This window comes from Pistacia vera, unplaced genomic scaffold (genome assembly GCF_008641045.1).
Source record: "Pistacia vera cultivar Batoury unplaced genomic scaffold, PisVer_v2 Contig408, whole genome shotgun sequence".
NCBI classification, from domain to species: Eukaryota; Viridiplantae; Streptophyta; class Magnoliopsida; order Sapindales; family Anacardiaceae; genus Pistacia; species Pistacia vera.
In genome coordinates, this window is record NW_022196233.1 from 862,100 (window position 1) to 924,161 (window position 62,062).

The window sequence follows — 62,062 nt, forward strand, 5'->3', positions numbered from 1 at the left end:
ATTACGCAACAAACAAATCTAAATTTTAAAAATACGTATGAAATAAAAAAAAAATCTTAACCAAATCTAATGGAAAGATTTGAGTCTAAACCATCTAGACTGGCTTTTCTATAAAATATTATTCCAGTTATGATCGATCAGTCATGTAAGGTAAGTAAACAATTTTTATACACAAAAAGAAGAAGAAAAAGCTGAAGAGGATTTTTAATTACAAGGAGACAACGATAGAATGGGCTCCAGTTTTTGTCTCTTTGGACGTAATAGAAAATTACAGAGCTGTACAGTACAAAGAAGACTGGTCGGCACGTGATAATCCCGTGAGGGACATGGTCCCTGTCCTTGCCTTTCCTAACCTAGAATTTTGTTAGTGTTTTCCTTCTGTCGAGTTGAATTAATTAATTTTATTAATTACATTAATTATCCTTTAATTATTAATGGGATTTTTTTTTTTTTTTGAATGTGAATGAGGGAGTATCTTTGTCTTGGTTTATTCAAAGATTACCGACGTTCCTAAATTGTACGGTTCAACGATACGGTTGCAAATGGGTTTGGTATTGGAATTAGATAACCTCAATTTCGTAAGATTTATATTAATTTAGTTCAGCATGAGATTGCACTAAATCTTTGATAGCTGGCATTCTGTGTATCTAGATGTTGAGGATACCTTAATTAAGTGTAATTAACAATTTGATCCCATATTTTCTCTTCATTTCCACTCAAATCTCCTTTTTTTGTTCTTTTTGAGTATTATCTTCTCTATATATTTATTTATCAAAATATCATATGAGTAATCATTACTAGATAGTCTGATGTAAAAGAAATAAAAAAAAAGACACTATGAACTTTTGAGTTCGAATCCTCACAGACCTTAATAGGGGTGACTACTGAAAGGTTTATCTGGTCGTTGTCAATCTCAAAGTCTAGAGTATTAGTTGATGTGACTTTTTACAGTAATTTTAAATGAAAATGATAATAAAGAGCTGTATAAGTTTAATAAGGATATTTTTTTTTTCATCATTTATAAACACAAATTCACAATCCAACTTAAATCAAAATAAAGAGAGGAGGACCAATTCATATTTATTTTTTAGGAAGATATCGGTAGTTAGGCTGAAAGCATGAAGGCTCATTTCAGAAGTTATAAAGCCCAATAAAGGCCCAACTGGCCCAATATAAAACTAAACTTTTAGATCCACCAATTCTCTAAGGCCTCTTACAAAATTATATCAAGGATATAAAACATATGGGCATTGGGTGAACAACATCAAACTCATGGTGCAGCTTAATGGAGCAATTATCATTTCCTCTTTATCATAGATTTTGCTTGAATCAAGTTTATATCATTTACCCATATTATAATTTTTGGGTCAAATCATAGCTTCTGATTAAAACAAATTGGATAAATTTATTGATTACCATATAAAACTTTGGCTGTGCTTGTTTTACTATTCTTTTCCTATCCTACCAAATACAATTTGTTTTAATATTCAAAATTCAATTCTATTTTATTCAACTAAAAATGTTTATTTTTAACCTCCAGGTTTGTTAATTTATAAAACATCCTTCAACAATAAAAGTTTATAAATTGACAAAAACACCCCATCCACCCACATATTCCCACTAGCCAGCCACCACCGCTGGAAGGTGGCTGGAATCTACCAGAATGGCTTACGACCGGTTGGATCTAGCCGTTCGTGTGTCGATCTAGCATTTTTTCGGCTAGATCTTTGGTCGTAGATATGGTCGGAAAAACCCAAATCGGCACACGACCAGTGGGATCCAGCTGATCATGTGAACAATTCAAATATATTATCCTATTTTATTTTGCTACCTTATCCTAAAAAGTAAAAAATATATTTATTTATATTAATATTTAATTCAAAATTAACATATTATATTCAACTCAAAATATTTAACAATTACATTTCTTAATAAAAGTTTATAAATTAACAAAAAAAAATCCCCCATCTACTCAAGCAACAGTCGCTTGCCAACAATCACCGTCGGCACTAGAATGACTCACGATCAGGATCTAGCTGATCTGTCTGCTTCTAGCCATGTTCACCATGGATTTAGCCGAAAACAGTCAGATATACAGCCAAAGATCTGGCCGTTGACACGACCCTATCTTGGTAGTCATTTGGCTGTAAATTTGGCTAAAAACGGCCAAATTGATGCATGACAGCAAATCCAACCAATCATGCGTCATTCTAATGATTTAGAGTATGATTAGAGTTCAAATGAAAATAGCTTAATTGATTGGTTATGATTGTAAGTATCAAAATATAGTTTTATGTCTTTAATGATTATTCAATAATGTTAGTCATTAAATAAAATATCTCATATAAAGAAATTTATTTTGGATACTTGAAATACAAAATTGAGTTTATTGTCTCAAAATCTTTACTTAACATAGGACATACGATATGTATATTATGATGAAGTGATCTATTAACCTGCTAGAGAACCGTTTAATGGTAACTTCAATCCTCCATCTATCAGTTAATTGAGAAAGACTGGAAACTCGCATGTTTTGCTTAAGTAACAACTTATTTCTTTGAGTAGGATTGTCAATGGGTTTGAGCCACAATAATAGAAAGTGTCATCAATTACTAATTTGAGAAGAAAAAAAGCCGCAGGTGCTAGTAAAGATATAATGTGTACTATTTAGAGATAAAAAGCTCTTTTTTCTTTATTTTAAAATGGTTCAATGTCAGACTCTTCTGAGCAAATTTTCTACCTCCGTCCCTCATGATAATAATAACCCCAAACCTCTTAACCTCTTCAAAACCTTATCAAGTTGTTTTTTTTCAAGCGTCCCCTTTTTGTCCTTATCATGGCCAGAAATTTTCTCATGTTCTTCTCTGCTTTCCTCTTTCTCTCCATTCCAGTGTCATCCCAACTCAATGACAATGAACTCTATTTTCCGGATTCAAAGATTTAATTTAAAACTTAGAGCATGATCAAAGTTTGTATAAGATCTAATTCGAAATAGAAAGTCAATTCATTTTTTCTTTCCGAAAGAAATTAATATTCTTCATTTATTACTTTTAAATAAAACAAAACAGGAAACAATAGTCCAAATAAATACAAATGACTAATACAATCATCTAGCTTATAAAATTCGCAAACCAGAGAGAGGATTAAACGACAATTCCCCCAATGCAACAACATGAGCAGGCTTGTGAACATGAAGCAGCAAATCTCTTCCCTAAAAGCTCTGATCGTTTTACTCTTCTCAACATTCTTCCCCACTGCAACAATATTAGTCTTCTCCACATCCCATGCGACTCCCTCTCGCTCAATCACGTCCGATCTCTCCATCTAAAAATGTAACTCAAGACTCCCAACTCAAAAGAAAATAAATTTTACTCCATATTTGTTCATACTGGTCTAATTATTCACACGGAAAAACTGCAATGGAAAATATCTTAAGTTACAAAGATTCAAATTTGCTGATATAATAATAAGATTATATGATTTGGCCTCTTATTGGGTTTTTTACACTAGGTTTGGCTTATCAAGTTGTATGAATTTCCATTTTTCACTTCTGATTCTTGAATATTAACGTCTTTCTCATTCATTTGGATGTAAGCTATAAATTAAATCATATTAAAATTGTAGTGTCTTTTTTTATTTTATTTTTTCTTTTTGTGATTGATGATTTAATTCACATACCATTAATCTCAGTGTTGAAACAGCTACAGTACAATCTGGGTCAATTTTTTTTTTAAAATCATAGTCCATTTAAAAATCAATATAAAAGTTGCAGAAGCAATTATTGTATGAAATCGTGGCCCTATATCTGTGATTGATATGGGAAGTTGCAGAAGCAATTATTGTATGAACCGTGGCCCTATATCTGTGATTGATATGGGAAGTTGCAGAAGCAATAATGCCAATGGAAGAAAGTGAAATAAATGAGTTTACCAACCTGTTGATGTGTCAAGGCAAGTATGAATTTCTATTTTTCATTTCTGATCCTTTGAGTTATTATCGTCTTTTCTCTTTCATTTGTAATGTAGGTTATAAGTTAAATCATATTAAAATTGTGATTGATGATTTAATTTACATGTCATTAATCTCAGTGGTTGAAGTAGCCATAATGCAATCTGGGTCAATTTTTTTAAAAAAATCAATAGTCCATTTTTAAAATGAGTAATTAATACAAATCATTCTAAAATCAATATAATAATTTAAAAAAATTTAAAAGCTTATTACAATAAAAATAATTTAATTTATATGTATATATTTATATCTAAATTACATATTTATCTACATACATATTCATAATTATAAAAATAATAAACTCTCTTTCATAACTCTTACCGTTAAGATTTTTTCTTTTAATCTCAAATCACCCTTACAATTGAGAAAACAAAAATCCATGTAATCATGAAACAACGCTAATAGTAACCACTACTAGGTTGGTTATACTGTTACATATTATTTGGTCATATATTTTCTATACATAATTATCAATGGCTAATGAAAACAACGGTATCCGCGAATTTTTTTTGATCATTTTTCATGTTGCTACTATTATCTGGTCATTATTTGAATTATGCATTATTTGAGACAGGCATGGCAGTTGTTGAAGGAAGGTGTAGTCATGGAACTAATGAATCCAACACTACATGATTCATATTGTGAAGACCAAGTTTTGAGATGTATTAACTTGGCCTTGCTTTGTGTTGAACATAGTCAATGGACAGACCTATCATGTCAGTTGTTATTTCTATGTAACAAGTGAAGGAGTAAATTAACCATGCCAAAACAGCCTGCATTTTCCATTGAAAGAAAGATTGTTGGGACAATGCGAGTGGAATAAGCAGGGCAAAGAATACGATAAATAACTTAACTATATCTGTAATGGATCCACGATGAAGACTTCGCACTAGTTTAAATTGGATCTTTTTTCTTCCTATTTAACTGAGTAAGGTGAATTGTAGTAATTAAAGCTCTATTTTATTCTTCCTTTCTTGCCATTGTTTCAGTGTATTTCTCGTTAAAGTCATGCATTTACTGGACTTTGTGAAGCTTTCCGACTTATAATAATGAAAGATTTGATGGTGGATCTCATTCTTATGTAGTTCTGAATTTATTGAAATTTCCAGGATGATATATACTCACATATGCAATATTTGTTTCGAGTAATGTTGCATACAATTAAGTAAAGATTTTGGATTTGAATCCAAATATTAATGTATAATTACTTCCATCTGCTCAAGAGTATGTAGTATTTCACGTACCCTGTCATCTCTTTACACTCAGAAAAGCTCAACCTAGACCTAAAAAATTATTTCTTTCACTGGTGAATCAAAGTTAAAAACAGAGGATAAGAGGAGGAAATGCCACGCGTAAGGCTACTCTGCTTTCAGTAAGCTTCCTGCTCACCGTAGAGTATTATCTCGTTCAGTGTTGTCATGTACACTTCTTCCTAAACTTGTGTCAAGTAAAATCCGTTAATGGTAAAAGATGAAAGAAAGAAATTAAAAGACAGATGAGAAGTCTAAGATAGACAGATGATATCAAAATCAAACAACTCTTTTGAATTTTGAATATAAGACCAGATAATATGTAGTAGTATAACCAACCGCTACAAATGATATCAAAATCTTATTCTTCTGACTTTGTTTTAGAATGCATAAAAATAAAATCCAGATCAAATACCGAGAAGAACAATACCTCACATTGATTGAGAATAACCAAATATTGATTTAGAATTTCTTGCACTTTTTGCCTTTCAAGTTCACGAGGTGCTTAGAACTAAATGCTTTTTCCGCTCATCGACAGTATAATTACTTTCCTCTGCAAATATGCAACAAATTTATCAGAAAAATTCAAAACTTAGAACATGATCAAAGTTGTATAAGATCTAATTCGAAAAGAAAGTCGATTCATTTTTTCTTTTCCGAAAGAAATAATATTCTTCATTTGTTCATTTTAAATAAAACAAAATGAGTAATACAATCATCTAGCTTATAAAATTCGCAAACCAGAGAGAGGATTAATCGCAATTCAAGTGCAACAACACGAGCAGGCTTGTGAACATGAAGCAAGCAAATCTTCTTCCCTAAAAGCTCTAATCGTTTTACTCTTCTCAACATTCTTCCCCACTGCAACAAATATAGTCTTCTCCACATCCATGCGACTCCCTCTCGCTCAATCACGTCCGAACTCTCCATCAAAAATGTAACTTAAGACTCCAACCAAAAGAAATAAATTTTACTCCATATTTGTTCATACTTGGTCATAATTATTCACACGGAAAAACTGCAATGGAAGATATCTCACAGTTACAAGCAATGTCCGAAACCGGATCGGAAGGTGATCGGTCAAGTGACCGGTTTCCAGTTTGAACGTCCAACCGGTATGACTGATATCATCAAATATTATATTTAATATTTATTTCCTAACATGTCATTTGGCCTTTCTCTTTTTTATTTTCTCCTTTGTTTTTTTTCCACTCTCTTTCTTTTTCGTCATCTCTTTCTTCTTTATATTTATATATTTTCAAAATGCCACTTCATCATCTTCTCTTTCTTCTTCTCACGTCCAGCTCATTTTCCTTTCTTCTTCTCTACTTCATTTTTTTTTTTTTTTTACCCTCTCTCTGGCCGTCTCTTCTCTTTCTTCTTTACTTTTCCATATTCTCCTCTTTTCTCACCCCTCTTCTCTTTCTTCTTCTCTTTTCCACCTCCTCTTCTCTTTTCTTCTTCTGCATCTTTTGAAGACTTGAAGGCTGAAAGCTGAAGCTTGAAAGAGATCGCGAATGAAGGACTAGACTAGAGCCTGAAGAGGTTGATTGAAGAGGAGGAGATCGCGATGATTGAAGGGACTTGAAGAGTGAAGACTTGAAGGAGATCCGAGATCGCGAATGGAGGACTGGACCGGAGATCGCGAAGGCAAAGTAGCAAACCAAAAAAAAAAAAAGAAAACCAAAATGAAAAAGGCAAAAGCAAAAGCAAAATTTTAAAAGTGGCAGACATCTCGCAATTGAAATGTATTAAAAAATTTGGGTTTGACACATTGATTTGTGTCTGTGATTTTAAATTTTTTTAATTTTTTTCATATTTTTAAGTAGCGGATCGGATTGATGTGGACGGATTTCTTATTATATCGGTGGACCGTTGGTTTGCTACAGTAATACGGTCAAACCACGGTTTGAAACGGTCTGATTCAAAAATCTAGGTTTTTACTCTTTTCAAACGGAAATATAAGCGAAACCCAATCAGATCGGTTCGACCATCTGATCGGTCCGAGTCTCATAATATTGTTACAAAGATTCAAATTTGCTGATATAATTAATAAGTATTATATGATTTGGCCTCTTATTGGGTTTTTTCACACTAGGTTTTGGCTTATTAAGTTGTATGAATTTTCACTTTCACTTCTATTCTTTGAGATATTAACGTCTTTCTTTTCATGGTGGATGTAAGCTATAAGTTAAATCATATTAAATTAGTGTCCTTTTTTTATTTTTTTTCCTTTTGTGATTGATGATTTAATTCACATGCCATTAATCTCAGTGTTGAAGCAACTACAGTGCAATCTGGGTCAATTTTAAAAAAAAAAAATCGTAGCCCATTTTTTAAAAATCAATACAAAAGTTGCAGAAGCAATTATTGTATGAAATCGTGGCCCTATATCTCTGATTCAGTGATTGATATGGGAAGTTGCAGAAGCAATTAATGCCAATGGAAGAAAGTGAAATAAATGTGTGAAGACAAGTCAGCTCCAACTAGTGATGACTCAAGGACTAATGGCGCAGACATGACAGCTGATAGTAAGGGCATCTCCAACCCACTCCAAACGCCACGCCAAACCACTCCGAACGCCACGCCAAAATGGCGTGGTATTATAGCGCCAATAAATTTTTTTTTTCTTTTTTATGGTTTTGCTTTTTATTGTTTTTTTAATTTTATTAAGTTAATTTTAGCATTAAATTTTATATCAAAAATCACATCAAATTTAATTATTTGTATTTAATTTAATTTAATTATTATTTATAATAATAAATTCATAATAATAATATAATTAAAAAATAATAAAAAATATAAAATATAAATTTATTCAATATAAATATTAAATTAAAATAACTCAAAATAAAAATTAATTCAGAAAATTAAATTACTATTAATATAAAATTTTACGTTTATGTTATAATTTTTGTATTTAGTATCATTTTATATTAGATGTAATATTTTTTTATATTAAATATAATATTTATTTGATTAAATAAATATTCATGGGTAAGCATTTCTATCGACATATAATTGATCCGGTTTCCACTCGTTTGTGTTGTTTGCTAATTAGTCAGTGCACATCCTTTGAACAATTTTGTCGAAATGACAGTTACAATGAAGGACTAGTTGACTGATGTTATCGCAGGCTCCATCAGTTTTGGAATATTATTAATTACCTTATCAATGGCTAACAGAAGCAGCACCATGTATAACATTTAACGAATCAAGTTTCGACAAGTCAGAGACGTTGATGCCTGCTCTGTCTTGTTTTGATTTGTCAGCTAACCCATGTCCATATCAAATATTAATGTTGGTAGAGAAAGAATTTAGATTCATAGTATCGTCCTATTTTATTTTATTATCTTACCCTAAAAAGCGAAAAATATATTTATTTTAATATTAACTATTTAATTCAAAATTCAATCATATTATATTCAATTCAAAATATTTAACAATTACATTTCTTAATAAAAGTTTATAAATTAACAAAAAAAATCTCTATTCTACTCAAGCAACAATCGCTTGCCAACAATCACCGTCAGCATCGGAATGACTCACGATCAGTTAGATCTAGCCGATCTTTCTCTTTCTAGCCATGTTCACCATGGATCTAGTCGGAAACATCCAAATGTACAACCAAAGATCTGGCCGTTGATAACGACCATATCTTGGTCGTTATTTGGTAATAGATTTGGCCAAAAACAGACAGATTGGTGCATGACCAGCCAAATCCAACCAATCATACGTCATTCCGATGACTTTTAGCCACCGTCTGATAGTAATAGCCAGCTACCGGCAATCAGTTAGGTGAGTGAAAGTGTTTTTTTTAATTTATAAACTTTTATTTTGCAGGGTCTTTAGCTAAAATGTAGGGGGTTAAAAAATAATCTAAATATTTTNGTATAAGCTACTTTATAGTTTTACAGTTTGTTGTCTTGACTTTCGTTTTATTAGTGCTCTTTTTATAATGAATGATGGTGATGGAGATATTTGAATTTATGGATAAACTGAAACCCACATAAATTTATAGGGAGAAAGAAAATTTTTAATAAAATTGATAAATTAAAGAACCAAGCCGCCACCGAATCTACCCCACTCAAAACAAATGAACACGGCACCTCCTATTTTTCAAACCCTTCCAAAAAATAAAAGAATCTCTACCAAACTCCACTCAAATCTCTCCAAAAATGCCAAAGAAAACAAAGAAAAGAAGAAAGGAAACGGAAAGCAATGCAAGGAACTAGCATTTACCGTGAAAATGGCTAAAATCCTCAAAAGGATCTCCATCGCCACTGAAAAAAGTCGAAAAGGGGGAGAAAATGCGAAGAAAGAGAATGGAAGACGAGATGAAATGAAGATGAACAGTCATCTCATCGATTTTATGGACAAAAGCTGGCAAACGATACACATGGCGGCCTTCAATTGGTTGCGAGACAAAGCGATTTTTCGTTTTCCCGCCCAAACAGAGGAGTGATCTCCACCACACACGTGTCGCCAACCCACGCACACTCGAAGGACATGATTGGATGTACGCGCCCAGCACAATCGTTCGGCCAACCTGACCGAGTAGGCATTTCTTACATACAACTATTCATCTCCCATGGTCAAGCAAACACCTCTATAATACTTTACACCCAGTCAGTCGGTCCTCCTGACCAAACAGAATGATCGAACGTATTATTTAACCCCGGCCCTTCAGCCCGTGACAAACTCCGCCAAGAAGTGACAAAGCACCCAATCACTCAGTCAACCCGACCGAGTGAGCCAGCCACATGCTAGGGAGTGCACATGCACCTACTCATTCGGATTCAACCAATCAGCCGAAGGTACCACCACCAAAATGACCCTAACGTATTTCACTTAGTGCGATACACCGAGTGCTGACACCTTCATGGGATGGTTCGCACATCTTCTCACTCGATCTGATACACCAAGTGAGGACACCTTCATGGGATGGTTTACATAATCCTCTCACTCGGTTCGATACACCGAGTGCTGACACCTTCATGGGATAGTTTGCACATCCTTTCACTCGGTTCGATACACCGAGTGAGGACACCTTTATAGGATGGTTCGCACATCTTCTCACTCAGTTTGATACACCGAGTGAGGACACCTTCATGGGACGTTTCACACATTCTCTCACCCGGTTCGACATACCGAGTGAGGACAGCTCTAGCAGATTCTTTCATGCTTTCCCTCGGTCCGAAGCACCAAGCAAGACCTATGCTTATTGCGCCTTTCACTCGCCCCAATACGTCAAGCAAAAATAAACTCGACCTACACCTCATACTCAGCACCTGGTCCGGCGCATCGAGTGAATCATTTATGATGGACTCCATTCTATATGTGGCCCCATGAACCGAAGAACTGTCGTCTACATTAATATTTGCCAAGTTAGAAGTCCAACTATGGACACCTTCACACGACTATAACTACTCTCTAAGTCAAACACTCCTTAACTTAGACAGTGGAGGGCAAACTGTTAGGGCCACAAAATGTCTTCGGTCTCAATAGGCCTAAGGGGAAGACACCTTCAACAAAGTTCGAGTCGTGGCCCAATCTCGTTTGGCCCATGACATGGTCTGCATATTAGACCCACTCATTACACCTGCCATGTTGCTCACTGCTTGAGCCCAATCAATAAAAGCCCCCAGTTTGTTTGGACCTCATCATCAGCTTGTATGGGTTTGGGCCCATTGATCCTAGACCACTTACTGGACTTAGGGTCTACTTGGAGCCTAGGGTTGCCTACTTAACTATCCAAACTCTATCGGAGAGATCTATTACTATCCTAATTCGTCTAAGATCTGTATCTTAGACCCGTTGGGACTCTCTTTCCCACGAAGGTAAGGGAGTCAAAGACTCTCCGTTTTTACTAAATCTCAACTCCCAAGGACTCACAGTCCTACTAGGACTCGAAGATCCTATAACTGCTATTTAAACAAGAGGCCAATCCTCTCACAGGCACGAAACATTACACCTTCTAACCGCGTAGCTCTCACTCTCGAGAGCTTTACTTTGCTGCCATAGCCTTTGTCTCCAACTAAATTTCTGGTAAACCTTTTCTTTCCCTAACCCTCTCTAAATTAGCCTCACCCAGTCTTGCTGACTTAAGCGTCGGAGTGCCTACGGCGAACACCCCCTGGTGTTTTCTGTAAGCTTCACGCTTGTTTTCTTGTGTGCGCAGGTGCAGCGGATTGCTGGTGGCCTCAACCTCACGGAATTAGACTCTATTTCCGTAACGGTAGATTTTTTGCATCTACAAGTATTACAAATACCCTATAAGATTATAGTTAATTACAATATAACTCAAAATATTCCTGTTTACGCCAATGAATATCAACATTTTAAAGCATATTTGATTTAATGGTTCAAAATATGTTACAATAAACATAGTACCGTTTATTATAATAAAAGGAAATAAATTAATAAAAAATGCTACTATTTATTATTTTAAAAGTTAATGATCAAATAAACCTCTAATAACCACACTTATCAGCAATTGAAGAGAATCAAAGTCAAGATTTTTTTAATAATACACTTAATAGTCCTTGTCGCACTACTCGACTACTTAAAGGTGGTTAAAACTTGCCTTGAAATCGAGAGAAAGTAAGAGCAACTTTAAAAAATATATATATATAGGATTTTGTTGAATTAACTTGTAATCCAAATTTTATCTTGATGCAAAAGTTTTGAATACAATTCAAGCTAAAGCACAATTTTTATCTTGAAACTTATATGAAACAATTTCATTAAATCACCATTTAAGACTCTGATTATCCAATTTGAATTGACCACTTTAGTGATATTTTCTTAAAACCATCCAAATGAGGGGTGGACATACAAGAATGTGACAATATATATGAGATTAATTTCAGTAGGATATTCTCAGCAAATCAGCGTAACGATGTGATGAAACCGTCTTATCAATGTGTTTCTTATATACATACACAATCCCATACACATTTTAATCAGTAAAATCTTATGAAAGAAGCATCAAATTCAACCAAATGGCAAATACTACAGCAATTCCATAACTGGAAAATTAACCATTCTCAAAGCGTCCTCCAATGCCTAACCTCTCCAGAATAATAAGCCGGGCTCTCTTCAGAATTCTTCTGAAACTTAGAACACAGTACACAAAAGGCAAATACAAGAGGCATAATGGAAATTTGAACTGGACATTTACTGCCTTGACGATATAAAACATATGTAATTGTGGTGAAAATACACTGGAAAATTGCAGAGAGTAATCCAATAATATCAGTGACGGAACCAAATGGCCTGTGCCTGTTTCCTGGAGATGAATAATAAAACCAAGGTATGATTTTCTGCCTCCATTTCCAAGCAACTCTTGCCTTAAGAGCTTGGTAAACTAGTTCAGTTATGCAAATAAGCAATGTGGCAAGAGACATCAACATGGCTGCAAGTAAATATTGATTTTTATGATTGGAAGAAAGCTGATCGAAAACGGCCGATGGAACCTCTAGGACAAAGTTTGTCGCAACAAAGATCCGCTCTATAATGATCTATATGAACAAATTATTTTCTTGTTAGATTATAAATCAAGATCAACACGTTACAAATATGTAACGAGATTCGTATCCTCTATTATGATTCACTTTTAAAGATCTCACAACATGTCTAAAGAGTTTTAATTTTTATTAATGTAATGATGACACAGAAAAGATCTTGATCCATTTTTTCATTAGATTTACTATGCATAGGTGGAGTTTTCACAACATACTCCAAATTTGATGATAGTTTCATCAAGACGACAAGATGTCAACATGTTTTACAATAAAATTAAGAGTTAAGGACTTTTTCCGACAAAAAAAAAAAAAAAAAAAAAAGTTTAATGACACTTTTCCACCCTCGTACTTTTAAAATATTCATTTACTACTTAAATATTATGTTTCTCTCTATTTTGGCTGGGAAATATGGTATTTTACCAAAAAAAAAATCTCTCTTTTCCTTCTCTTCTTAGCCTCTTCTATTGCCGACAATTGCTGCCAGTGTTGAGGAGTGCCGGCGACTAGAAAATCAACAAACAAACCACAAATATTGCAAATAAACATTCCTCAATCGTCTTTCAACCCAACAAACACAAAAATTGAACAACTTAAACCCTTTAATTGATCACAACTCGAAAAAGCCAAGGGTGGGGAAGCTTCAATCGTCAACGATTGGTGAGCAAACAGGATCAATAATGTTGGAGCTTTTGAAGAGAAAGATCCAATGAGTCGATTGGTGGTGATAGAGACGATTTTCGATAATGAAATTGACTGGTTGGTTCGCAAGATTCTTTCATTTTTCTGGTTGATTCTGACATCGAAAATCCCTTTTGAGACCACCAATCAACTCACTGGCCCCTCATTTCCAAAACCCCCAACCTTCTTAATGCCAATTGCACGTCATTCATGGCTCTCCACTGCCTAGGGTTTCATTGTTTTTGCACCAATTCCGCCTGATTCCAGCGGTAAAATCCAATCTTCTACCACACTTTCAACCTCCGATCTTCCCTCTTCAAAACCCCTCAAACCTCGGTATTTGATTACTCACCATTCATCTATCATGAGTTGCCGCCCTCCACCGTTTGCTATCTTCTGGAATTTTAATTTTTGATTTTAGATGCAAAATACTTGTTGACCATTCTACTCTCACTTATGACAAACTTTTAACCATTTTGTATTTTCTCGCAACGAAAATTACTAACAAAATTGTGTTTTGGGTACTAAAGTAGTATTTAAAAAATCTGTGATTGTGAAAGTATCATTAAGCTTTTGTTGGGGTGGGAAAAAATCATTAACTCTAAAATAAATTATTGAAATTAAAGTACTGAACAACTCAAGTGTTGCGACAAGATCCTCCTCAAATTAAGCAATATGGTAATATTTCAAAAATTCAATGTAACTATCAAGGAAAGACTTCCCGGAGTCCACAAGTGTAGATATTCATTAAGATTTAGACTTGTTTGGCTAATTTTCTTCCATTTTCCTGCATTTTCTGTTATTCTCTTTTCCTGAATTCTATATAAATTAAACTAGAAAATTTCGTGAAGATCTTTCATACTCTTGCATGCATAAATATTACCAAAATTATCCCGAAAAATTGATGAAATAATCAACTGACCTGATTAGCGCGACGCTTTGCAGCAGCCTTGTGATAATCGTTGAGTATATGAATGGCGCATAGAGTACAGGTAGAAGCTACTCTCCATCTCTTCTTCAATGCCTTCTCAGTCTCAGGTGAGAGTTTTTCTTTCACTATCAAATTTTCTTGCGAATATCTCTTCATAACTTCAAAGATCTTAACAATATTTAATTCTTTTTCTTTAGTTTAAGATGAATAAGAAAATTTAGCTTGTTTTGTACTTAAACAGCCGGTCATCTGGCTGCTTTTTTCAACTACTCAAGGGACGTAGAAAGTCTACCAAAGAAAATGTGGCCCGACTTCAGTCAAGAAAACACTGTTATGAGGTAATAAGGTCAAAGAATCCTATTAATCTTGGAAATAAAAAATATGTGAATAAAATTTTAAGAGTAATGCTACATCCACAACCCTTTAGCCACTTGAGTTAACTATACCTAAGAGAAGTATCTACCACCAGGGGTGGATTCAGTCTAGTTCATGGCCCACTCTCAAATTTTTTTTTTTTTAAAATACTAGTATATATAATTTTTGAATTTTGGCCTACCATAACAAAAATATTAATGTGTAATTAGTTTTTATTTTGGCCTACTCTAACAGAAATTTCTGAATCCGTTACTGCCTACCACATTTGTATCTCTCCATATTGTGCAATTACCTTTAGGCTTGTAGGGTTCCGCTCACTCTAATATGATCTTTCACATTTGTGCAATTATCTTGATATATTAAATTTGTAGGGTTAAACATGACCTTTCACTCCTGTATGGATTTATTAATCTCAAATACCTTAATAATAATAATAAATAAATCACATCATATATATATTGCTTGCTAAATTTCATTGGCCTTTGGGCTAGGCCGGGCTTTTGAATTTTTTTTCAATATTATTACAAATACCCTATAAGATTGTAGTTAATTACAATATAACCCAAAATATCCCTAATTACGCCAGTGAATATCAACCATTTAAAGCGTATTTGATTTAATGGTTCAAAATATGTTATAATAAACATAGTACCGTTCATTATAATAAAAGGAAATAAAATAATAAAAAATGCTACTTTTTTTTTTTTTTTAATTTCATTTTCATCGTTGTTCTTGTTGTCTTTAATGTAAAAAATAAAATAAAATTATCAAGGATATATACGGTTGTAGAATGAAGAAGTTCCTATTTGAGCAGCAGCCAAACAGCAAACATGANGAGGGAAAAATGGTCAACCAAAAATTGTAACTAAATTTATTAGTCACTAAAGCAACTTGTTCTGCAACTAACAAAATAGTCGCAGAACATTAACTTTAGACGCCAAAAGTTGGAACATGTGGACCCCAAAATTGAGTTGCTCTTTGTCCGACTAATGGCAATTCAGTTGGTAAATTTAGCCTTTTTGCAACTAATTCTGGTTAGTTGCTAAAAAAATGGTTGCAGAATGTCATTTTTCTTGTAGTGAGCTTTAAACCTCTGTATACAACCATCAAGATTAGTTTTAATCTTAAAAACCCATTTGCAACCCACTGGATGCATCTCAGAGGTGGCTAGAACAAGCTCCTGGGTTCGGTTAGACAGTAAGGCATCATACTTAGCCTACATAGCAGCTTTCCAAGATGGATGGGAGAGTGCTTTTGACACAATGACTGGTTCTCTGGTATCTAGAGATGAGGAGGTCAGTCGAGCAATGTTATGGGCTTTGGCCTTTGCTCTAGTTATCATAGGATGGGTATTTGTTTCAAAGGGTAAAGGTGCTACTAAAGATAAGGTCACTATAAGTGGTATAGTGTCAAAGGCGTTATTAGAAGAGATGGTAACAAGTGACAATAAGGGCTCTCCAGTTTTAGAAGCTATGGAGACAAGAGATAGTTCAACATTTTTAGTGACTTGAGAATCATTAGACTTGGAGGTTGTAGAAGGTTGAATTGGACTTGACTAAGACAGAACTGGAGTGGAATGTGTCTTGGTTAATATGTTCAAATGATCATTTGTAAGAGGATAGTGAGAGTTTGTAGACAACATGGGAGAGGAATCAATCACAGTAGTAGGTTCATGCCAAGTTGAAACAGTAGAGGAAGGTAAATATGACTCAAAATTGAATGGTGGAATAGATGAAACTGGAGTTGAAATGGCAGAATTTTGGAATGGAAAGTTTGATTCATCAAAAACTTAACACTTTTGCAAATGTAAATTTTGCCAGAAGGAGCTAAGAACTTATACCCTTTATGATGTAGACTATAACCAATAAAAGTACATTTGGTAGTATGGAAGTTAAATTTGTGAGTGTTATAAGGTCTAATAAAGGGGTAAATAGCACAACCAAAAACTCTTATGGTAGAATGTTAGGGACAGTATGGAATAATTTTTGAAAGGGTGATAAATTGTCCAAAACAAGTGTGGGAAACCTATGTGTGAGATAGGTAGTTGTTTGGAATGCATACCACCAAAACTTTAATGGCATGCTAGCTTGGGCAAGAAGAATTAATCCTTGTTCAACTAGTTGTCTATATTTTCTCTCTACCTTCCCATTTGGTTGATTAGTGTGTGGACAAGGATACAACCTTGTGAAATTGAGTAAAGATTGTGTAAGGTTTAGACTTGGTTTTTAAAGGAAAAATCCAAGTGAATCTTGTGTGATCGTCTAAAAATTGGATGTAGTATTTAAAACCTTCAGGTAAAGGGATAGATGAAGATCCCCAAAGGTCTGAGTATATGGATTCAAGGGGTTTAGAGGCTTGAAAAGTGGACTTCGGATAGGTAGATTGATGCAGCTTGCCAAATTGACAAGTTGGATAGACTGTGAGACCAGTTTTTGTATGAAAAGGAATCCCCAAGGTTTTAAGAATATTGGTAAGATCTAAGAAATTGGGATGACCAAGTCATTTATGTCGTATCATAATATCAGTTTTCTAGACAGGAAAAGATTGAAAACCATCTGTTTTAGTTCTAAAGGATTTATCAACAACAGAGGATTGCAAAACAGTACTTTTATTGATAATAGGTGCTACATCAATAGAGGATACAATGCTTGGTATAGAAAGATCAATGTACTTTCTATAGTTTTTATCTTTACTGAAAGTAAAATCTATAGTACATTTATTGAAACCTAAAGGAAACAAATGTGATTGATGAGACAATGCAAGAGGATCCTTATTTGAAGAACAATAAAATGAGGTAGGACTTGTGCAATGATGTTAATTGGAAACCGTGTGAAGAAGATAGTGAAGGAGACAAAGCTTCAATGGAAGTAGAAGTAAAGTAGGCTAGAACTTGAAGTTGGTACGAGCCATCCTTAGTAGGAATCTTTTCCTTATTTGGACAAACATGAGTCAGCCCTTGTTTGCTGACTTGGCACAAATTGTTGAGTAAGAAAACTCTTCTTTATATTCTTCTTTCTTGTGTATTTGTGAACTAACCTTTTGATATTTGTTTTGTTTGTGCTCTGAAAATTTCAGAGAGTTTTTCTTGAAAGGTCTAACTTCGTTTATGTGCCAAACCTTCACCATATCTCATATACTTGATTGAATGGTTGCTGGAATTTGGTTCCATTGTTAATGTTGGAGCGTGGCTTCAGCTTGTAAAGCTTGGGTGGAGCTCAAGTGTTCTTTGGGTGTGTTCCCAATGTAAAGGAGTTCTTGAAAGCAACAAAACATTAGAGATTCAGAGGGTGGTGTTTAGTGTAACTAGAACAGGGAGTTCTCTTTGTTGTAGCTAAAATCAACTTTGAACTATATCTTGTAATGTTTGTTGTTTAGTGGATTTGCTTCAATTTGGACGAGGTCCCATGGATGCAAGCTAAGAGTGGTTTTAGCTAAACCATGTATATGCTAGTGTGCTTTACATTTATTGTTTATGGATGTTGATTCATGCTTCACTTGATAACCATTAATCAACTTGGTAAAAACTTCTGCTGCACTTTAAAATGGGTACCTAAACATTGAATAGAGTTCACCAAATGATTGGATTTGTTCACAATATTTACCTTTGCCTTAGAAAGATCAAAATTTGTTTCCTCAGACTTGTCTCTTGAACGCGATTCTTCCTTAATACGAAAATGTTTCTAAATCTCTTCCAAAGAGTAATCTTCACTTTTATGAAGAACCCTCTTCCTATAAATTTTCCAAGTTGGTGGTAATTTTGCAATTATAGCACAAACTTGAAATTATTCAGGAAGTTATATTTTTGTAGTCTTTAACTTATTGACAATGATTGTAATTCATGAATTTGAGGCAAGAAAGGTTTATCGTCAAGAAATTTAAAATCAAAATACTTAGAAATCAGAAATTTCTTGGTACCTTCCTCCTGAACCTTATTTTTGAATTCTAGAGCATTCCATATCTCCTTGGCAAATTTCATGTTGGAGTAGAGATCAAAGAGTGTGTCTGACAAGGCGTTCAAAATGTGTCATGGCAGATTAATTCATCATCTTCCCTCTTCTTCCTGGTTGCCTTCACTTCATCGGTGTCTTCATCAGTGGGCTCTGGCAGTGGTGGCAAATCAGGATCAAGAGTATAGATGATCTTCAAAGCAGTAAGCAGAAAACGCAATTTGTCCTGCCAACGAGTGAAATTCGATCCATCAAAACGATCAAGTCGCACCAAATCTTGATTCATCAATTTGATGGTTGAAACTGTTGTTCCAGTCTCCATTGAAGTGAAATATAGCTTTTTGATTGTTGGGGAAATTCAATAAAGAGACTTGAAACACGTAAGATTACACTTTCCAAAAAGCGATATTTGACCCCTTTAAATTGCTTGTGGGTTTCTAATGCAAACCGCTTTCAGGATATGACAAGCCTTTTGTGAATCTGCACCAAACTATAATGAAAATCACCAAATTAATAAGAGAATGCTTTTTGAGTTTTTTTTGCTAGTTCAAATAGAGAAGAAAAGAAGGAAGATAAGATTGTTTTGATTTATTTGTGTGTCTCAAAAGAACTTCCATCTTGTCTTTATATAGAGTTTGAAACATTGCATTATTTCATGAAACAATGCCTTTTGAAACATTGCACTGTTCCATGAAACAACATGTTGATTCAAATGAAACAATTTGTCTTTTGGTTGAATCATTATATTGTTTCATAAATAACTCACAATTTTTTTTCTTTTAACTTTATAAATAACCAATTTCCAACAGTCTGTGGTGTTGGCGTTCCATTGTACGGTGTTAAGTTGATTTTTAAGTTTGAAGACTTTCTCCACATGGGTCACCCGAATAGAAAACCTACCAATATACGGTTTTTTTTATCCCATAGATTTGATGGGGTTGGGTTGGGTATGGTGACTATGGCCTTGACAATATCAAAGAGATAAATCCATACAGGATTCAATTTAAGTCTATTGCCGCTTTTATGGACTTTACATGAATCGCTTTGACTACTATCTCCCTTCTTGGAAACTTACCACTCACTATCTCCTTTATAAAAATATGTTTCCCCAATAAGGTTTCTTCCAGATTAATATATTTTTCACTTTTTGTCCTTTCCATGGCCAACTTTCTCAGATTTTTCTCTGCTCTCTTGTTTCTCTCCATTCCAGTATCATCCCAACTCAATGAACTCTTTTTTCCAGGATTCAAAGATTTGAGCACCAACATAACCTTACGTCGAGATGCAAAGATCGAGAAAAAAGGCAGTCTTTGCTTAACAAACGATACCAGTAATTTTCTACAAGGTCAAGCCTTCTATAGCTCGCCGATCCAGTTCAAGAACTCCACAAATGGACAAGTCTTTTCTTTCTCTTCGTCATTTGCTCTAGGTATCGTCCCTCGGTTTCCAGAACTTGGTGGCCATGGCCTCGCCTTCACCATCTCACCATCTAATGAACTCAATGGTACATCAAGTCAGCATCTAGGCCTCTTTTCTAGAACCAATATGGGAAGCTTTTCAAATCATTTATTTGCCGTTGAGTTTGATACATTTCAAAATCTTGAGTTCGGAGATATCGACGGCAACCATGTTGGCATCGACATCAACAACTTGAGTTCGAATGTCTCTTTTACTGCAGCCTACTTCGATGACAGTTCAACGAAACAAAATTTGAGTCTCACGAGTGGAAAACCAATCCTGGCTTGGATCGATTACGATGCATCAGAAAATTTGTTAAATGTCACCATCTCTCCAAATTCTGCCAAACCAAGATTGCCCCTCTTGTCTTTTAACGTCAATCTTTCACCAATCTTTCATGAGTTCATGTATATTGGCTTCTCTTCTGCAACAGGACAGCTTTCTAGTTCTCATTATATTTTAGGCTGGAGTTTTAAAATCAATGGAGAAGCTAGAGCTCTTGATCTCCATTCTCTTCCTTCAATTCCGGTCAAGAAAAAGAACCCAGGTTTGACAATTCGCCTTTGAATAGTCTCCTTTGGTTTATTATTTTTATCCATATTCCCAATCATATTCCCAAAACACTTATTTGTTTTGTTATTTGAGAAATATTAGTATATTTTTTTAATTACTTTTAGACCCCTTAAGCTTATTAATTTCATTAAATACCTCCAAAAAAAGTTTAAAAATTAATAAAAACACCCCCATCCACCCATACTTGCTAGATTCTAGCAACTACCGTCACTGGTAGCCAGAATCTATCACAACGGCTTACAAACGATCAAAACTGACCAGTGATTCACTGATTTGACCATCAGTGATGGCCAAATCTTGGTTATCGTTGACCGACAATGACGGCCATATCTTTGGCTATTGTTAATGGCCAAATCTGGACTTTTGCAACCGTCGACAGCCAGATTTGGCCCTAGATCTAGCCTTTTCCGGCCAGATCCATCGGAAAAGGACATATCGACGCTCTACCCGTCATATCTGACCGATCTGCATCGTAAAGTCATTTTTCAGCCAGATTCTGTCGGTGGTGGCTGAAATCTGGCACTGTGGGTGGGTGGGGGTATTTTTGTCATTTTATAAAAATTTTATATATTGGGGTGTTTAGTTAAATTAGCAAACCTAGGGGTTTTTTTGTTAAATTTTAAATTTTACCTCGTAATACTCCCCTATTCAACTATCCAATATTATTCTCAAAATCCTATCCAAAATAACAAAACAAACGGACCCAATATTCTGTTATTTTACTTGATCAAGAAAATTATGCTGAAATTTTTTAAAAGTATACACAACTGTAGAAGTAGAACGCCTTTATTCGTTGTTGACCTTTCCTTTAGGACCACCAGTACAATTTCTTTGCTCGCCCACTGCTTGTTTCCTTTTTTTTAAAGAAAAAAAACAAAATATATCTATGAATATAATATTTGCATAAAATAACATTAGCTATAAAATATTTACATTACATACAAAATAAATATAATCTCAATGAAATAATTTAGTATGAAATAATTTAGTTTGATGAGAACTCAATTAAAAAATATTATAATTATAATTTCTGTATCTTACTACGTACAAACTTAATTGCACAAAAACAAAAACAAAAAACAAAAAATGGTCAAAGAAGCGATGAAGACAATTAATATTTTTATATGTGTAAATGATTTCACGATTGGCTGCTGCAGTTCCTGAGATATTGAAATGGACGGGGATCTCACTTGCTATAGTGGCTGGATTAATAGTTATACTCGTCTTGGGTATCTTTTTCTTCATTAGATGGAGAACATTTCGACTAGAAGGTAATATATACAACAAATTAACTGTTTATATAGAGCAAATAAATATGATTAAATATTTTATTGAATGCCAAGCTGATCAAACTTTTTCTTTTCAATTTCCAAACAGCAAAGTTTATGTTTGACTTAATGAGTGAAGCAAAGGAGCTTGAGATCGATGGAAAGAAAGGCGCCAATTTGAAAGTATATAAAGTGTCATCCATTATGCTAGCTACAGATAATTTCTCATCTGAAACTAAACTTGGAGAGGGTGGTTTTGGACCTGTTTACAAGGTATATTTGCTTTCACAAAAGGCTTATGTCTAACATATCAAGCAATGACTATTTATTATTGTTCAGGGTTTGTTGCCTGACGGGCAAGAGGTAGCAATAAAGAGGCTATCAGGAAGATCCAAACAAGGACTAGTGGAGTTCAAGAATGAGCTTATAATAGTAGCTAAATTACAACACACCAATATGGTGCGGCTCTTGGGTTTCTGCATTCAAGGGCAAGAGAAAATATTGGTCTACGAATACATGCCAAATAAAAGCTTGGACACATATATTTTTGGTATATTTGCATATGTCTTTAATTATCTATGCTTGGTTTCTTCACATTATTGAAACTTTTGCTTGATTATTATGTTGCACGTCCCTCAAACCTTTCTTTTTTCATTATAACAGATGAATCTAAAAGGAAGTTGTTTGATTGGAACAAATATTTTAACATCATTGAAGAAATAGCTCAAGGACTACTTTATCTATATAAGTATTCAAGACTAAGAATAATTCATAGAGACTTGAAAGCCAGCAATATATTACTTGACAAAAATATGAATCCCAAGATATCTGATTTTGGTATGGCAAAAGTGTTTATCACAACTCACTCTGAAGCAAATACGAATAGAGTTGTGGGCACACGGTGAGTAAACCATAAATTTAAGAATCTCTCTTTGAATTTGTGTTGTCATTAAAGTTTGCTGCTCCAATGAACTTGATTATTCATTTTTTTTTTACATAATAATGTTGTACTTTACAAATGAAATCCAGTGGTTATATGGCTCCTGAATACACTATAGGTGGCATCTTCTCTGAGAAATCTGATGTATTCAGTTTCGGAGTTTTAGTTTTGGAGATCATAAGTGGTATGAGGTGTAACAATAATATCTTTTATGATGGTCAACCTCTCAACCTTGTTGGATTTGTAAGTTCACAATGTAGTACTGCTGCTATTATTATGTGTTAAAATTACTAACCTTTGTTTATCTCAATGTTTAATATTTAATGGTTTTGACACAGGCATGGCAGTTGTGGAAGGAAGGTGTAGCCATAAAACTAATGAATCCAACACTACATGATTCATGTTGTGAAGAGCAAGTTTTGAAATGCATTAACTTGGCTTTGCTTTGTGTTGAACACAATCCAATGGACAGACCTAATTTTTTGGTTGTTATTTCTTTGTTATTAACAAGTGAAGGTGTAAAATTACCAGTGCCAAAACAGCCTGCATTTTCCATTGAAAGAAAGATTGTTGCAGACAATGCGAGTGAAATAAACAGGGCAGAAAATACAATAAATAACTTAACTATATCTGAGATGGATCCACGATGAAGGCGAGGTCATGTACATTTTTTCTTACATGAATACTTGTATATATCCTACAATAATAAGGTTTCATAACATATATTTTCAGGGTATCAAATCGTGGCCCTATTTGCTGATTTAATTCTTGTCTTGCAGGCACTGAAGGCTGAAGCAGGCATAATATTGATATGGGAAGTTGCAGAAGCAATTAATGCCGATGGAAGAAAGTGAAATAAATGAGTTTACCAACCTGTTGACGTGTCAAGACAAGTCAGCTCCAACTGGTGATGACTCGAGGACTAATGGAACAGGGCGTGAATCCAGTAATTAGTTTTCTAAGTTGTGTAAATCCGACTTCTTTTCTTTGTACATTCCACAGCAAGGAGAATAGCAGTAATAAGAGGGATTTCGTTTTCTTTCAGTGTTTTTTCTGATTAAATCTCGGATTTACCGGAATCTGTGAAGCTTTCTGTTGAAGTATTGATAATTTGCTGGAAATTCAGTTGAAGTTAGTTTGTTTTGAATGAGTTTTTGGCACCAAATTGCTGCTGCATTCCCACTTGTCTGCCGAGATTGAAGCTGCTGAAGTTGTTGGTTTTGTGACATGATTTGGTGTAATCAGCTTAGATTAAGGATGTATTAAGTGGCCAACTTTGTTTTTAAATTTAAAAATCTGAATGGTAGTTGTAGTGTAATGAAAGTGTGAAGTTCAGTATTTCCATTTTATCTCCTTATCTTTTTTAGAATTCACCGGCTCAAAACCAACACTTTCCAACTCATAATAATGAAAGCCATTCTTATACAGTTATGAATTAGTTGGAATTTTCATAAAGATGTGTACACATTTTTAAGAATTGTTTCCATCAAATTTAATAAATAGAACACTATTTCTATCTATAGTCCATTTTTTAAAAATCAATATAAAAGTTGCAGAAGCAATTATTCTATGAAATCGTGGCCCTATATCTGTGATTGATATGGGAAGTTGCAGAAGCAATTAATGCCAATGGAAGAAAGTGAAAGAAATGAGTTTACCAACCTGTTGATGTGTCAAGGCAAGTCAGCTCCAACTGGTGATGCCTCGAGGACTAATGGCGCAGACATGACAGCTCATAGTATAACGTTCTGTTGACAGGGAGAACAGGGCGTGAATCCAGCAATTCATTTTCCTAAGTTGTGTAAATCCGACTTCTTTTCTTTGTAGATTCCACAGCAAGGAGAATAACAGAAATAAGAGGGATTTCGTTTTCTTTCAGTGTTTTTTCTGATTAAATCTTGGATTTACCGAAAGCTGTGAAGCTTTCCAACTCATAAATAGAACACTATTTCTATCTATATCTTTTTTGGTATCTGAATGATTGAACTTAATCCCAAGTTTACATTTCAAGAAGTCACCAAACACGTGTAACTGTCATTTCTGCTAAGTATATAAAGCAGCTTGTAATCATTTCATCAATTAACGAAAATTCATTCGAATTCTCTTAAACTTTGATTGTCTTGATTTTTCTCTTCTGTATTAGCTTTCATTTCTTCTCTTTTATCAAAAATCATCAAATAGAAATGGAGGCACACACATACGCTAAGTAAAGCATAGAGTTTATAAGAACTCTTATCTTCTAGCAGACATCAAGTTATTTATTAATTTATTTATTTTTTATTGCTTAGGGGTGTTTAGATCAGTTTGCGTACACTTTAACTAATTTTTTGAGACTCTGAAACCATCAGTCGGATACAAACTCTAGTGATCATCTTTATTAGAGGTCGTGGGGACTCAAACTCGAAAGACAATGTTAGATGCTCCTTTTACTCTTCTGTCATCAATGAGACTCAAACTTGAGAAATCATATTAGATCCTCATTTACTCTTTTACCATCATACCACTCAGTAGTGGTTATAATAAGTTAATTTGATGCTAAGCAATGAGTTCATTTTGTGAGAGAAAATGAAAATACATAAGGAAAGGAGTAACACCTTGACCAACAATAAGACTACAACTGGCATCCAATCAACCCAATAAGAGAACAACACCTAGCCAGGGGTGAATCTAGAGTATTCCTCAAATTATTTTTAAAAAATATTTATAAGTAATTTTTTTTCTTTTTATATCAATTTCAACTAAAAACATAGAATATGAATATTATATACTATTATATTTTATTTTAACCCATCCTAACAAGAATTTTTGGATCTGCTATTGCACCTAGCCATAGCAATAGATGAGCACACTGCAATGCAAAAGCAAATCTGTTACATGAGCAGTACAAGGATACCTCACCTAAAACATTAGAGAGTCCTTGATGTTCCTTGTAGGAAGGTTGGTGGAAATTTACCTCATCTCTTTTGTAAAAACCGTGTATATATTAATTCCTAAGATGTATGAAAAAGTTAAAGTTCTGAGTGCTAATTTTCTATTAAATATTACGTAGTCAAAACGGTACAACCTGGACCATAGCGAACGAAAATCGCGAGGGAAGCATTTCTATCCACATATAATTGATTCGATTTCGACTTAGTGACCACTCGTTTGAGTTGTTTGCTAATTAGTCAGTGCACATCCTTTGAAGAATTTTGTCCTTTTAAAATGAAAAAAAAAAAAAAAAAAAAAAGACTGGTTGACTGATGTTATTTTATTAAACGCAGTCAGTTTGGAATATCATTAATTAGCTTATCAATGGCTAACAGAAGCAGCACCATGTATAAAATTTGACGAATCAAATTTTGACAAGTCAGAGACGTTGGAGTTTGGGGACAGGCTGTTCTGTCTTGTTGTGATTTGTCAACGAACACATGTCCGTATCAAATATTAATGTTTGTAGAGAAAGAATGTAGATACATATGAATACGTTACTCTATTTTCTTTTACTATTTATTCTAAAAAGTGAAAAATATATTTGTTTTAATATTAACTATTTAATTTAAAATCTAATCTTATTATATTCAACTCAAAATATTTAAAATTATATTTTTTAATAAAAGTTTATAAATTAATAAAAAAAATTTCATCCACCTAAACAACAGTCGTTTGTCAACAATCACCATTAGCATTGGAATGACTCACGATCAGTCAGATCTGGCTGACTTGTCTATGTCTAGCCATATTCACTATGGATCTGACTGAAAACAGCTAGATATACGGTCAAAGATCTGGCCGTTAATGATAATCATATCTTGGTTGTCATTTGGCTGTAGATTTGGCCAAAAAACAACCAGATTGGTGCACGACCAACCAAATCCAACAAGCCATGCGCCATTCCGGTGACTTTTAGACACCGTCCGGTAATAGTAACCTGCTACCGGCAATCAATTAGGTGGGTGGGAGTGTTTTTTTAATTTATAAACTTTTATTGTGGGGGTTGTTTAGCTAAAAGGTAGGGAGTTAAAAAATAATCTAAATATTTTCAGAAAATGTTTTCAAAAAATGCACTAAACACATTCTTAGAATCATATCCTATTTGATTATATCATATCTTATCCAATTCAAAATAGAATATTATTAAAAAAAAAAAGTATACCAAACAGGCCCAATTATGATTTAGAGTATGATTAGAGTTCAAATGAAAAATAATGGTACGTCTTAATTGATTGATTATGATTGTAAGTATCAAAATATAGTTTTATGCTATCTTAATGATTATTCAATAATGTTAGTCATTAGATAAAAAAATAATATAAAGAAATTGTATTTGGATACTTAAAACACAAAATTGAGTTTATTGTCTTAAAATCTTTACTTAACATAAGATGTACGATATGTATATTATGATGAAGTAATCTATTAACCTGCTAACGAACGGTTTAATGATACTTTCAATGCTCCATCTATCAATTAATTGAGAAAGACTAGCGACTCACATGTTTTGCTTAAATAACAACTTATTTCTTTGAGTAGGATTTGTCAATGGGATTGAGCCACAGTAATAAGAAAGCGTCATCAATTACTAATTTGGATTTATGAACACATAAATTTTAACTACCTTTTACGGTTTTACATGGAAAATAAATAAATAAATGTGCCAAACTTCTCGATTTCACTTTATACCTTATTATATATCTATCAATTTGATAAATGAATATAACAATTATTTGTTATCTAAGCACATAATGTACTATCTAAAGTTAGCATGACAATTTCAGAAGTAATTTTGAAACATTTATAACATATGCAGTATATATTTTTGCCCCTTCGACCAGCAGTCCAACTCCCCTTGGGCCTCGGTTGAACTTGAATCGGTTGAATCGGCGGGCCAGTTTCCTAATAACTGCTTAAATTTTTTTTTTTTTTTTTAATAAATAAAGCTTTTATCCACTGTCTACTAGAAGTAATTTTTTAGTAATATTCTGGTCCATTTTCACATGGTTTATCTGACTTTTCACATACAGTTGAGAATTTGGTCTAAACTAGCTTTATATTTGTTAAGATTTACAAAACACCCTATTCACTCATACAAATCCTTTTGTCCTCACTTTTTAAATTTTTAGGATGACATTACCCTTATTATTATCATTATTTACAGAAATATCATTGTACCTAGAACTAGCCATTACCACCAACCACCGTGGACCACCGGCGAAGGCTATCAAAAATCGTCATAATGGCATACGATCAACCGTATATGGTTAGTTGTACACTGTTTCAGGGTTAGATCTATGGTCGTTTTATGACCAAAGACTACTTTTTTCAAGGTAAGGATAAGACTCTAAAATCATAAATAATTTATGTTAATGTTTTGTGTCTCCAAGTTTATTGTTTTAGATACCTTTTTTGTTTTGTAAATCATTATCTCTAAAGTATATGATGAGTACTACTTTAGAGATAATAAAATAATGTGAGTTTTTCTTTATTTTAAAATGGTTCAATGTCAGACTCTTCTGAACAAATTTTCTACCTCCGTCCCTCTTGATAAATAATACCCCCAAACCTCTTAACCTCTTCAAAATCTTATTAAGTTGTTTTTTATTCAAGCGTCCACAGTTCTTTCCCTTTTTGTCCTTATCATGGCCAGAAATTTTCTCATGTTCTTCTCTGCTTTCCTCTTTCTCTCCATTCCAGTATCATCCCAACTCAATGAAAATGAACTTTATTTTCCAGGATTCAAAGATTTGAGCGCCAACCTAACCTTAAGTGGAGGTGCAAAAATTGAGAAAAATGGTATTCTTGGCTTAACAAACGATACCATTTTTGACTTTACAAGCGATATCGTTAAACAATTACAAGGTCAAGCCTTCTATAGCTTGCCGATCCAGTTCAAGAACTCGACAAATGGAGAAGTCTTTTCTTTCTCTTCCTCATTTGCTCTAGGTATCGTCCCTTCCTATCGAGAATTTCGGGGCCATGGCATGGCTTTCACCATCTCACCATCTAAAGAGCTCAGAGGTTTTTCAGCTCAGTACCTAGGCCTCTTTAATGAAACCAACATGGGAAGCTTATCAAATCATTTATTTGCGGTTGAGTTTGATACGATTCAAAATACCGAGTTTCTAGACATCAACGACAACCATGTTGGCATCGACATCAACAGCTTGGCGTCGAATATCTCTTCCGCTGCAGCCTACATCGATGACAGTTCAACTAAACAAAATTTGAGTCTCATTAGTGGAAAACCAATCCTGGCTTGGATCGATTACGATGCATCTGAAAATTTGTTAAATGTCACCATCTCTCCACATTCTTCCAAACCAAGATTGCCCCTCTTGTCTTTTAACGTCAATCTTTCACCAATCTTTCATGAGTTCATGTATATTGGCTTCTCTTCTTCAACAAGTTCTATTGGTGCTTCTCAATCTCATTATATTTTAGGCTGGAGTTTTAAAATCAATGGAGAAGCTACAGCTCTTGATCTCTCTTCTCTTCCGTCAATTCCGGACAACGAAAAGCAGACAGGTTTGACGATTTGCCTTTGAATATTGAATAGTAATATGTTATTCTACGTCATCAAGAAAATCAGTAATGCTGAAATGTAGAAGTAGAACGCCTTTATTCGTTGTTTACCTTCGCTTTGGGCCCACCATCACAATAAAATATTTACATTACAGTTCACTTGTTTTCATTTTAGATTTAGTGTATACTTGTGTTGGACTATAATCAGCTCGAAGCTAGGTTTATTTAGGAGTTGCTAGGAATAAAGATTAACACATATTGTAGACCCTCTTTAGGATATTATTCAATTTCATACATAATTTCGTACTTTAGATCCTCTTGAGATTATTAAACCTCCTTAAAATTCTTATAAACTAATTATGAAGTATAAAAAAAACCCTTAAATTGATGTACGCAAATTAATTGAGTTTGATGAGAACCCAATTAAAACATATTATAATTTTAATNTTTACTCTTGCTAGAGCTCCAGTAAGTTGGAAATATTCTTTGCAGTCTACAGTTGCTTTGTCTACTACAGAGACAGAATACATGGCAGTTACAGAGGCTGTGAAGGAAGCTATTTGGTTACAAGGGCTATTGGATGAATTGAAAATTAGTCAGAAGAAGATCACTATCTATTCTGACAGTCAGAGTACTATTCACTTAGCAAAGAATCCAGTATTCCACTTTCGCCTTTTTAGAAAAGTTCACACAAACTTCTTTGAGACCATAGACAAGGCAAAACGAATCTTCTAGTACGCCATATGGACTAATGACAAGTGTACAAGGACCACAAACACATATCTCATATAAGGATAATATCCTAGCAACTATTGGAGACGTAACATGTGTGCATAAAATATATGGCTGGGCTCGTGCCATCACATGGACAATGAGGTAGTGTGGTGACACCAAGAAATCATGACACGATTAATTGTGCATAAACAAAGAGATGTCACGACATCAAAAATTAGTGTTATCACACTGAATTCATAATTTGACAAAAATACTTACAGACATGTTTTATTGTAATATGAGAATCACTAAACATTTATCTATTTTTTTTGTTTTTTAAGTCAATTGTCTTATTTATTTAATATGTTAGAAGGTAAAAGTATTGATTATGTGTATAAATTTTAATAAATATGTCACACGTCAGGGGTGATTGATTAAAAATGGTATAAAAAAATATTAAAAAAAAAAAAATCATGAAGTATTCGAACTTCTCAATTTCAAACAAAGGATTATTTGATAAAGCTCCTTAATTTGACCTGAGTTAATTCAAAGTCAAGTAAACAATAACAATAACAATATATATATATGTTAAAGATTCTTTTTTATAATTAATAAAGCATNTTTTACTGTGTGTTCACTTGAAAAACAACAAACCTAAAGTCAAATTAACAAGTCCTCAGTAAGGATTTTGTTTGTTTGTTGAGTTTTATTCATCAGACTCTACCTCTTGTTTAGTGTTTTTAGTCAAAATACTATGTCTTCAGTTTAGCATGGACTATTATTAATATTTCAAACAGAATTTTTTTTTGAGAATTATTATTATTAATTATATTTATTATTATTTTGTAAAAAGGATATTCGTCTGTTGAAATGGAGGGTTATTTCCTCATGAATTCCTCAATTCCAGTACTCATCCGCTTATAAAATGAATTAACTCTCCCTTGTTTTCATTTTAGATTTAGTGTATTGTGTTTTGACTATTAATAGCTCCAAGCTAGGTTTATTTAGTAGTTCCTAGGAATAAAGATTATTATTATAAATTATATATTATTCGATTTCACATATAATTTGGTACTATAAATCCTCTTGAGATTATTAAACCTCCTTAAAATTCTTAAAAACTAATTACCAAGTATAAAAAACCCTCTGATAAGATAAAATTTTCTAAAATAGTAAATTATTGTAGATAGAATTAAACGCCTAGGTAAAATAATTTGGTTTGATGAGAACTCAATGAAAAAAAAATGGTCAAAGAAGCAGATGAAGGCAATATTTTTATATGTGTAAATGATTTCACTATTACGTGCTACAGCTCCTGAGATATTGAAATGGACGGGGATTTCACTTGCTATAGTGGTTGGATCAATCGTTATACTCGTCATGGGTATCTTTTTCTTCATTAGATGGAGAACATTTCGACTAGAAGGTAATATATACAACAAATTAACCATATATATATATGGAATGAAGAGCAAATAAATATGATTAAATATTTTATTGACTGCCAAGCTGATCAAACTTTTTCTTTTCAATTTTTAAACAGCAAAGTTTATGTTTGACTTAATGAGTGAAGCAAAGGAGCTTGAGATCGATGGAAAGAAAGGAGCCAATTTGAAAGTATATAAAGTGTCATCCATTATGCTAGCTACAGATAGTTTCTCATCTGAAACTAAACTTGGAGAGGGTGGTTTTGGACCTGTTTACAAGGTATATTTGCTTTCACAAAAGGCTTATGTCTAACATATCAAGCAATGACTATTTGTTATTGTCAGGGTTTGTTGCCTGACGGGCAAGAGGTAGCAATAAAGAGGCTATCAGGAAGATCCAAACAAGGCCTAGTGGAGTTCAAGAATGAGCTTATAATTGTAGCTAAGTTACAGCACACCAATCTGGTGCGGCTCTTGGGTTTCTGCATTCAAGGGGAAGAGAAATTGCCTGTAAATAAAATAAGGCCGAACAACTTCCACTTACCCAAAGTTTGGCATAAAGACAGACTGATACCCAAAAGTTTTGTGAATGATCACAAATACTTCTGTCATATTTTGTTAGGGATTTCTGTTTGCTAAAAGACAGTATAGTAATTTCATTCTCACCCTAAGCCCGTTTCCACACCCTCTTGTGTCATCGATCAATTTTTTGACTTGATTTAGCATTTTCCTGCGAAGTTTGGTGATAAACAGGCACTGGCCCTTGCTAGCGCGCATTGGAAATGGAGATCGTGGGTATTCCAGTCTTTTCACAATTTTTCTCTTAACAGATAGAAATTTCTAACCGAACATGACAAAAAGTGAATGTTTGTCATTTCCAAACCTTTTGGGTGCCACTTTGTCTTTATAGCAAACTTTGGATATGTGTAAGTAGTTCCCCCTAAAAATAATGCACGAAAACGATGGGAACATAGTGGGGTGATTGATTGAAATGGTATAAAATAGATATGTAAAGTAAAGGTATTGATTATGTGTATAAATTTAATAAATATGTTGCACGTTAGGGGGTGATTGATTGAAAATGGTATAAAATATATATAAAAATAATCATCGTAGTATTCAAACTTTTCATTTCAAACAAAGGCACTATTTGATGAAGCTCCTTAATTTGACCTTAGTTAATGTCCAAGTCAAGTAAACGATAACAACATATATTTATGTTAAAGATTTTTTTTTTTTTTCATTAATAAAGCATTTATTAATACCAGTTATTTGGACATCCCCGTATTATGGTGTACAGCTATTGATGGTGTCATTAATATACAATGGTCAACGATTGACTGAGTTAAATTATAAATAGTAAACTTCCTGAAGTTTGGTCTCAAGTTCATCCAAATCCAATCACACACATTATTTAAAGTGACAAATTCCATTTGAAATCGCTACATTGTTTGAAAAAAAAAGTTCCTTATGCTGCACGCTTCACGCGGCATTATATGCACTTCACAGATGTATGTTTCTCTGTATGTTCCTTGATTCCTTCCATCCTTTTAAAAGAAACGATGACTATTATCCCACACATCCCTTAAGTTTTCAGTTTAAACAATCAGGGCCCAAAGGATATAAGTGTTATCTATGAACTAATGACAACTTACAATAACATTGAAGAATATATATATTCTTCAAATGTGGAGAGATACTTAAACTAGAACCTCAAGTAAGTTGTGGATAATAGTCCCAGAAACAAAACCCCGAAAATACTTTTCACTTTCTTCCAATCTCACGAAACCATTTAAACCTTTAAATACTTTACATTTTTTTGATTCATGCAACCCGGTTCTTTTCGCTTTTGCCCTTATCATGGCCAGTTTTCTAGCATATTTCTCTGCTATCCTCTTTATCTCCATTCCGGTATCATCCCAACTCAATGACAATGAACTCTTTTTTCCAGGGTTCAAAGATTTGACGCCCACCTAACCTTAAGTCAAGCTGCAAAAATTGAGAATGATGGCATTCTTCGCTTAACAAACGACAGTGACTTTTACAAGGTCAAGCCTTCTATCTTGCCAATCCATTTCAAGAACTCGACAAATGGAGAAGTCTTTTCTTTCTCTCCTCATTTGCTCTAGGTATCGTCTCTCCCTACCCAAATTTTGTGGCCATGGCATGGCCTTCACCATCTCGCCTCTAAAGAGCTCAGAGTTTTTCCAACTCAGTACCTAGGCCTCTTTAATATAAGCAATAACGAATCGCTTCAAATCATTTATTTGCCGTTGAATTTGATACAGTTCAAAGTCCTGAGTTTTACGACTCGACGACAACCACGTTGGCATTAACATCAACAGCTTGATCTCTAATGCGTCTTCAGCTGCAGCCTACTTCGATGACAGTTCAACCAAAAAAACTTGAATCTCTGGTGGAAAACCAATCCTGGCTTGGATCGATTACGATGCATCTGAAAATTTGTTAAATGCACCATCCTCCAATTCTTCCAAACCAAGATTGCCCCTCTGTCTTTTACCGTCAATCTTTCACCAATCTTTCATGAGTTCATGTATATTGGCTTCTCTCTTCAACAGGTTTTGTTACTGGTTCTCATTATATTTTAGGCTGGAGTTTTAAATCAATGGACAAGCTGGAGCTCTTGATCTCTCTTCGCTTCCTTCAATTCCGGACAAGAAAAAGCTGACAGGTTTGACGATTTGCATTTGAATATGAATAGTATACACAGCTGTAAAGTGGACCTTTATTGTTTTTTACCTTCGCTTTAGGCCCACCGGTGAAATTTCTTTGCTCCGCCACCGCAACTGCTTGGTTTCCTAAAATAAAATAAGCAATAAAATTAACAAAAGTATATCTTCTACTGTGTGTTCACTTGAAAAACCAACCTAAAATCAAATAAACAATACTTGTTATTTGGACATCCCCGTATTATGGGGCCGTAGTGCACAGCTATTGATGGTGTCATTAATACTATCTCTACTAATTGTGCATTCATTAATACTGGATTGTCAACAGTATCAATCTACATTCAGGTCAATCCAAAAGGAACTTGGTATTGATAGAAGAAAACTACGGTTGATCTCTGAAAAGATTACTAGGGACAGCATAACCCTTAAACTCGTCAGAACATGTCCACTAAGTTATATTATTGTTATTTATTGAATGCAAAGCTCAACTTTCTCATGTTAATTGAAACAGGGAAGTTCCAACTGGACTTAATGAGTGAAGCAAAAAAATTCATTTAAAAGTATATAGTGTTTCATCCATCATGGACACCACAAATAGTTTCTCATCTGAAAATAAATTCGGAGAAAAGTTGTTTTGGACCTGTTTATAAGTTAAATTTTAGAAAATCAAGAATGACAAAAATGTTGGTTTTTCATTGATTATTTCATTATCGAAAGTTTTCTGAGATTGAACTAATATTTCTATTTTTCATAAGTTTTTATTGCTTAATTCATATCTTTTATTACACATGCTTAAGATTAAAAATTAGTTATGCAATAAAAATAGTACAACAATGTTATGACTGAAGAAAGCAGGGTTGACGTAAGGCCAGGTCAATATGAAAAAGTCAGAACTTGGGTACACCTGCAACCGAGTCACGTGATGAAAGAAGCAGCACGCTTCTGTCAGTGCAGTGGGTGCGCGCTAGGCCAACCAGAAGCTAGAGAGCTTCCACGTGTCCAATTCTTGCATCAAATCGCGTAAATCGCTCTGGAAGATAGGCAATGGGACATAAAGGAAGATTTGTATGGATAATCCTACCTAATCATAACCCTAATCTATCCCACTATAAATTGAGGGTTCCTCTCTCAATTTTGGGGATTAGCTAATCTCTCTAAAATTGCCTACTCTCTCTCTTACTCTTCCTTGTAATCATTTGTAAAATCAGCTCGCGAAACGCGACCTGACCGCTATCATTAATACAACATCAGTGGACGTAGGACTTGCTTCCTTAAGCATCCAAACCACTTTAAAACATTGTCTAATCATTTCTTTACTCTCATTCTTTATCCACATGTGTCTTCTGGGTCAGCTCAGCATTTCACACGTGCGTTTGGTTAGTGTCAAAATCACGCATCAACAAACAAATAATATTAGGACAACCAATTTTAACTAATTAATAAAAAGAGTTAACGACTCTTTCCCAACCAAATAATAGCTGAATGACATTTTCTCACTCACGGATTTTTAAAGTACCACTTTACTACCCAAATTTATATTTTGGCAGCTAACAAAGAGCAAACTAGATCCAAGCTATGGAGCTTTTGAAGAGGGGAGGTCGATGAGTCTTTTAGTAGTAGAGTGTTGGATTTTGGTTGTTGGGATTTATCAAAATTTGACTTCGGAGAGGCGGTTGCGCAAACCCTAATCACTTAATTGTTGATGATTGGCAGGATCGATAGGACTAGGGTTTGAAGGGTTATTGTGAATGATAATTGGAAAAGAGAATAGTAGTGGTGTGGGATTGCAACGATCTCTGAATTGAAAACATAATATAAATTTGGATAGTAAAGTGGTATTTTAAAAGTCTGTAAATAGGAAAGTGTCATTAAATCATTATTTGGGTGGGAAATATTCGCTTACTCTAAATAAAAAATAGTATAAACAATATAATCTAGAAGTTATTTGAATTATTAGGGGGAATGAATTGAAATCTTCTCATATATCTTATTAAACTTGAGAATGTCTGATTTAATATTAATGTAAAAAACATAAATTAGATAAAATATATGTAGCACCCCGACAACTTTAACCTTCTAATTTAAGATAATTAAGTTACTAATCTCTCAATAGTATAACATAATGATTTTAAGATATTGTAATGGAATTTTTTTTTTTTTTTAATTGAAATTAGGAAAGTGGAAGTTTGAAATTTTTATTTGATGGGGTTCAATTACTAATCCATCTTTTTTTAAGTTAACAAATTTGTAGTAGTCGCGCTTTTTTTTAAAGGGAAATTATATTAAATAACCCCTTGTTGGGTGTAAATTGAAAAATAACTTGTTCATGGAAGTGTCTCACCTATATATTCAAAAAAAAAAAAATGCCTTTCATATAAAACCCAGATAATCCTAAAACAGAACAAACTCTCTTATCTTATCTAATCCTTTCCATTCCCTCCGTAACTCTCATCTTATCTCTTTCGTCATGCAACCGAAATCAAGTCAAAGGGGTTGGCTTTAAGGAAAGTGCAAAGAGAACATCATGGACTGGACTTTTCGTGAGTGAAGTTTCGTTACATTGATGAAAGTTAGGGTCACGTAAAATGTTTATTTAAGGTTCATTTTGTGGTTGGATTGTATTTGAAGAAGTTTGGGTTTGAATAATGCTAAAAGATATAGAAATGGGAGGAATTAGTGAAGGTTAAGGGTTGGATGCATGAGCCACGGCATTTGACTGTAAATAAAAATAAGGCCGAACAACTTCCACTTACCCAAAGTTTGGCATAAAGACAGACTGATACCCAAAAGGTTTGTGAATGATAAACAAATACTTTCTGTCATATTTTGTTAGGGATTTCTGTTTGCTAAAAGACAGTATAGTAATTTCATTCTCACCCTAAGCCCGTTTCCACAGCCCTCTTGTGTCATCGATCAATTTTTTGACTTGATTTAGCATTTTCCTGCGAAGTTTGGTGATAAACAGTGGCACTGGCCCTTGCTAGCGCGCATTGGAAATGGAGATCGGTGGGTATTCCAGTCTTTTCACAATTTTTGTCTCTTAACAGATAGAAATTTCTAACCGAACATGACAAAAAGTGAATGTTTGTCATTTCCAAACCTTTTGGGTGCCACTTTGTCTTTATAGCAAACTTTGGATATGTGTAAGTAGTTCCCCCTAAAAATAATGCACGAAAACGATGGGAACATAGTGGGGTGATTGATTGAAAATGGTATAAAATAGATATGTAGAAGGTAAAGGTATTGATTATGTGTATAAATTTTAATAAATATGTTGCACGTTAGGGGGTGATTGATTGAAAATGGTATAAAATATATATAAAAAAATAATCATCTGTAGTATTCAAACTTTTCAATTTCAAACAAAGGCACTATTTGATGAAGCTCCTTAATTTGACCTTAGTTAATGTCCAAGTCAAGTAAACGATAACAACATATATTTATGTTAAAGATTTTTTTTTTTTTTCATTAATAAAGCATTTATTATTAATACCAGTTATTTGGACATCCCCGTATTATGGTGTACAGCTATTGATGGTGTCATTAATATATACAATGGTCAACGATTGACTGAGTTAAATATTATAATATGTAAACATTACCTGAAGTTTGGTCTCAAGTTACATCCAAATCCAATCACACACATTATTTTAAAGTGACAAATTCCATTTGAAATCGCTACATTGTTTGAAAAAAAAAAGTTCCTTATGCTGCACGCTTCACGCGGCATTATACTGCACTTCACAGGATGTATGTTTCTCTGTATGTTCCTTGATTCCTTCCATCCTTGTTAAAAGAAACGATGACTATTATCCCACACATCCCTTAAGTTTTCAGTTTAAACAATCAGGGCCCAAAGGATATGAAGTGTTATCTATGAACTAATGACAACTTACAAATAACATTGAGAGAATATATATAATTCTTCAAATGTGGAGAGAAGTGACTTAAACTAGAACCTCAAGTAAGTTGTGGGATAATAGTCCCAGAAACAAATACCCCGAAAATACTTTTCACTTTCTTCCAATCTCACGAAACCATTTAAACTCTTTAAATACTTATACAGTTTTTGATTCATGCAACCCGGTTCTTTTCGCTTTTGCCCTTATCATGGCCAGTTTTCTAGCATATTTCTCTGCTATCCTCTTTATCTCCATTCCGGTATCATCCCAACTCAATGACAATGAACTCTTTTTTCCAGGGTTCAAAGATTTGAGCACCAACCTAACCTTAAGTCAAGCTGCAAAAATTGAGAATGATGGCATTCTTCGCTTAACAAACGACAGTGAGCTTTTACAAGGTCAAGCCTTCTATAGCTTGCCAATCCATTTCAAGAACTCGACAAATGGAGAAGTCTTTTCTTTCTCTTCCTCATTTGCTCTAGGTATCGTCTCTCCCTACCCAAAATTTTGTGGCCATGGCATGGCCTTCACCATCTCGCCATCTAAAGAGCTCAGAGGTTTTCCAACTCAGTACCTAGGCCTCTTTAATATAAGCAATAACGGAATCGCTTCAAATCATTTATTTGCCGTTGAATTTGATACAGTTCAAAGTCCTGAGTTTTACGACATCGACGACAACCACGTTGGCATTAACATCAACAGCTTGATCTCTAATGAGTCTTCAACTGCAGCCTACATCGATGACAGTTCAACCAAAAAAAACTTGAATCTCTGGAGTGGAAAACCAATCCTGGCTTGGATCGATTACGATGCATCTGAAAATTTGTTAAATGTCACCATCTCTCCAAATTCTTCCAAACCAAGATTGCCCCTCTTGTCTTTTAACGTCAATCTTTCACCAATATTTCTTGAGTCCATGTATATTGGCTTCTCTTCTTCAACAGGTTTTGTTACTGGTTCTCATTATATTTTAGGCTGGAGTTTTAAAATCAATGGACAAGCTGGAGCTCTTGATCTCTCTTCGCTTCCTTCAATTCCGGACAAGAAAAAGCTGACAGGTTTGACGATTTGCATTTGAATATTGAATAGTATACACAGCTGTAGAAGTGGAACGCTTTTATTGGTTTTTTACCTTCGCTTTAGGCCCACCGGTGAAATTTCTTTGCTCCGCCACCGCAACTGCTTGGTTTCCTAAAAAAAAAAATATATCAATATAATATTACATAAGCAATATTAACAAAAAGTATATCTTTTACTGTGTGTTCACTTGAAAAACAACAAACCTAAAGTCAAATTAACAAGTCCTCAGTAAGGATTTTGTTTGTTTGTTGAGTTTTATTCATCAGACTCTACCTCTTGTTTAGTGTTTTTAGTCAAAATACTATGTCTTCAGTTTAGCATGGACTATTATTAATATTTCAAACAGAATTTTTTTGTGAGAATTATTATTATTAATTATATTTATTATTATTTTGTAAAAAGGATATTCGTCTGTTGAAATGGAGGGTTATTTTCTCATGAATTCCTCAATTCCAGTACTCATCCGCTTATAAAATGAATTAACTCTCCCTTGTTTTCATTTTAGATTTAGTGTATTGTGTTTTGACTATTAATAGCTCCAAGCTAGGTTTATTTAGTAGTTCCTAGGAATAAAGATTATTATTATAAATTATATATTATTCGATTTCACATATAATTTGGTACTATAAATCCTCTTGAGATTATTAAACCTCCTTAAAATTCTTAAAAACTAATTACCAAGTATAAAAAACCCTCTGATAAGATAAAATTTTCTAAAATAGTAAATTATTGTAGATAGAATTAAACGCCTAGGTAAAATAATTTAGTTTGATGAGAGCTCAATGAAAAAATATTATAATTATAATTTCAGTATCTTAATACGTACAAACTTAATTGGAAAAAAAAATTGTCAAAGAAGCAGATGAAGGCAATATTTTTATATGTGTAAATGATTTCACTATTAGGTGCTGCAGCTCCTGAGATATTGAAATGGACGGGGATTTCACTTGCTATAGTGGTTGGATCAATCGTTATACTCGTCGTGGGTATCTTTTTCTTCATTAGATGGAGAACATTTCGACTAGAAGGTAATATATGCAACAAATTAACCATATATATATGGAATGAAGAGCAAATAAATATGATTAAATATTTTATTGAATGCCAAGCTGATCAAACTTTTTCTTTTCAATTTCCAAACAGCAAAGTTTATGTTTGACTTAATGAGTGAAGCAAAGGAGCTTGAGATCGATGGAAAGAAAGGCGCCAATTTGAAAGTATATAAAGTGTCATCCATTATGCTAGCTACAGATAATTTCTCATCTGAAACTAAACTTGGAGAGGGTGGTTTTGGACCTGTTTACAAGGTATATTTGCTTTCACAAAAGGCTTATGTCTACCATATCAAGCAATGACTATTTGTTATTGTCAGGGTTTGTTGCCTGACGGGCAAGAGGTAGCAATAAAGAGGCTATCAGGAAGATCCAAACAAGGCCTAGTGGAGTTCAAGAATGAGCTTATAATTGTAGCTAAGTTACAGCACACCAATCTGGTGCGGCTCTTGGGTTTCTGCATTCAAGGGGAAGAGAAAATATTGGTCTATGAATACATGCCAAATAAAAGCTTGGACACATATGTTTTTGGTAGATATGCTTATTTCTTTAACTATCTATGCTTGGTTTCTTCACATTATTGAAACTTTGCTTGATTATTATGTTACACGTTCCTCAAACCTTTCTTTTTTCATTATAACAGATGAATCTAAAAGGAAGTTGTTTGATTGGAACAAATATTTTAACATCATTGAAGAAATAGCTCATGGACTACTTTATCTACATAAGTATTCAAGACTAAGAATAATTCATAGAGACTTGAAAGCCAGCAATATATTACTTGACAAAAATATGAATCCCAAAATATCTGATTTTGGTATGGCTAAAGTGTTTACCACAACTCACTCTGAAGCAAATACAAATAGAGTTGTGGGCACACGGTGAGTAAACTATAAATTTAAGAATCTCGCTTTGAATTTGTATGGAAATTAAAGTTTGTTGCTCCAGTGAACTTGATTGTTCATATTTTTTTTCTACATATTAACTAGTTCTACTTTACAAATGAAATCCAGTGGTTATATGGCTCCTGAATATGCTATAGGTGGCATCTTCTCTGAGAAATCTGATGTATTCAGTTTTGGAGTTTTAATTTTGGAGATCATAAGTGGTAGGAGGTCCAACAACAACATCTTTTATGATGGTCAACCTCTTAACCTCGTTGCATATGTAAGTTCATAATGTAGCACCGCTGCTATTTTTATTTGTTAAAATTACTAACCTCTGCTTATCTCAATGTTTAATATTTAATGGTTTTGACACAGGCATGGCAGTTGTGGAAGGAAGGTGTAGCCATAGAACTAATGAATCCAACACTACATGATTCATTTTGTGAAGACCAAGTTTTGAGATGTATTAACTTGGCCTTGCTTTGTGTTGAACACAATCAAATGGACAGACCTATCATGTCAGTTGTTATTTCTATGTTAACAAATGAAGGAGTAAAATTACCAGTGCCAAAGCAGCCTGCATTTTCCATTGAAAGAAAGATTGCTGTGGACAATGCGAGTGGAATAAGCAGGGCAGAGAATACAATAAATAACTTAACTATATCTGTAATGGATCCACGATGAAGACTTTTTTCTTCGTACTCTACTGAGTAAGGTGAATTGTAGTAATAAAAGCTCTATTTTATTCTTCCTTTCTTGCCATTGTTTCAGTGTATTTCTAGTTAAAGTCGTGCATTTACTGGATTTATGAAGCTTTCCGACTCATAATAATGAAAGATTTGATGGTGGATCTCATTCTTATGTAGTTCTGAATTCATTGGAATTTCCAGGATGATATATACTCACATATGCAATATTTGTTTCGACACAGTCTAATGAAAATACTGTTCATATCGACCTTTTTTTAAGAAAGAGTAATGTTGCATACAAATTAAGTAAAGATTTTGGATTTGAATCCAAATATTAATGTATAATTACTTCCATCTTCTCAAGAGTAATGTAGCATTTCACGTACCATGTCATCTCTTTACACTCAGAAAACCTCAACCTAGACTTAAATGATTATTTTTTTCACTGGAGAATCAAAGTTAAAAACAGAGGATGAGAGGAGGAAATGCCACGCATAAAGGCTACTCTGCTTTCAGTAGTAAGCTTGCTGTTCAATGTAAGAGTATTATCTCGTTTAGTGTTGTCATGTACCACTTCGCTTCCTAAACTTGAAATTTCTTTGTCAAGTAAAATCCGTTAATGGGTGCTGCTCTGATGTTATGTTGCAGAATGTTGAAGATTTTTTTTTTTTTTTTTTTTTTTGGGGCTGCAGAGATAAGAAGTACTTTTGCTGTGATGTTGCAGTATCAATTTTTAAGTTGACTGAAGGAGATATGTCTTTGATGTTGCAGTATCAGAATGATGTTGTATTTGAACTGTAGAGATAAAGAAGTGTTTCTGCTGTGTGATGTTGCAGTATCAGTTTTTAAGTTGCTGAAGGAGATATGTCTTTGTCTTGCTGGTGTGAGTTGATTAAAAAATGGTGTTGTTGTGTACTTTTGTCTTGCTGCTGTGATTTGATAAGAAATGGTGTTGTTGTCTTACTGCTGGGAGTTGATAAGAAGTGATTAAGAATTGATTGTGATCAAGAGATGTTTTTCAATCTTCAAGTTCAGTTCAGAAAACTTCAGAAGACAACAAGAATTGCTCTCTAATAAGTTTAGCTTTCAGGAGAATGTTCAAGTGAAAGAAACAAGTTGATCTTTATGTATGTAGCTTGGTTTAAGGGGGAATGTTGAGTGTTGACCAAATATCAATAAGGGTAATTTTGTAATTAGGTACAAAGACTTGTTGTCATGCGGTGCCGTTTTAGTCTGTCTCTTTATGGTATATCGGTTGCCGACCGTTGGTTTGCTACAGTAATACGGTCAAACCACGGTTTGAAACGGTCTGATTCAAAATCTCAGGTTTTTACTCTTTTCAAACCGGAAATATAGCGAAACCCAATCAGATCGGTCGACCATCTGATCCGTCGAGCTCATATAAGTACAAAGATTCAAATTTGCTGATAATTATAAGTATATATGATTTGGCCTCTTATTGGTTTTTACACTAGGTTTGGCTTATTAAGTTGTATGAATTTTCACTTTTCATTCTTATTCTTTGAGATATTAACGTCTTTCTTTTTCATGGTGATGAAGCTATAAGTTAAATCATATAAAATGTAGTGTCCTTTTTTTATTTTTTTCTTTGTGTATGATGATTTAATTCACATGCATTAATCTCAGGTTGAAGCAACTACAGTGCATCGTGGTCAATTTTAAAAAAAAAAATCGTAGCCCATTTTTTAAAAATCAATACAAAAGTTGGCAGAAGCAATTATTGTATGAAATCGTGGCCCTATATCTCTGATTCAGTGATGATATGGAAGTTGCAGAAGCAATTAATGCCAATGGAAGAAAGTGAATAATGTGTGAAGACAAGTCAATCCAATAGTGATACTCAGGATAATGGCGCAGAATGACAGCTGATAGTAAGGGCATCTCCACCCACTCCAACGCCACGCCAACCACTCCGAACGCCACGCCAAAATGGCTATGGTATTATAGCGCCAATAATTTTTTTTTTCTTTTTATGGTTGCTTTTTATTGTTTTTTAATTTTTTAATATTTTAGCATTAATTTTATATCAAAAATCACATCAAATTTATTATTTGTATTAATTTAATTTAATTATTATTTATAATAATAAATTCATATAATAATATAATTAAAAAATTAATAAAAATATAAAATATAAATTATTCAATATAATATTAAAGTTAAAATAACTCAAAAAAAATTAATTCAGAAAATTAAATTACTATATATAAAATTTTACGTTATGTTATAATTTTGTATTTAGTATCATTTTATATTAGATGTAATATTTTTTTATATTAATATAATTTATTTGATTAAATAAATATTCATGGGTAAGCATTTCTATCGACATATAATTGATCCGGTTTCCACTCGTTTGTGTTGTTTGCTAATTAGTCAGTGCAACATCCTTTGAACAATTTTGTCGAAATGACAGTTACATGAAGACTAGTTGACTATGTTATCGCAGGCTCCATCAGTTTTGGAATATATTAATTACCTTATCAATGGCTAACAGAAGCAGCACATGTATAACATTTAACGAATCAAGTTTCGCAAGTCAGAGACGTTGATGCCTGCTCTGCTTGTTTGGATTTGTCAGCTAACCCATGTCCATATCAAATATTAATGTTGGTAGAGAAAGAATTTAGATTCATAGTATCGTCCTATTTTATTTTATTATCTTACCTAAAAGCGAAAATATATTATTAATATTAACTATTTAATTCAAAATTCAATCATATTATATTCATTCAAATATTTAACAATTACATTTCTTAATAAAAGTTTATAAATTAACAAAAAAATCTTATTCTACTCAAGCAAAATGCTTGCCACAATCACCGTCAGCATCGGAATGACTCACGATCAGTTAGATCTAGCCGATCTTTCTCTTTCTAGCCATGTTCACCATGGATCTAGTCGGAAACATCCAAATGTACAACCAAGATCTGGCCGTTGATAACGACCATATCTTGTCGTTATTTGGTATATGATTGGCCAAAAACAGACAGATTGGTGCATGACAGCCAAATCCAACCAATCATACGTCATTCGATGACTTTTAGCCCGTCTGATAGTAATAGCAGCTACCGGCAATCAGTAGGTGAGTGAAAGTTTTTTTTTTAATTTTAAACTTTATTTTTTGCAGGGTCTTTAGCTAAATGTAGGGGGTTAAAAAATAATCTAAATATTTTAAAAAATGTTTTCCAAAAGTACCAAACATATTGAATCTTATCCTATTTGATTAATTATATCTTATTCATTCAAAATATAATATTATTATTAAAAAAAAAAGTATGCCCAATTATGATATAGAGAATGATTAGAGTTCAAATAAAAAATAAGCTATGATTGGTTATGATTGTAAGTATCAAAATATAGTTTTAGTTATCTTAATGATATTCAATAATGTTAGTCATTAATAAAATATCTCATATAAAGAATTTTATGTGGATACTGAAATACAAAATTGAGTTTTTGTCTCAAATCTACTTACATAGGACATAAGATAGTATATTATGATGAAGTGATCTATTAACCTGCTAGAGAACCGTTTAATGGTAGCTTCAATCCTCCATACTATCTTAATTGAAAAGACTGGAAACTCGCATGTTTTGCTTAAGTAACAACTTATTTCTTTGAGTAGGATTGTCAATAGGTTTGAGCCACAATAATAAGAAAGCGTCATCAATTACAATTGAGAATAAAAAAGCCGCAGGTGTAAAGTATATAATGTGTACTATTTTAGAGATATAAAATACTCTTTTTTTCTTTATTTTAAATGGTTCAATGTCAGACTCTGCTGAACAAATTTTCTACCTCCGTCCCTCATGATAAATAATAACCCCAAACCTCTTCAAAATCTTATCAAGTTGTTTTTTATTCAAGGTCCACAGTTCTTTCCCTTTTTGTCCTTATCATGGCCAGAAATTTCTCAGTTCTTCTTGCTTTCCTCTTTCTCTCCATTCCAGTATCATCCCAACTCATGACAATGAACTCTATTTTCCAGGATTCAAAGATTCAGCGCCAACCTAACCTTAGTGGAGCTGCAAAATTTGAGAAAGATGGCGTTCTTTGCTAACAACGACAGTGAACGTTTACTAGGCCAAGCTTCTATGCTTGCCAATCCAATTCAAGAACTCGAAAATGGAGAAGTTCTTTCTTTCTCTTCTCATTTGCTCTAGGTATCGTCCCTTCCTATCCAAATGATGGTGGCCACGGCATGGCCTTCACCATCTCACCATCTAAAGAGCTCAATGATACTGTAGCTGGTCATTATCTAGGCCTCTTTAATAAGACCAAACGGAAACGCTTCAAATCATTTATCTGCTTGAGTTTGATACATTTCAAAGTCCTGGTTCACGACATCGACGGCAACCACGTTGGCATCGACATCAACAGCTTGATCTCTAATGGTCTTCAACTGCCAGCCTACATCGATGACAGTTCAACCAAACGAGAATTGATTCTCATGAGTGGAAAACCAATCCTGCTTGGATCGATTACGATGCATCTGAAAATTTGTAAATGTCACCATCTCTAAATTCTTCCAAACCAGATTGCCCTCTTGTCTTTTAACGTCAATCTTTCACCAATATTCTTGAGTCCATGTATATTGGCTTCCTTCTCAACAGGTCTTGTTACTAGTTCTCATTATATTTTAGGCTGGAGTTTTAAAATCAATGAATGACAAGCTGGAGCTCTGATCTCTCTTCGTCCTCAATTCGACAGAAAAAGCGACAGGTTTGACGATTTGCATTGATATAGAATAGTATACACAGCTGTAGAAGTGGAACGCTTTTATTGGTTTTCCTTCGCTTTAGGCCCACCAGTGAAATTTCTTTTCTCCGCCACCGCAACTGCTTGGTTTCATAAAATAAAAAGCAATAAAATATTAACAAAAGTATATCTTCTACTGTGTGTTCACTTGAAAAACAACAACCTAAATCAAATAACAAGTCCTCAGTAAGGATTTTGTTGTTTGTTGAGTTTTATTCGCAGATCTACCTCTGTTTAGTGTTTTTAGTCAAATACTATGTCTTCAGTTAGCATGGACTTATTAATATTTCAAACAGATTTTTTGTGAGAATATTTTTATTAATTATATTTATTTTTATTTTGTAAAAAGGATATTCGTCTGGAAATGGAGGGTTATTTCTATGAATTCCTCAATTCCAGTACTCGTCCGCTTATAAATGATTAACTCTCTCTTGTATTATTTAGATTGAGTGTATTGTTTTTGACTATTACTAGCTCCAGCTAGGTTTATTAGTAGTTCCTAGGAATAAAGACTATTATTATAAATTTATATTATTCAATTTCAAATATAATTTGTACTGTAAATCCTCTTGAGATTATTAAACCTCCTAAAATCTCTTAAAACTAATTATGAAGTAAAAAAACCCTCTGATAAGATAAAATTTTCTAAAATAGTAAATTTGTATGATAGAAAAACGCCTAGGAAAATAATTTCGTAGTTGTGAGAATCAATGAAAAAATATTATAATTATAATTTCAGTATCTTAACTACCTACAAACTAATTGGAAAAAAAAAATGGTCAAGAAGCAGATGAAGACAATATTTTTATATGTGTAAATGATTCACTATGGTGCTGCAGCTCCGAGTATTGAATGGATCGGGATTTCACCTGTTATAGTGGTTGGATTAATCTTATACTCGTCCTGGGTATCTTTTTCATTAGATGGAGAACATTTCACAGAAGGTAAATACAACAAATTAACCATATATATATATATATATGAATGAGAGCAAATAAATATGATAAATATTTATTGAATGCCAAGCTGATCAAACTTTTTCTTTCAATTTCCAAACAGCCAAGTTTATGTTTGACTTAATGAGTGAAGCAAAGGACTTGAGACGATGGAAAGAAAGGCGTCAATTTGAAAGTATATAAAGTGTCATCCTTATGCTAGCTACAGATAATTTCTCATCTGAAACTAAACTTGAGGAGGTGGTGTTTTGGACTGTTTACAAGGTATATGCTTTCACAAAAGCTTATGTCTAACATTCAAGCAATGACTATTTATTATTGTCAGGGTTTGTTGCCTGACGGGCAAGAGGTAGCAATAAAGAGGCTATCAGGAAGTCCAAACAAGGACTAGTGGAGTTCAAGAAGAGCTTATAATAGTAGCTAAATTACAACACACCAATCTGGTGCGGCTCTTGGGTTTCTGCATTCAAGGGCAAGAGAAAATATTGGTCTACGAATACATGCAAATAAAGTTGGACACATATATTTTTGGTAAATATGATATTCTTTAACTATCTATGCTTGGTTTCTTCACAATTGAAACTTCTACTTGATTATTATGTACACGTTCCTAAACCTTTCTTATAACAGATGAATCTAAAAGGAATGTTTGATTGGAACAAATGTTTTAACATCATGAGAAAAGCTACGGACTACTTTATCTACACAAGTATTTAAGAGAATAATTCTCAGAGACTTGAAAGCCAGTAATATTACTGAAAAAATATGAATCCCAAGATATCGATTTGGTATGGCAAAAGTGTTTACCAAAGTCAATCTGAAGCAAATACGAAATTTTGGGCACACGGTGAGTAAACATAAATTTAAGAATCTCTCTTTGAATTTGTGTGGAAATTAAAATTTGCTCTCCAACGAACTTGATTATCATTTTTTTTTTTTTTTTTTTACAAATAACTGATGTACTTTAAAATGAAATTTAGTGGTTATATGGTCCTGAATACGCTATAGGTGGCATCTTCTCTGAGAAATCTGATATATTCAGTTTCGGAGTTTAGTTTTGGAGATCATAAGTGGTAGGAGGTTGCAACAACAATATCTTTTGATGGTCACCTCTAACCTGATTGCATATGTAAGTTCATAATGCAGTACTATATTATGTGTTATTATGTTAACCAACTATATGTTTATCTCAATGTTTAATAATTATTTAAGTTTTGACAAGGCATGGCAGTTGTGAAGGAAGGTGTGGACACGGACTAATGAATCCAACACTACTGATTCATATGTGAGGACCAAGTTTGAGATGTTAAACTTGGCCTTGCTTTGTGTTGAACACAATCCATGGACAGACTATCATGTCAGTTGTTATTTCTATGCACAAGAAGGTGTAAAATGCCAATGCCAAAACAGCCTGCATTTTCCATTGAAAGAAAGATTGTTGTGGACAATGCGAGTGGATAACACGGACAGAGAATACAAACAAGAACTTAACATATCAGTAATGGATCCACGGTAAAGGCAAAGGGACAATTTTTTTTCCAGGACACGAGAGAAAGATTGGAATTCCTTTTGTATGATAACTGACTTTACCGTTCTGCTGATGTGTCCAGATAAGTCAGATCCACCTGGTGATGACACAGCCACTTATGAGGCAGCTTGACACCATCTCACAGTCCTACTTAGAATTAAGTTGTAGCTGCACTCTTCACACAACTAGTACTCTTTCCCACTAGTTTAAATTGGATCTTTTTCTTTGATTTTACTGAGTAATGTGAATTGTAGTAATAAAAGCTCTCTTTTTCTTCCTTCTTGCCATTGTTTCTGTGTATTTCAAGTTAAAGTGTGGGATTTTGTTGAAAATGGCTTTTAGCAAAATCAGATGGGGTAGAAATGATAATGGAGAAAGGTTAAGGACTTATATGTATAGGCCAAGAAAAGGTTGTTTGTCACACATTGATTAGGATTGAAAAGTGGGAAACTTTGGGGCCTATATTTAAGGACCATATCATTGTTATTAGGCATCCCAAGTTGTAATTCCTTTATACTTCTTTTGTTTAGGGCTTTCTTTAAGACCCTTTAGTTTGTAAGTTTATTTTATCTCCCTTTTGTTTGGGTATTTGTTGTATTACCCAAAAGTTTGTAATGTCTGGAGATAGTAGAGTTTTCTTTTGCAGCACAGGACGTAGATTTCAATACCGAACCTCGTTATTCCTGATATTCTTTATTTTTGCATTTAATTTTGGCTATTTATTTATGCTTTACTACTTGTTATTATATATTCAATAGCTAGCATAGAGTTTATGTTTCCGTGCATAACATGGTATCAGAGCCTAGGTTTAGGACAGTGAGTAGATTTGTATGGTTATTGTATGTCTAGGAAAATTCTATCAAAAAGACGATAAAAGTCTAGGAGACTGGATTTTAATTGGGACATTTGTGACCCCCCATTGTTTCCTGGGAATTTTCCTGGTGCGTATTAATCATTTCAGCACTTACTACTACCTAGGGCTATTGTTGATTGTTGGTTAGCTATTGAATATAATAATTGTGGAGCTTGGTTATTGGGAACTTTGTTTACCAAGCCAATTGAGTAGGCATAAAGGCATCATTGTCCGAGGATTTATCGTCTGAGGCATCACCGTCCGCGGCACCACCATCCGCACCAGTAAAGATGATTACGGTTTCAAATGCAAAAATTGATGTTGAAAAATTTGATGGCCAAAATAATTTTGGTTTGCAGAGTGAGGTAATGGATAGCTTGTATCAGCAGGATCTAGATATCGTTCGGAGGAGGAAAAACCAGAAGATGTCTATGAGAAAGACTGGGTGAGGTTGAATGTAAAGCGTGTGGGATGATTCGCTCATGTCTTTGTAGAGAGCAAAAATATCCATTCATGAAAGAGACTTCTGCCAATAAGTTATGGAAGGCGCTGGAAAACAAATACATGAAGAAAAGTAATGAGAATGCGCTCTATTTGATAAAAGACTGTTTCGTCTTCAGTTGAGACCAGGTACATATCAGTAGCCATATTGATAAATTTAACAAATTAATTGCTGATTTGTTAAATTTGGATGAAACATTCAAGATGAGCATAAGGCTATGTTGTTAATTGGATCTCTTCCAGATGAGTTGGACTATCTTAGTATTACATTCTTCATGGGAAGAAAAATTGTCCTTTGAAGAAGTTTGTTCTGGTCTGTCCAATCATGAAATTTGAAGAAGATCAGAAGGAGAATAGAGATGAGTCAGCAGAAGCTCTTGTTGCAAGAGGGCGGAGTCAAAATCAGAGTCGGAAGAAGGAGAGAAGAGGAAGATCTCGTTCTAAGGGAAAACTCAATAGGGATCAATGTGCCTTTTGTCGTGAGAAAGGGCATTGGAAGAAAGATTGTCCGAAGTTGCAAAAGAAAGAGGCAAAGCTACTTCTGATGCATACGTGTTGAGTGAAGAGGATGAGTCTGATTTCTGTCTAGTTACCCTACCATCCACCTCTGGATCAAATGAGTGGATTATGAGTCAGGTTGTACCTATCATATGTGTCCCCACAAGGAGTGGTTCTTTAATTTTGAAGAACTTGATGGTGGAGTTGTTTATATGGGCAATGATGATGCTTGTAAAACAACTGGGATAGGTTCAATTCGGTTGAAGAATCATGATGGCTCAACTAGAACTCTGACAGATGTTCGGTATGTACCGAAGTTGAAAAAGAATCTCATCTCTTGGGAGCCTTGGAATCTAAAGGCTTCACAGTGAATATGCGAGATGGAATTTAAAAGTTTCTTCAGGCACTCTTGTGGTAATGAAAGGCACGAGGAGAAACAACTTGTATTACTATAATGGTAGTACAGTTATTGAAACGACAGCTGCAGTCGTGCAGAAGGATGCAGATTCAAAAATGCTCAAGCTATGGCATATGCGTTTGGGCATGCAGGTGAAAAAGCCTTACTAGTTTGGTGAATCAAGGCTTACTGAAAGGTGCAAAGACCTGTAAGCGATTTTTGTGAGCATGTGTTCTGGGAAAACAGACAAGAGTGAAATTCGGCACCGCAATCCATAATAGTAAGAGTATTTTGGATTATGTTCATTCTGATGTGTGAGGACCTACCAAAACAACATCTTTGGGAGGTATGCACTATTTTGTCACTTTTGTAGATTATTTTTCCAGAAGAGTTGGGTGTATGTGATAAAACTAAAGATAACGTACTTGGTGTTTTCCTTAAATGGAAAAAGATGATTGAGACTCAGACTGACAGAAAGATCAAGCAGCTACCTACAGATAATTGGGGAGTATCGTAGTGATCCATTTTTGAAAGTTTGCCAAGATGATGGAATAGTACGTCACTTTATAGTAAGAAACAACCACAGCAGAATGGGGTGGCAGAACCATGAATCGAACTATACTGAAGAAAGTTCGATGTATGTTGTCCAATTCTGGGTTGGGCAAAGAGTTTTGGGTTGAGGCAGTTATATATGCATGTCATCTCATTAATCGTCTACCATCAACTATAATTGAAGGCAAGACGCGATTGAAGTATGGTCTGGAAAACCTGTTTCTGATTATGACTTTACATGTTTTTGGTTCCACTGCTTATTATCATGTGAAAGAGTCTAAGTTAGATCTAGAGCAAAGAAAGCAGTATTTATGGGATTACCTCAGGTGTGAAAGGATACCGTCTTTGGTGTCCAAGTTCGAAGAAAATATTGTTTAGTAGGGATGTGACATTTGATGAGTCTTTTTTGTGGAAAGAAAACAGGAAGCCAGATGAAGGTTTTCAGTACTCCGCAACAGGTGGAGCATCTCGCCAGCAGGGTGGAGTTTGAAACAACATCAGTTAGCCCAGCTGGAAATGAGACTCCTATGATAGAGGAGTTCATTGAGATGAAGAAGAGGATTCTTCCTAAGAACCTCAACAGAATCCATTGCTGTTATAGGCCAAGACGAGAAATTCGCAAGCCTACTCGTTTTGCTAATACGGTGGCCTATGCACTCCCATTGAAGATGGTGAAGTTCCTTCACATAAGAAGTAGCTAGCAGTTCCGAAAATGGTAAGTGGAGGAAAGCCATGAAAGAAGAGATGCAGTCTCTCCATAAGAATGAAACTTGGGAGGTTGTTCAATTACCAAAGAATAAGAAGGCAATTAGATGCAAAGGGTATATGCAAAGAAAGAAGATTTCCGAATTTGAAAGACATTCGATACAAGGCAAGGTTGGTGGCGAAAGGCTACGCTCAGAAGGAAGGAATAGATTTCAATGAGTATTTTCTCCAGTTGTAAAGCATTCTTCCATTAGAATTTTGTTGGCCTTGGTTGCTCAGATGAATCTTGAACTTGTTCAACTTGATGTGAAAACCGCGTTTCTACAGGTGATTTGGAAGAGGAAATCTATATGACTCAGCCAGAAGGATTTAGAAGTATTGGGAAGGAAGATTGGGTTTGTAAACTGAAAAGATCGCTATGGTTTGAAACAATCTTCGAGGCAGTGGTACAAGCGATTTTATAGGTTTATGATGGGTCAGGAGTACACAGAAGCAAATTTGACAACTGTGTGTATTTTCAAAGGCTACAAGGTGATACTCTCATTTATCTACTCTTATATGTTGATGATATGTTGATTGCTTCAAAGAATGTAGAAGAAATTGAGAAGTTAAAGGCTCAACTAAATCAAGAATTTGAGATGAAGGATTTAGGGGAAGCCAGAAGATTCTCGGTATGAAGATAATTAGAGATAGAGGAAATGGCAAGGTTTGTTGACACAAAAGCAATATCTAAAGAAGGTCTTACAACGTTTTGGCATAACTAAAAGTACAAAACCTGTAAGTACTCCACTTGCTCTCATATAAAGCTTAGTGCGTCATTATCTCCAAGTACGCATGAAGAACGAGAGTATATGTCAAAAGTTCCGTATTCAAATATGGTTGGTAGCTTGATGTATTCAATGGTGTGTACTAGGCCCGACATTTCACATGCAGTTAGAATTGTGAGCAGGTAATGCATGATCCTGGTAAAGGACATTAGCAAGCTGTGAAGTGGATTTTACGGTATATTATAGGTACTGTAAACATTGGTTTGGTTTTTGAGCGGATGAAAATCTTAGTCAATTTACTGTTGGCTATGTGATTTTCTGATTATGCTGGTGATTTGGACAAGCATCGGTCAACTACGGATATGTTTTTACTCTTGCTAGAGCCCAGTAAGTTGGAAATATTCTTTGCAGTCTACAGTTGCTTTGTCTACTACAGAGACGAATACATGGCAGTTACAGAGGCTGTGAAGGAAGCTATTTGGTTACAAGGGCTATTGGATGATTCAAAATTAGTCAGAAGAAGATCACTATCTATTCTGACAGTCAGAGTACTATTCACTTAGCAAGAATCCAGTATTCCACTTTCGCCTTTTTAGAAAAGTTCACACAAACTTCTTTGAGACCATAGACAAGGCAAAACGAATCTTCTAGTACGCCATATGGACTAATGACAAGTGTACAAGGACCACAAACACATATCTCATATAAGGATAATATCCTAGCAACTATTGGAGACGTAACATGGTGCATAAAATATATGGCTGGGCTCGTGCCATCACATGGACAATGAGGTAGTGTGGTGACACCAGAAATCATGACACGATAATTGTGCATAAACAAAGAGATGTCACGACATCAAAAATTAGTGTTATCACACTGAATTCATATTTGACAAATACTTACAGACATGTTTTATTGTAATATGAGAATCACTAAACATTTATCTATTTTTTTTTGTTTTTAAGTCAATTGTCATTTATTTAATATGTTAGAAGGTAAAGTATGATTATGGTATAAATTTTAATAAATATGTCACACGTCAGGGTGATTGATTAAAAATGGTATAAAAAATATTAAAAAAAAAAATCATGAAGTATTCGAACTTCTCAATTTCAAACAAAGGATTATTTGATAAAGCTCCTTAATTTGACCTGAGTTAATTCAAAGTCAAGTAAACAATAACAATAACAATATATAATATGTTAAAGATTCTTTTTTATAATTAATAAGCATTTATTGTTGATACTTGTTATTTGGACATCCCCGTATTAGGGCCGTAGTGCGCAGCTATGGTGTGTGTGTGTAAAGATTCCTTTTTAATTAATTAAAGCATTTATTGTTAATACTTGTTTTTGGACATCCCCGTATTATGGGGCCGTAGTGCACAGCTATTGATGGTGTCATTAATACTATCTCTACTAATTGTGCATCTAATAACTGGATTGTCAACAGTATCAATCTACATTCAGGTCAATCCAAAAGGAACTTGGTATTGATAGAAGAAAACTACGGTTGATCTCTGAAAAGATTACTAGGGACAGCATAACCCTAAACTCGTCAGAACATGTCCACTAAGTTATATTATTGTTATTTATTGAATGCAAAGCTCAACTTTCTCATGTTAATTGAAACAGGGAAGTTCCAACTGGACTTAATGAGTGAAGCAAAAAAATTCATTTAAAAGTATATAGTGTTTCATCCATCATGGACACCACAAATAGTTTCTCATCTGAAAATAAATTCGGAGAAAAGTTGTTTGGACCTGTTTATAAGTTAAATTTTAGAAAATCAAGAATGACAAAAATGTTGGTTTTTCATTGATTATTCATTATCGAAAGTTTTCTGAGATTGAACTAATATTTCTATTTTTCATAAGTTTTATTGCTTAATCATATCTTTATACACATGCTTAAGATAAAAATTAGTTATGCAATAAAAATAGTACAACAATGTTATGACTGAAGAAAGCAGGGTTGACGTAAGGCCAGGTCAATATGAAAAAGCAGAACTTGGGTACACCTGCAACCGAGTCACGTGATGAAAGAAGCAGCACGCTTCTGTCAGTGCAGGGGTGCGCGCTAGGCCAACCAGAAGCTAGAGAGCTTCCACGTGTCCAATTCTTGCATCAAATCGCGTAAATCGCTCTGGAAGATAGGCAATGGGACATAAAGGAAGATTTGTATGGAAATCCTACCTAATCATAACCCTAATCTATCCCACTATAAATTGAGGGTTCCTCTCTCAATTTTGGGGATTAGCTAATCTCTCTAAAATTGCCTACTCTCTCTCTTACTCTTCCTTGTAATCATTTGTAAAATCAGCTCGCGAAACGCGACCTGACCGCTATCATTAATACAACATCAGTGGACGTAGGACTTGCTTCCTTAAGCATCCAAACCACTTTAAAACATTGTCTAATCATTTCTTTACTCTCATTCTTTATCCACATGTGTCTTCTGGGTCAGCTCAGCATTTCACACGTGCGTTTGGTTAGTGTCAAATCACGCATCAACAAACAAATAATATTAGGACAACCAATTTTAACTAATTAATAAAAAGAGTTAACGACTCTTTCCAACCAAATAATAGCTGAATGACATTTTCTCACTCACGGATTTTAAAGTACCACTTTACTACCCAAATTTATATTTTGGCAGCTAACAAGAGCAAACTAGATCCAAGCTATGGAGCTTTTGAAGAGGGAGGGGATGAGTCTTTTAGTAGTAGAGTGTTGATTTTGGTTGTTGGGATTTATCAAAATTTGACTTCGGAGAGGCGGTTGCGCAAACCCTAATCACTTAATTGTTGATGATTGGCAGGATCGATAGGACTAGGGTTTGAAGGGTTATTGTGAATGATAATTGGAAAGAGAATGTAGGTGTGGGATTGCAACGATCTCTGAATTGAAAACATAATATAAATTTGGATAGTAAAGTGGTATTTTAAAGTCTGTAAATAGGAAAGTGTCATTAAATCATTATTGGGTGGGAAATATTCGCTTACTCTAAATAAAAAAATAGTATAAACAATATAATCTAGAAGTTATTTGAATTATTAGGGGGAATGAATTGAAATCTTCTCATATATCTTATTAAACTTGAGATGTCTGATTTAATATTAATGAAAAAACATAAATTAGATAAATATATGTAGCACCCCGACAACTTTAACCTTCTATTTAAGATAATTAAGTTACTAATCTCTAATAGTATAACATAATGATTTTAAGATATTGTAATGGAATTTTTTTTTTTTTTAATTGAATTAGGAAAGTGGAAGTTTGAAATTTTTATTTGATGGGGTTCAATACTAATCCATCTTTTTTTAAGTTAACAAATTTGTAGTAGTCGCGCTTTTTTTTAAAGGGAATTATTAAATAACCCCTTGTTGGGTGTAAATTGAAAAATAACTTGTTCATGGAAGTGTCTCACCTATATATTCAAAAAAAAAAAAATGCCTTTCATATAAAACCCAGATAATCCTAAAACAGAACAAACTCTCTTATCTTATCTAATCCTTTCCATTCCCTCCGTAACTCTCATCTTATCTCTTTCGTCATGCAACCGAAATCAAGTCAAAGGGGTTGGCTTTAAGGAAAGTGAAAGAGAACATCATGGACTGGACTTTTCGTGAGTGAAGTTTCGTTACATTGATGAAAGTTAGGGTCACGTAAAATGTTTATTTAAGGTTCATTTTGTGGTTGGATTGTATTTGAAGAAGTTTGGGTTTGAATAATGCTAAAAGATATAGAAATGGAGGAATTAGTGAAGGTTAAGGGTTGGATGCAGAGCCACGGCATTTGACTGTAAATAAAAATAAGGCCGAACAACTTCCACTTACCCAAAGTTTGGCATAAGACAGACTGATACCCAAAAGGTTTGTGAATGATAAACAAATACTTTCTGTCATATTTTGTTAGGGATTTCTGTTTGCTAAAAGACAGTATAGTAATTTCATTCTCACCCTAAGCCCGTTTCCACAGCCCTCTTGTGTCATCGATCAATTTTTTGACTTGATTTAGCATTTTCCTGCGAAGTTTGGTGATAAACGTGGCACTGGCCCTTGTAGGCGCATTGGAAATGGAGATCGGTGGGTATTCCAGTCTTTTCACAATTTTTGTCTCTTAACAGATAGAAATTTAACCGAACATGACAAAAAGTGAATGTTTGTCATTTCCAAACCTTTTGGGTGCCACTTTGTCTTTATAGCAAACTTTGGATATGTGTAAGTAGTTCCCCCTAAAAATAATGCACGAAAACGATGGGAACATAGTGGGGTGATTGATTGAAAATGGTATAAAATAGATATGTAGAAGGTAAAGGTATTGATTATGTGTATAAATTTTAATAAATATGTTGCACGTTAGGGGGGATTGATTGAAAATGGTATAAATATATATAAAAAATAATCATCTGTAGTATTCAAACTTTTCAATTTCAAACAAAGGCACTATTTGATGAAGCTCCTTAATTTACCTTAGTTAATGTCCAGTCAAGTAAACGATAACAACATATATTTATGTTAAAGATTTTTTTTTTTTTCATAATAAAGCATTTATTATTAATACCAGTTATTTGGACATCCCCGTATTATGGTGTACAGCTATTGATGGTGTCATTAATATATACAATGGTCAACGATTGACTGAGTTAAATATATATAGTAAACATTACCTGAAGTGGTCTCAAGTTACATCCAAATCCAATCACACACATATTTTAAAGTGACAATTCCATTTGAAATCGCTACATTGTTTGAAAAAAAAAAGTTCCTTATGCTGCACGCTTCACGCGGCATTATACTGCACTCACAGGATGTATGTTTCTCTGTATGTTCCTTGATTCCTTCCATCCTGTTAAAAGAAACGATGACTATTATCCCACACATCCCTTAAGTTTTCAGTTTAAACAATCAGGGCCCAAAGGATATGAAGTGTTATCTATGAACTAATGACAACTTACAAATAACATTGAGAGAATATATATAATTCTTCAAATGTGGAGAGAAGTGACTTAAACTAGAACCTCAAGTAAGTTGTGGGATAATAGTCCCAGAAACAAATACCCCGAAAATACTTTTCACTTTCTTCCAATCTCACGAAACCATTTAAACTCTTTAAATACTTATACAGTTTTTGATTCATGCAACCCGGTTCTTTTCGCTTTTGCCTATCATGGCCAGTTTTCTAGCATATTTCTCTGCTATCCTCTTTATCTCCATTCCGGTATCATCCCAACTCAATGACAATGAACTCTTTTTTCCAGGGTTCAAAGATTTGAGCACCAACCTAACCTTAAGTCAAGCTGCAAAAATTGAGAATGATGGCATTCTTCGCTTAACAACAACAGTGAGCTTTTACAAGGTCAACCTTCTATAGCTTGCCAATCCATTTCAAGAACTCGACAAATGGAGAAGTTTTTCTTTCTTCCTCATTTGCTCTAGGTATCGTCTCTCCCTACCCAAAATTTTGTGCCATGGCATGGCCTTCACCATCTCGCCATCTAAAGAGCTCAGAGGTTTTCCAACTCAGTACCGAGCCTCTTTAATATAAGCAATAACGGAATCGCTTCAAATCATTTATTTGCCGTTGAATTTGATACAGTTCAAAGTCCTGGTTTTACGACATCGACGACAACCACGTTGGCATTAACATCAACAGCTTGATCTCTAATGCGTCTTCAGCTGCAGCACTTCGATGACAGTTCAACCAAAAAAAACTTGAATCTCTGAGTGGAAAACCAATCCGGCTTGGATCGATTACGATGCATCTGAAAATTTGTTAAATGTACCATCTCTCCAAATTCTTCCAACCAAGATTGCCCCTCTTGTCTTTTAACGTCAATCTTTCACCAATCTTTCATGAGTTCATGTATATTGGCTTCTCTTCTTCAACAGGTTTTGTTACTGGTTCTCATATATTTTAGGCTGGAGTTTTAAAATCAATGGACAAGCTGGAGCTCTTGATCTCTCTTCGCTTCCTTCAATTCCGGACAAGAAAAAGCTGACAGGTTTGACGATTTGCATTTGAATATTGAATAGTATACACAGCTGTAGAAGTGGAACGCTTTTTTATGGTTTTTTACCTTCGCTTTAGGCCCACCGGTGAAATTTCTTTGCTCCGCCACCGCAACTGCTTGGTTTCCTAAAATAAAATAAGCATAAATATTAAAAAAAGTATATCTTCTACTGTGTGTTCACTTGAAAAACAACAACCTAAAATCAAATAAACAAGTCCTCACTATAAGGATTTTGTTTGTTTGTTGAGTTTTATTCGTCAGACTCTACCTCTGTTTAGTGTTTTTAGTCAAATACTATGTCTTCAGTTTAGCATGGACTATTATTAATATTTCAAACAGAATTTTTTTGTGAGAATTATTATTATTAATTATATTTATTATTATTTTGTAAAAAGGATATTCGTCTGTTGAAATGGAGGGTTATTTCTCATGAATTCCAATTCCAGTACTCATCCGCTTAAATGAATTAACTCTCCCTTGTTTTCATTTTAGATTTAGTGTATGTGTTTTGACATTAATAGCTCAAGCAGTTTATTTAGTAGTTCCTAGGATAAAGATTATTTATAAATATATATTATTCGATTTCACATATAATTTGGTACTATAAATCCTCTTGAGATTATAAACCTCCTTAAAATTCTTAAAAATATTACCAAGTATAAAAAACCCTCTGATAAGATAAAATTTTCTAAATAGTAAATTATTGTAGATAGATTAAACGCCTAGGTAAAATAATTTAGTTTGATGAGAGCTCAATGAAAAAATATTATAATTATATTTCAGTATCTTATACGTACAAACTTATTGGAAAAAAAATTGTCAAAGAAGCAGATGAAGGCAATATTTTTATATGTGTAAATGATTTCACTATTAGGTGCTGCAGCTCCTGAGATATTGAAATGGACGGGGATTTCACTTGCTATAGTGGTTGGATCAATCGTTATACTCGTCGTGGGTATCTTTTCTTCATTAGATGGAGAACATTTCGACTAGAAGGTAATATATGCAACAAATAACCATATATATATGGAATGAAGAGCAAATAAATATGATTAATATTTTATTGAATGCCAAGCTGATCAAACTTTTTCTTTTCAATTTCCAAACAGCAAAGTTTATGTTTGACTTAATGAGTGAAGCAAAGGAGCTTGAGATCGATGGAAAGAAAGGCGCCAATTTGAAAGTATTAAAGTGTCATCCATTATGCTAGCTACAGATATTTCTCATCTGAAACTAAACTTGGAGAGGGTGGTTTTGGACCTGTTTACAAGGTATATTTGCTTTCACAAAAGGCTTATGTCTACCATATCAGCAATGACTATTTGTAGTGTGCAAAAATTCTAAAACTTAGAATATGATCAAAGTTTGTATAAGATCTAATTCGAAAATAGAAAGTCGATTCATTTTTTCTTTTCCGAAAGAAATTAATATTCTTCATTTGTTCCTTTTAAATAAAACAAAATGAGTAATACAATCATCTAGCTTATAAAATTCGCAAACCAGACAGAGGATTAAACGACAATTCACCCAGTGCAACAACACTAGCAGGCTTGTGAACATGAAGCAAGCAAATCTTCTTCCCGAAAAAGCTCTGATCGTTTTACTCTTCTCAACATTCTTCCCCACTGCAACAAATATAGTCTTCTCCACATCCCATGCGACTCCCTCTCGCTCAATCACGTCCGAACTCTCCATCCAAAAATGTAACTCAAGACTCCCAACTCAAAAGAAAATAAATTTTACTCCATATTTGTTCATACTTGGTCATAATTATTCACACGGAAAAACTGCAATGGAAAATGTCTTGAGTTACAAAGCAATGTTCCGAAATCGGACCAGAAGGTGATTCGGTCAATTGACCGGTTTCCGATCTGAACGGTCCAACCGGTCTGACAGCTGGACTGTCAGATGATATCATCAAATATTATATTTTAATATTTATTTCCCAACATGTAATTTCGTCTTTCTCTTTCTTCTTTTCTCCTTCATTTTTTTGCCACTCTCCTTCTTTCCGTCATCTCTTTCTTCTTTATATTATATATTTTCAAAATGTCACTTCATCTTCTTCTCTTTCTTCTTCTCACCCGTCACCTCATCTTTCCTTTCTTCTTCTCTACTTATCTTTTTCTTTTTCCTCTCTCTCGCCGTCTCTTCTCTTTCTTCTTTACTTCTTTCATATTCTCCTCTTTTATCACCTCCTCTTCTCTTTCTTCTTCTCTTTTCTCACCTCCTCTTCTCTTTTCTTCTTCTGCATTTTTGAAGACTTAAGGCTGAAAGCTGAAGCTTGAAAGAGATCGCAAACGGAGGACTAGACTGATTGAAGAGGACTTGAAGAGTGAAGACTTGAAGGAGATCCGAGATCGCGAATGGAGGACTGGACTGGAGATCGTGAATGGCAAAGTAGCAAATCAAAAAAAAAAAAAAAGCAAACCAAAATGAAAAAGGCAAAAGCAAAAAGCAAAATTTTAAAAGTGGCAGACAGCTCGCAAAAGCAAATTGAAATGTATTAAAAAATTTGGGGGTTTGACGCTTTCATCTGTGTCTGTTGTTTTAATTTTTTTTCATATTTTTAAGTAGCGGATCGGATTGATGTGGACCGGATTTTTTTAT

The 62,062-nt window shown here is 34.0% G+C and overlaps 5 protein-coding genes and 1 long non-coding RNA gene across 10 annotated transcripts; 5 read left to right on the forward strand and 1 right to left on the reverse strand.

Moving 5' to 3' along the window:
* Positions 1-12,272: 12,272 nt before the first annotated feature.
* LOC116142449 lies at positions 12,273-14,689 on the reverse strand. Its single transcript, XM_031427870.1, has 2 exons — positions 14,385-14,689; positions 12,273-12,781 (listed from the first exon to the last, which is right to left on the reverse strand). The coding sequence occupies exons 1-2, from the start codon at positions 14,547-14,549 to the stop codon at positions 12,308-12,310; spliced, it is 639 nt and encodes a 212-aa protein (XP_031283730.1). The 5' UTR covers positions 14,550-14,689; the 3' UTR covers positions 12,273-12,307.
* Positions 14,690-19,873: 5,184 nt separating this feature from the next.
* LOC116142420 (L-type lectin-domain containing receptor kinase S.4-like) lies at positions 19,874-20,740 on the forward strand. Its single transcript, XM_031427835.1, has one exon. It carries the CDS (start codon positions 19,874-19,876, stop codon positions 20,738-20,740), a length of 867 nt encoding a protein of 288 aa, XP_031283695.1.
* A 1,138-nt stretch (positions 20,741-21,878) lies between these two features.
* On the forward strand, positions 21,879-23,808 carry LOC116142421 (G-type lectin S-receptor-like serine/threonine-protein kinase B120). Its single transcript, XM_031427836.1, has 7 exons — positions 21,879-22,017; positions 22,124-22,287; positions 22,354-22,564; positions 22,678-22,915; positions 23,044-23,197; positions 23,293-23,535; positions 23,734-23,808. The coding sequence occupies exons 1-7, from the start codon at positions 21,879-21,881 to the stop codon at positions 23,806-23,808; spliced, it is 1,224 nt and encodes a 407-aa protein (XP_031283696.1).
* A 4,722-nt stretch (positions 23,809-28,530) lies between these two features.
* Positions 28,531-29,529, forward strand: LOC116142448 (L-type lectin-domain containing receptor kinase S.4-like). The gene has a single exon (XM_031427869.1). The coding sequence runs from the start codon at positions 28,573-28,575 to the stop codon at positions 29,476-29,478; it is 906 nt and encodes a 301-aa protein (XP_031283729.1). The 5' UTR covers positions 28,531-28,572; the 3' UTR covers positions 29,479-29,529.
* Positions 29,530-38,286: 8,757 nt separating this feature from the next.
* LOC116142446 (L-type lectin-domain containing receptor kinase S.4-like) lies at positions 38,287-42,106 on the forward strand. Of its 5 annotated transcripts, XM_031427867.1 has the most exons (8): positions 38,288-38,745; positions 38,833-39,246; positions 40,174-40,296; positions 40,412-40,575; positions 40,641-40,851; positions 40,964-41,201; positions 41,310-41,487; positions 41,583-42,106. In XM_031427867.1, exons 1-8 carry the CDS (start codon positions 38,397-38,399, stop codon positions 41,889-41,891), a joined length of 1,986 nt encoding a protein of 661 aa, XP_031283727.1. In that variant the 5' UTR covers positions 38,288-38,396; the 3' UTR covers positions 41,892-42,106. The 5 variants fall into 5 exon arrangements, with proteins under 5 accessions (XP_031283724.1, XP_031283725.1, XP_031283728.1 ...); XM_031427864.1 differs by having other exon boundaries at positions 38,287-39,246; XM_031427865.1 differs by having other exon boundaries at positions 38,287-39,246; positions 40,183-40,296.
* Positions 42,107-59,358: 17,252 nt separating this feature from the next.
* Positions 59,359-60,629, forward strand: LOC116142425. Its single transcript, XR_004129987.1, has 3 exons — positions 59,359-59,443; positions 60,327-60,448; positions 60,562-60,629. It is a non-coding gene; the product is annotated as an uncharacterized LOC116142425 (long non-coding RNA).
* Positions 60,630-62,062: the final 1,433 nt, after the last annotated feature.

What these genes read in the sequence shown, in the direction of transcription:
- LOC116142449 (XM_031427870.1), bottom strand. Translation starts at nt 14,549, where the DNA reads ATGAAGAGATATTCGCAAGAAAATTTGATAGTGAAAGAAAAACTCTCA. An exon ending in CAAAGCGTCGCGCTAATCAG is followed by an intron (nt 12,782 to 14,384) that starts GTCAGTTGATTA and finishes TTGTTCATATAG; the next exon opens with ATCATTATAGAGCGGATCTT.
- LOC116142446 (XM_031427864.1), top strand. Translation starts at nt 38,397, where the DNA reads ATGGCCAGTTTTCTAGCATATTTCTCTGCTATCCTCTTTATCTCCATT. An exon ending in GTTTTGGACCTGTTTACAAG is followed by an intron (nt 40,576 to 40,640) that starts GTATATTTGCTT and finishes TGTTATTGTCAG; the next exon opens with GGTTTGTTGCCTGACGGGCA. An exon ending in CTCTTAACCTCGTTGCATAT is followed by an intron (nt 41,488 to 41,582) that starts GTAAGTTCATAA and finishes GTTTTGACACAG; the next exon opens with GCATGGCAGTTGTGGAAGGA.
- LOC116142420 (XM_031427835.1), top strand. Translation starts at nt 19,874, where the DNA reads ATGGCCAACTTTCTCAGATTTTTCTCTGCTCTCTTGTTTCTCTCCATT.
- LOC116142448 (XM_031427869.1), top strand. Translation starts at nt 28,573, where the DNA reads ATGGCCAGAAATTTTCTCATGTTCTTCTCTGCTTTCCTCTTTCTCTCC.
- LOC116142421 (XM_031427836.1), top strand. Translation starts at nt 21,879, where the DNA reads ATGATTTCACGATTGGCTGCTGCAGTTCCTGAGATATTGAAATGGACG. An exon ending in CTCTCAACCTTGTTGGATTT is followed by an intron (nt 23,198 to 23,292) that starts GTAAGTTCACAA and finishes GTTTTGACACAG; the next exon opens with GCATGGCAGTTGTGGAAGGA. An exon ending in GAAAGATTGTTGCAGACAAT is followed by an intron (nt 23,536 to 23,733) that starts GCGAGTGAAATA and finishes CTTGTCTTGCAG; the next exon opens with GCACTGAAGGCTGAAGCAGG.